The sequence below is a fragment of the Triturus cristatus genome, unplaced genomic scaffold, assembly GCF_964204655.1.
Source record: "Triturus cristatus unplaced genomic scaffold, aTriCri1.1 SCAFFOLD_169, whole genome shotgun sequence".
Classification (NCBI taxonomy): domain Eukaryota; kingdom Metazoa; phylum Chordata; class Amphibia; order Caudata; family Salamandridae; genus Triturus; species Triturus cristatus.
Window position 1 is genome coordinate 1,823,704 of NW_028187409.1, and position 72,089 is coordinate 1,895,792.

The 72,089-nt window shown below is 46.4% G+C and overlaps 1 protein-coding gene across 1 annotated transcript; it reads left to right on the forward strand.

The window, feature by feature from the left end:
• Positions 1-5,745: 5,745 nt before the first annotated feature.
• Positions 5,746-49,582, forward strand: LOC146771175 (ubiquitin-like protein NEDD8). Its single transcript, XM_085640320.1, has 4 exons — positions 5,746-5,903; positions 33,605-33,652; positions 48,972-49,054; positions 49,157-49,582. Exons 1-4 carry the CDS (start codon positions 5,886-5,888, stop codon positions 49,248-49,250), a joined length of 243 nt encoding a protein of 80 aa, XP_085496446.1. The 5' UTR covers positions 5,746-5,885; the 3' UTR covers positions 49,251-49,582.
• The last annotated feature ends 22,507 nt before the right edge of the window (positions 49,583-72,089 follow it).

The following is a 72,089-nucleotide window of genomic DNA, read 5'->3' on the forward strand; positions in this document are numbered from 1 at the left end:
AACCCCCCTTTATACCAATGAAAGGACACCACACAGATATATATTCAAAATATATATGTATTTATTTCTCAAAGTATCCCCTAGACTCTTTATGAGCACAGGAGCACAAATCGTTAAACAAGACAACGTTATAATATACAGAAGTTGCACTTTATATGGATGGGCCCTGGTGGCCACTCAAACCATATACTAAAATAGTGGTATAAGTACCACGAACAGGAAAGGGAAAAGGCCTAGGGCCTCTAGAATCGCTGGGCCTACAAGGAGCTAACTTCAGTTAGTGACCAGGAGGTCCACGGGTCGCGTGTGCAGTGAGGAAGGTTACACGCGTGCTCCCATAGGTTTTCAATGGGTGCGTAAAAGTTTAAAAGTTACTGCAGAAAGGGTCTTCTGGATGGACTACGATCTTAAGATTCAAAACACAGACACTAGAGATGTTTCTCTACACTTGGGCACCGGAGTGCCAGCTTTACCTCACCCACAGGAAGCGGGTGCATAGGTCTCGAAGTGCGTCGGGTTTCTTCTATCGATTCAATGGAGCCTGATGACAAAGATGCTGCAGGCGGTCGGTCCAGAAGAAATGCGGTGGATCTAAGGGTGGATCGGAGTTGTAGAAGACCTGATAGCAGAGGGGACAGTGTTGACAGTCACTAGCCAGTGACCGGCGTGGCACCAGGAAGGTACCAGGCGATGTCGGGTGCAAACAGGTGGTTAGGTGTAGCTTGTCTCCGCAGCCACGTGGTCCCTGAAGGTCGACGACGTCCAGGAGTCGAGTCACGAGCTGTCCCACGCAGGCTCTCGCTGTCGGCGGTGTCAGCGACTTGAAAGAAGCAAACAAGCCTTGGCTAAGGCAGGAGTCGTGGAAAGAGAGGAAAGCTGATTGTTCTGACCAGCAAGATCAGAGGGGCTGCTCTTTTGGAGAGCAGCTATGGCCAGTCTGGGGCAACCAGACCAGCGTCGTTGATTTCAAAATAGGTCGCCAAAATGGCCACTAGCCAACGGGCCAGGGACCGGGCAGGCGCGTCGAAATGCAAAGTGCAGAGGGGCCCCACGCAGATCGTGGAGATGCTGGAGGGCTCACCTTTGGTGCAGATGCTGCTCGGTGGTTGGGCTTCTCAGGACCCAAAGCACAACTTGGAGGGAGCCTCTGTTGTCGCGCTTGCAGCTTGTCGTCGGTCTTTCAAGATGGCTGGCTCCACGTGTCTCGGTGCCTCCACGGGTTCCTTCTTTGCAGGGACTGTGGATCGGGCTGTGAGAGGTCTGGAGGTCCAGGTCTTGTCGGGCTCTGGGCTCGGGCTCCGGCGGGAGGCGGCGGCAAAGCAGACGTCGAATAGCTGGTTGGTGCTTGCGTTAGCAAGATGGTCACTCCCTGACCATAGGGGAGATTTCCTTCAGTCCTCTGTGCAGCAGAGCGTCGAAGTTCCCATCTTCTTCTTGTGGTTAAGTTGATTCCAGGATGTCTGAAGTCTTAGGACACAGCTCCTACTTTTAAGCGGATTCTAGGGGCCGGACTACCTGCTAGGTCCCTCCCTAAGGGTGGGACCAGGAAGGGGGGTGGTTACACCCCCAATCCTTTGTCCAGCTCGCCCCAGGTCCGGGGCTGGTGTGCCCCAGGACCGGATTGAACTGGCATATGCACCGAGGCTCCTTGTGAGCCTCAGGCATGTCTGGTTTCTTTCAAGCCCTACCTGACCAATACACAAAATCCGCTCTGGGGTGGTGCTCGCACCTCCCTTGGCAGGAAACCCTTTGTCCACGTCTCCCAAGCTGGAAGGACTCCCAGCAGCAGGAGGGCAGACTTGTGTCTGTGGTGGCAGCATCCATTTTGTGGAGCTGAGGCTATGTCGGATTTTACCCGGGTTTCAGGTACTGTACATGTCGTGTCCCTCTAGAAGGGTGGAATGCTAACCCCGTCGCCAGAATTGGCGAGGGGTTAGTATTCCAATTCGTATGACACCTTACTCGACATGTTTTGATAAAGCCAAACCAAAGATAGCATTTAACCGCGAGGTTCATAATGCACTTAAGAGTATATGGTATGACGATATCTGGAAACGGTAGAAGGAAGTTGTTCCGACCACTGCAGACAGGCTCAGCTCATGCCAGAGCACCATCTCACATGGAACCAAGCACTCTGCCTTCAGGATTGTTAAGGCCTGCCATAGGAGTGACTTATAGGTTAACATGTGTCCCATTTAAGGTTAGGTATAGGTACACTACACCTAAGTAAGAGGTGGTTACACCAACTTACCCCAGCTGAGTGATCAGCCAGTTGTGTCAAATTTGTTAGGCCAGGCCAGGGGTGGCACAATACATGCTTCAGCCCCTGGTAGGCCTTAGATACACCAATGCCCTGGGTACCTAGTGTACACTGGTACAGGGGCTCACAGGGTGATCCAATTCCAATTGGTTATGCACCTAGGGTGCATAGTGTCAATTTAGTTAGAGAGAACAGCAGGCTGGGGGTCTGATTAGCAGGCCCACAGCCTCAATGTGTCAAAAAACAGTGAAGCAAAAAATGTGGGGTGACCATAGGATAGCAGACCCTACTCTCCTACAGTAGGACTGTTTTGTCTATGATGTGAAGTTTTGGTTATATTTGTTGGACTCTAATTTTATGGAGAAATGTTATATCGCGTGTCACGATACTTGAGTTTGTGGGCGTGACCACAATGTTGCGTGTAAGCGGGGATGAGCTGAGAACTCTCCCTGCCTACGTCCTGAAAATGGTTTAACCCAGGTAGCGCGGGCCGTAGTTAATGAATGGTTGTGCACGTGCGTCCGGCGTTCAGAGCCGCGACACACGAGCATTACGCAACATCACGCTGTGTGTTTATCTCACTTATTGCGGCTTACGCCATGAGGTGCACACGATTCCCACGCCACTTATAGTACGATCGGCTGATCCCTGCTGGGCCATAAATAAACAACCTCAGACACAACATGGGCCTACTTATTTTAGTCTTGTCTGGTGGGACGGTTTTTACTGTTGATTTCCCTGATATTACCACACACATATGTAGCAAGCCCAAATGCATGTAGTTTCCTTTCAAAAACACCTATATAACATGTTAGGGTAAAGGAGAACGGTCCAGAGATCCCGAATCCGGATATGAATCCCTAGATTTCTGGAGGAACTTTGCTCAAGGCTCTGGACCTTTTCAGCCTCGAAAGAACAAGTAGGGAAGGGGTTGTGAGCATATGTTCCTCCTTTTCAAAGTGTGTATTCCGGTCAATAGGGTAATTCCTTATTATTTGAATGCAATACAATACAAGTAGAATTGAGTGAGAATAGTTATTTTTATTCACCACTCGATTAAGTCCATTTCACTCATTATACATTTTTCATAGAAAACGTTGTTAAGGAAAGAGAACAGCCGTCACATTTCGCCCTGTGTGGCGGGTAGAGCCAGGGCTTCCTCAAGGTTGTGATGGAAGGTCTTTAAATGTAAATGTATTTGTACTTATATAGCGCACTTCTACCCAGGGGTCTCGTAGCGCTGTATTCATACCGCTGTGGAACCCTTCCTGGTTTTCCTGTGAGATGTCCACTCCTGGGCACCCCCAAGGTGAAGCCAGGCATCCTAGTGCTGTGGGGGCCGTTGTGGAGATTAGGCAAGCTATTGCCCAGAGTTGCACAGTGGGACCCATGATTAGAATAGGCACCGAGGCGAGAATGATCAGGTCCGGGGAAATTGAATCCAAGAGCCACCGAGGCAGGAATTGAACCCTGGTCCCGGGCCAGACCTCTGCATCAGGGTCTGCCGCTCTAACCATTTATTTACGTTACAACATACAAATGATGGACGGAATGCTGACAATGCAGACATTCTCCCCCAGTCAAGAGATCTGGGTTAAATCCATCGTTCTTTTGCCCACTACGCCACCCCAGTTTAGACATGGCCATATGCAAATCAGTCTTGACCCTGTGCCTCATGGGAACAGTCCAGCCCGAACTGCCAAGCCATGTCTTCCCTGGACCGGAATCAAGCATCTTAGGACCGGTTTCTAGCTATCAGCCGTCATCAGCCAGGATAGCTTGACTCCAGTGGCGTAGTCAGCACGGGTCCCACGTCTGGGAATACCCATCCCACTTAGGGCGAAAAGCGTTACAACAAACAAATGATGGACGGAATGCTGACAATGCAGACATTCTCCCCCAGTCAAGAGATCTGGGTTAAATCCATCGTTCTTGACTGGGGGAGAATGTCTGCATTGTCAGCATTTCGTCCATCATTTGTTTGTTGTAACGCTTTTCGCCCTAAGTGGGATGGGTATGCCCAGACGTGGGTCCCGTGCTCACTACGCCACTGGAGTCAAGCTATCCTGGCTGATGACGGCTGATAGCCAGAAACCGGTCCTAGGATGCTTGATTCTGGTCCAGGGAAGACATGGCTTGGCAGTTCGGGCTGGACTGTTCCCATGAGGCACAGGGTCAAGACTGATTTGCATATGGCCATGTCGGAACTGGGGTGGCGTAGTGGGCAAAAGAACGATGGATTTATCCCAGATCTCTTGACTGGGGGAGAATGTCTGCATTGTCAGCATTCCGTCCATCATTTGTTTGTTGTAACGCTTTTCGCCCTAAGTGGGATGGGTATGCCCAGACGTGGGTCCCGTGCTCACTACGCCACTGGAGTCAAGCTATCCTGGCTGATGACGGCTGATAGCCAGAAACCGGTCCTAGGATGCTTGATTCTGGTCCAGGGAAGACATGGCTTGGCAGTTCGGGCTGGACTGTTCCCATGAGGCACAGGGTCAAGACTGATTTGCATATGGCCATGTCGGAACTGGGGTGGCGTAGTGGGCAAAAGAACGATGGATTTAACCCAGATCTCTTGACTGGGGGAGAATGTCTGCATTGTCAGCATTCCGTCCATCATTTGTGTGTTGTAACGCTTTTCGCCCTAAGTGGGATGGGTATGCCCAGACGTGGGTCCCGTGCTCACTACGCCACTGGAGTCAAGCTATCCTGGCTGATGACGGCTGATAGCCAGAAACCGGTCCTAGGATGCTTGATTCTGGTCCAGGGAAGACATGGCTTGGCAGTTCGGGCTGGACTGTTCCCATGAGGCACAGGGTCAAGACTGATTTGCATATGGCCATGTCGGAACTGGGGTGGCGTAGTGGGCAAAAGAACGATGGATTTAACCCAGATCTCTTGACTGGGGGATAATGTCTGAATTATCAGCATTCCGTCCATCATTTGTTTGTTGTAACGCTCTAACCATTGAGCCACACTTCTCCACAATTTCAAGAATGCCATATTTGCAAATATGGGCCGCTTTGTCAGCTATCTGATTTACTAATGGTGGTTACTTTTGTTATGGCGCCCCTGCCCTGCCAGTCAGACCCTGGCTGTCATTGGTCATATAAAATGTTGTCGATGAATGACAGAAATCCTTAGAGTTCGGAGCATGTGTTTTGGCGGGAAAGAAGAAGGATTGTGGTAAACGAAGCGTGGCAGACCTGAAACCATCATAAGTAAAGGAATGCGCAAATACATGAACACAAATATGACAGACGTGAGGTCTTCAAGGAGAGCAGACAAAGGGAGCGTGCACCTGGCAGTCTGCAAACTTGCTATTGAACTGCAAGTGCTGTTTAGCCTTAGCGGCCCAGTGGAAGAGCGAAAATGACGTTAACTGTGGCGATAGAACGCTCGGGAGGTGTGGTCCACGAAGAAACAACTTCCTGTACCGGAAGGGTGGGATTTATGGTAGGGGTGGGAAATGCATACGCCTGAGTTCAGCGAAGCGCAGTGCGCGGTGACGCGTTTTGCCTAGTGCCGGGCTGCCTGTAAGCGGAAGTGAGGTAGGAATCGGTGCGCGGTCACTTCCTGAGTTTATGTGAGGCAGTGGGGACGAAGCGCCTAACGTTGGAAGATGCTAATCAAAGTAAAGGTGAGACTGCTAGCCAGTTGCGAGGGTAATTAATTTGGGGGGAGAGGCGGTCGAGACAACGGAACACGTTATCATGATACGTGCCGAGAAGCGAGGTCCCACCTATTTATTTTATGGGCTAATGAGCTCTAATCTAAAATCGATGGATGTCACGATTACTGTTTCATGAAGCAGTGGTGTCTGTTGTGCCAGTAGTATCCGTATGCGGGGAAAACGTTCTATTTCCTGGTAGTTCTTCATTTCTGACACAGTGATTGCTGTGATTCCATAGTGCCAGGTACGGCGTCGCTATGTACGATGCGTGATTTGCAGGGCTGGATTAACCATTTGGGACAATGCGAAATTCTCAAGAGGTTACGACCAATAGGCTGTCTTTAGAGTTGGGCGTAAGGAGGCATCCCCATGGGTATATCTAGCTTGGTAAACTGATCTAGAAAACACTCAGTTTAAATTTTCTCCCATCCCACATAAAAATCACCCTGTAGACTTTCTAACTCACTTGCTGCACCTTCTCGTAAACGTGACGTGGCCGTCCTTTATTTATAAGTGAGGTATGTAAAGACTAGGGCCGGATTTAGAACTTGAGGGGCCCTGGGCGAAAGGGAAGATGTGAGGCCCCTCTAATTTGCATGTGACATGACAAGAAGTAACATCACAAGAAGTGACACCACAGAAATCCGACATCCCAGGACTATTGATCGTCCTTGTTATTGCTGAAGAGACCTAGTGTTGATATCAGTAACATGAATTAAACGACAAATATCCAAATTAAATATGTCCATCTATTTTAAAACCATATTAAGTGTCTTACATTAGTCACGTTGGATGGAAAAGCTAGACAGACAGGTCTCACAAAGATGGCTATTATTACTCCAAGGTAACTGATTGTTACCAGATTAGTGCATATTAATAATTCGAGAGAATTGTAGAAAATAACTTGAATTGCATCAGTGGTAAAAATTATGCAGCAGGGTATAGCTGGATAAAGTTGAATTGAGATATATATACATTTTTCATTCTTATTTGAGAGCTTCATAAATCACAGACCGGAACAAAAAAAGGGTAGCAGAGTTTTGTAGAAAAAAAGCTTTTGGGTTTAGGATACAGAATGACTACATTCTCCTCTTGGGATGGAAGCCAGGCGAGGAAACATACATTTCTTATAAAAAGCAGATGCAAGGAAACATTGCAATCTGACAATGAGGAGATACGTACACTGATAAGTACATACAAATACAATTACATTCCAACATATCTAAAGTACATTTAAAGTTCTAGATTATTCTCGTTGGGTGGGTCCCTGGTATTGATTAATTAGGTAAAGTTTAGTATCTGTGTGTTTAAAGTGAAGGTATACTACAGGTTTAAGGGCTTTCACGCCAAGGTTTTTCATTTGGTGTCATAATTGTAGAAAGTGGTAGTGGCAGAATGGCAGGAATCTGATGAAAATCCCTCAATCGTCCTAAAAAAATCGTCCTATTGTATATATTTCCAACTTTATGTGGTCATCCAACTTAAGAAAAATGGGGGTAGGGCAGTAATATGAAAAACATTAATTTGCCATATTTGTATCGTCCTGTACACATCTGGAAGTTATTGGTAGAATGAGCTCTGTTTCGCCTACACCCTAATACAAACATATACATATAACTGGTTATCAGAAAGCTCATTCATACCAAACATGGAAATAATGCAAGGCAACAAAATGAGTGTTATACTTACTGTCTCCTTCAATGATTAGGTGGTGATGATCCTGAGTCTATCATGATATTCCTCAAAACACTGGCAATCAGATGTAAAGTTAACTTGTGGAGACACAAAAAGTGTTTTTCACAAGGCTCTCGGGACAGATAAGGAGTTATTTCACGGGAGGGAGGGAGGGGACCAGGAGTAGTTAGATCCAGCATACAAATTCCTTACTATTTGTAATGATCCAACAATTCTATAAAAAGATATCCGGTTAAGTGCCCCCTTGTGAGTGTCCGTTGGGCATTACAGTGCCAGCCCGACAAGGAGCTTGCCTGAAGAAGAAGCAGGACACCCATATGGGTGTGTGAGGGTGCTTGCTTCTATTGGAGCATATTCCTCCTCTGATAAATTGTACCTATACACACTTACTTGACCGTCTTTAAAAGGAAGTGCATACTCTTGTTGGATCAGAGAAGAGCAGTGCCAAGATTGAAAAAATTGCGAACTACAAATCTGTACCATGATACTCTCATAGACTAAAAAATGGAAGCAGTCTAATTTCTTCACATTGTGTCTTTATTACCTTGAAATGTGATTCACTACTTATAATGAAGAGGAACATTTCTGGGAAGAAATTCTTAAAGCCCATGAGGATGTTCCTCATGTTAGCTAGAACGAACAAGGGTCCCTGGGATCCAAGTAAAATATTGGGCTTGCATGGAGGGATGATGCCAGCAAGGCAATACAAGGCAGCCCAATTTGCTCTTGTGCTCTTTGGGCAGAAACCCACCAAACACTTTGTCATTTACCCTTCCATGTGAAGGGTGCCAGTGTGGCTGGGGTCTGAGCCACAATCCGAAAAAGGCCCGTCCGTCTGGTGATTACTTTTATTCACCTTTTGCAGCTTGGAAGAGGCTTGTGGTGTGAAATCCTTTAAAAAATGTTGGCTTCCTTCAGGCCTGTAGAAGTAGGTGGAATTTGGTTGTTTTAAAGTTTGTGTTGTTTCTGCTGAGTTTGCCAGGCGTGATTTCTCTTCGGCTTCCTTTCTCCTTCTTCAGATCTATTTTTTTAGCATTAGGCAGTATCTCTGCCTCTAAATAAATAAATAAAATAGTGCATGGCTAATGCTTGTCACCAATTACAATTTTGGCATTTTTTTACTCATTGAACCATTGCTGCCTGGCACACGTTGCCATATGGATTACTGGGCCTTCTGGGATTACCACCCTTTTTGGGGTACAGGCACCCAGCATTCTACTATTGCAGTGGCTAAGCTGGGTATTCCTTATTATAATTACAGTTTGTGAGTCAGTCTACCTCTCGCATACCTGCACTAATCACACCCCCTGGTGCAACGTCCCATAATGTAAGCTTTACCTAGTTTTGTCATCTCGCACGACATAAAAACACATTACACAAGCTCAAAACAAAACACCCTTCCAACCACACACCCTCCATGTTGTAGCTTGCTATCTATGTTAGTAAGTGCTTCAACGCATCACATATGGGTAGTAAGCGCTATATAAATGCTACAATACCATACAGTATTTTAATTGGACACATCGAAGTAAGCCACGCTTGAAAAGTTAAAATCCCATAAAAATGAATTTGAAATGCTTCCAAGTTGCTGCTGTGGATCACACAGCATTGAATATTAACCTATAAGGCTGCTTGATGGGGTAATGTGACTTCTGTTGTGATCAGTGTGCAATCTCGAGCAGGCTAGCTGTATAAGGGTGGCATGGAAGTTAAGACTTCTAATTTTTCACGTAGAATTTCATAATTATACCGATTTAAATGCTCACTTAACAGGATGTCCAGCCTACGATTAACATAACCTTAAACTGGGTAACCATAACATCTGCTTTTCACAACACTATAAATCATGTTTAGCAGGGGTAAACCCTTGAAAAGGAAAGCTCAAAATGGCTGCCATCTTGCCAATGTACCAAAACCAATGTCTGAAGATGGGGATTATGTAATGAGTTAGTGAGCATCATTGCCGACCTTTGGCTACACCTTTACATGCGAGGCCAATTTATACCCCTAGCATAATATCCATCTTCCTTCTCATCTCTTTGTATAGTGGGCCTGTGCTCAGTACATGCAACAAACAAGGCTAAATACGTGCAGGGCCTATAGTCTGTGTGTGGTCGCTAGTAATTGGGGCCTAGGATTGGATAGTAAATCTGTTGACGGACAAAGACTGGAGTGAAGGCAAGCAAAGGCCTCAGTATGTTCAGTTGATAGCAGAATAGTTTTGTGAGCTGCTGTATAACTGCAGATCAGGAGTTTGAATCTATGCAAGGCACAATCGTCCTTCCTGGGCCCGTTATCTGAGTGTCATTCAATAGTTTAATAGTAGCTCCTTAGAAAAAGTGGAAGGAAACGCTTTTATATGTAAGTGATAGTTCAAATGACATCTAAAAATACCTTTGACACACCACAACATAGTTATGGTGCGTTTCCCCACTACGTTAATACCCAGTGTGTTGTGTGCATGTGTTCATGCTAAATATTCTAGGCAAAGGCTCAGAATAACATCTCAGTTAACAAGCATTGGCAAAGCCAATACGGCTCGCCTTTAAGAGCTATTGGCTTTGGCAATGTGCATTTGCCATGTTTTATACTAGTGGAGTGTTTCAGATTGGACTGGCGCAGATTGTTTTGAGTTGGAGTGGGGCAGATTGAAAATGGGCAGATTGTATTGGATCAGAGTGGGACAGATTGTATTGCATTGGAGTGGGAGGTTTGGAGTGGGGTGGATTTGTCTGGGGTGGTTTGGATTAAGGTGGGCAGATTGGCGTGGGTGGGGTGGATTGGAGTGGAATGGGGTGGATTTGGGTGTACTGCACAATTATGTTAAAGCTTCATTTCAGAAAATACACATACAAAAACAATGTTGCTATGAAAAATAATATTGCTCATCTTTTTTGAACAACACCCATAAGCAAAAACAAAAGAAAACATGAGTGCAATGTAAAAAGAAACTTAACTATATAAAACAAATCTTTGCAATTTTGTTTGTCCTGCTGCGCACGTTTTTGCCAGTAACACACCTTCTGTTTGTAGGGCACTAAAAGTTAAACAGAACAAAACAGTACCTCAATCATGTCGGGAGCAGCAGATGGGCACTGTTTACGATGAATGAATCAGTGCTAGGTCCCTGCCCCACAAAGAGCAACGGAAATGTTAGGTCTGCCTTCACGAATTACGTGGTTGTATGAAGAGTGCCACGCAAATCAATAAATGGTAAGCAGTGGACAGGCTCCAAGCCCTTTTATGTATACAATAGTGTCTCGCAAGCAAGACGCATATGGTAGCGCATGCTATCACACACACAACCCTAAAAAGAGTCAGAGTAGCACTAAAAGATGTTCAACAATCACTTACGCAACCTCATTTTAATCTCTTCAGAGATCAACAGGAAGAGCGAAAAAAGTGGAATGTTTAAGGACCCTCGTTGCTGTTCCTATGGAACTGATTGGGGGCAGAGATCTACGTATAAAGGGTGGCCCTGATGAGAGTAGTTCATCAGAATACATCTATTTCTTTGCACATTACACTGGATAAGTTTCTAAATTTATTTCCACTAGTCATACCAAAGAAGTTGCTTGCCATTTCTACATTTGAAATGGCAGATAAGGTTTCGTGGCTGCTGGCTGATAGTGTGTTGCGCTTTTTCACAGCGAGAAACCTTGTCTAGCTACAGCACTTCCCTTCTGTCTGCCTACGCATCCCACCCTCACAGACCCAGGGGCAGCACTCGCCATGAGGTGTCTGAACTGTATATATGAAATCTCCTATAAGTAATTAGATGGACAAGAAATGCTTAAAATTTCAGCCCCTGGGATATAAGTGGGGGACTCAAAGTGTGTCACGGAGCAGGTAATCTGCTACATTCATGAAAAGAGGGGCCACAGAGCTCCCTGCTGAGGAAATTGGGTGATGATCAGGTTTTCTACACCTAGCTGCGTTTACTAGACAGCCCTCTAAGTTTAGCACTTGTGGCCTGGGCTGGGAAGCAAACATGCTAATCCCTCTGTGGAATAAAACGCATAGCGCTGCGAGGCCAAGGACAGGGCCTCCCTACCCTGGGCCTCCGAGCACTACATAATAGCTACAAGACCCTGTGAAGGGAGCCCCACATCTGGACCTTGCAGCCTGATGGAGTGCTGTGAGGCCCACCTGCCCTGGACTCCGCAGCACTGGATAATGGCCCAAGTCCCAGTGAAAGGGGCGCCACGCCTAAATCTGCAGCCTTACCCAGTGCTTCAAGGCCCATGGGATGGGGAACATCACCCCTGTGCCTCACAACGATTCCGCGTTGGAACCGTGTTGGAGAGGTGGATAAATTTAGCGGTGAGCTCCGAAGAATTTACACGAAGAGCATATGGCTTAGCGGGGTGAGGATTTAAAGGTCCCCCGCGCTTAGATTTGGCCCTGGAGGAATTGGTCCAATTGAAAATATAGTCTCGCCAGGGAGACATTACCGCTAAGGATTTTGATGGGGCAACACGGATTGCTGTTGAATTGATGTTGCCACAGGAGAGATATCCTTATATACCCTAGTCCTGATGAGGCCCGCAAGCAAGTTGGGCTGAAACGCGCCGAATATAAAGAGCCCCTGAGGAATTGAAATCGCTGGTTGAAGTGAGATATATAGTACTAACAAATTGTATAAAGGGGTGTAAGTGTTATTAGCTCCCAGTACTATTGAATGGGGCGACTTGGAACAATGGAATGTTCATGAAAAAAAGTGCGAACATCCATAATTAGCTATAGGGTAATAAGGAATGGATTAAAATGTTCCTTGTTTGTTTTTTCCTATTTTGGATTGATTGATTTATGTTTATTTATTTATGTGTGCAATTGAATATTCGACACTTCATTTATATATTGATAAAAGGGATTTATCAAATGAAACTGTGTCCAGACAATGATATTACTAAGAATTGATTAATTTCAAAAAGTAAATAACTCACCGTGAAGGAATAATTTATGGTATCCTTCACATTTTGAGAGAAAAAATATTCGATTGGTTCCATCACATCACTATGTTTTTGTTATCAAAGCTGTAGCGAGACACTTTGCGAAACACTGCCCTACTGTGCCAGTCTGATTTGATGCTCCCTCCTCCACCTCTCCTTACCTGTTAATGTCCAACTGGTCCTGGAAACAAAAGAGCCTTCTGTTGCCTGGAAACGGAATACACAAAGGGCAGCCAAGACTTCAGCACAGGTTTTTAACAGAGGTGCTGCCCCGCCCTTGTCCCGAAGAGCCGACATAACTGCTGGCCTTGCTCCTGTTACGTCCTCTAACCAGTCTTTACCCTCCCTCCACCACTGCCCCCCCGGGAATGCCAACACTCCCTGACCAGCGAGTTCAAGACACCTCGCTTAATAAAAGTACTTAGCAATGTGATTGGGTTGGGGAAGGGGCCCTGGAGGAGCAGGTGGGCTGACTGAAAGCGTGGCCTTTCACACAGAAGCGGGCCCCATGTTTTTCTGCTGAGCGCGGGGCCCTGGGCAGCTGCCCACACTGCCCATGCCAAGCGCCGGCCCTGGCAAAGACTTGGGAGTTGATATTAAAGAGGCAATTACTATCCATTGCGCCACAAATTAATATATTAAGGGATAAGAATCGCCACATAAATAGCACTATGATATAAAAACGATTCATTCTGTCCCCCTCTCCGCCTTGCCCCGCTTAGCTGTCAAGTTAGGGTCGTCACCATAGTCCTTATTAGAGGTGGGCGAGCACTGAAAGCTCGACCCTGAGTCCATTCGAGGTCCTCTTGGAACCTCGATCTCACAACGAGCCGGAGCCGATGTTGTCTAATGGCTACAGCTGTCGTCCATGCAACATGTGAAACCAGGTTTGAATCCTGGCCTCGATTCGGCACCCTGTGAATCAAGCAAATCTACCTGTGCCCAAAAAAAGTGTAACATCTCTGTTCTGAAGCTCTCTTGTGTCCTTGGTCAAGGGTCGTTCTATGTAAAACTGCTAAGAATAAAATATGGATTCTGCCTGTCCCTTCACTGTAATCTCCTCCTCCTAGAAATGAGGATACATAATTAACCTTTGTTGTCAGCAAGAGAGAGACCTCTTTTGGTTGAATTGCATAGTGTAAAACTGGGCAATTTGAGATCCATCCTGGCTTCCCTGCTTGACCAAACTCTGTGATCGTAGGCAAGTATTTTATTTTACAGAGTTGCCTTTTTCTTCATTATCACATGCAAGAGAACCCTCATATATGTGAATTCAGATTGTCTGCTGTAAAAACAAAAGAACCCCTCTTTTGTTTGATTTAATAGACTAAACCTTTGCTCCATGTATAATAAAAATGTAGCCCACACATACATGTATATATGGAACACAAGACACCGGACGTGCCTCTTATTTCACTAATGGTATTGTCTTCAGAGCAGGGGCAGACATGTTTCTCAGTTCATATTTAAAAACTTAATAAATATATATTACTAAAGCATGATGTGATAGTGCACTGTCATTTACAAACACACTTTTTCCATTGAAATGGCCACAGTTTCCCTCTGTCATGAAGTTTTATGGATAAAACTAAAAAGCATGCAAGTGATAATGTGTGGAAATCGGACTTCAGCAAATATTTATTATTTGTACATCACCAGGTAAAGGTTTCTGATTTGTTTTGATCCTATTAAAATCTTTGTTTCCATCTCACTTAAGAAGTACAAAAAAGAGCTACAGAAATATATTTTACAATATTTGTATAGTTCATTAACAAGCTATTTAAATGTGTGCCCAGCTCGATTGTCATAAAGTTCACTTTACAAAATCCTCTAACTTTGCAATTAGAGAAAGAAAAGACCAATATCTTTAATAAAATAAGCATGAATTGGTAAGGAAACAAGCTGACCATTGACCTGTTTCTTTTAACGCACAGCAAATGTGACACAGTGAAAACAACAAGATTTCAAGGCATCTTTATTGCTCATTTACTTTCTGAATCACAGTACACCATTGCCAGGTTGAGCTCTCTTTCCAGACCAGGCTAGCAGACCCTAAAAATTGGTTGCCCTGATAAAATCTTACTCTCCATAGTGCATGGGCGAGTAGATTTTTCGAGGCCTGGATATAATCTGATTTGACCAACTGTTTCCATGAAGAGTAAGGTCAAGACTGATGTCCAAATTGAGGTGGATGGTGAGCAAAAGAAGAATGGGTTGGGATGCTACCCATAGCAATTGCCAGTGATTAGACAAATTGCAAGCATTCCTCCCATCACCTTTTATGTTTTTCAGGTCCTCTGCCCCAGACTGTCCACACCCTCCATGGGCCATACTTGGTCCTGTCCGGACAATGGACTAAATTTGATTTCCCACTTCTTCTTTCTTTTTGCATCACCACCATTCCTTGTATCATCTCTGCAAAGCCACTCCAACTCCCTACATGTAAGACTTTTTAGATATTTAAAACCAACCGTAGCCGTAACACAAAGAAAGAAGTAAGGGGGTGAGGGCCAACTGTAGTGGTGGGCCTACTGATGTACATGTCTGCACTCCACTGCTTGTAACCGTTTCAGATTTTAACTTCTCCTTGCAGAGTCTGGCTCCAGAGCCTTCTGATAGCTCTATGTTATAAGCACCATTGACCCTAAAGTGCTCATAGACTTCTCAGACCACACAGGCCTGCAATCGATGGGCCATAATTTGGACTACCTCTTCACTCCTTAATGCTCTGATCTTAAAAGGCCTCACACTACTCCTAAGAAGCATAATAGGCAAACATCACATACCTCAACATTTTTTCAGAGCTGGAAGCTCTTGCAAAGAGCTTTTCTAATGAGGCGCAACTACTTGAGTCTGTGAAAGCTGGACAAATGTGGCAAATTGGTCCACTCAAGCCTGATCTTATCACCATCCAAAATTAAAAACTTTTTGGAACAACCTAAACAATCTAATCACAACCCCCTCCCCCCAGGATGTCTAACCTCCTTCTCAACACTCCTTCAACTAAGGACAAGACTTGCTCAGTCAAATATTACTTTTAAAAACCTGAAGGAGGTGCTGTAGAATCCCCCTTTTTAGGTGTCGCTAGAGCCAGCGCATGCGCTGCTCTGCGAGACATTTAGTAGGGGCTTTAAAAAGTGCTACCACAAGCTGCTTTGGCTGGCCTAGCGCTTGCGTTCACACACGCGCAACCGCCAGCTTTCAGCGCCTGATCCAGTGCCATCTGTCTTTCCTCTCACTTGATTGCTTTCGCGCTCCTCCGCCCCTCCCCGTCTCGCTGCTTTCACTTTCGCGCGCGGCCAATGCTTGTTTTTTTCCATGTGCGCGGTGAATTTCAACAGGACCCAGGATGACACGCTCTCCCGCTTCCATTACCGTTATTTGTTTTATTTATTTTTATTTACTGTCTCCCTCGTGTTTCTCACTTGCTGCCCTCCTTCCCTTCCGGAAACCTAAGACCACCTGTTAACAGAATAGACCTAGAAGAAATACATTAGCACTTGACATTCTTTATTTAGGCTTCTAATAAAAGGCAGCATTTACCCAAAATCTCTCACCCCTGATTGGTATAAAAATACTGGTCTGTGTGCTAAAGGAGTGGCGCGAGCCGAGGAGAAACAGCAGGAATTTCAGACACTGGAGTGTAGCTGCAGCGAGCATTATCAGCTCACAACTACGGTGTCACCAGGCTGTGTGTGCTGCCTCCGCAGGCACCATGTATATGTTCATCTGCCTCAGTGCCCTTCGCGTGCTCGAGGAGCGGTCAGGGTCGTACATACCGGCACAAGCCCTAGTGTGGGCTGAGGCTCTCGTGTTTATGCACCCTCCCCCTTTGTCCTTGCTCCTACTGCGTTGTAAAGCTGGTAATAACATCTTTGCTATAGTCCAATTTAATGCATTTGAGGTAATCGAACTCAGAAGGATTACGAGCTTAGTCGGCCCTGGTAGAGATTCAAACACATGATTGCACTTTACATTCTGATGTCATTAGCAAACAGTTGTGTTATTAAGCACGTTAGACGGGGGTCATGTTTTATGGTGTGAATGTTTGTTAGCTGATTAGACTGTGCGCCAAGGCAACAAGATTACCACCTACACCAATTGTTACAGTGCATATAGCAAACTTTTAAAAACGTAAACTTCAAGAGCTCTAATTTGAAATTGGTTTGCATCCTTTAGGCTGGATATATCTGAGGGACCAACGCCACTCTGAAATGTTCCTATACCGCTCTTTAGAGTACATTGTCCACCCTGCAGGGAACGAATGCGAACATTGCTGGATTCATAAAATAGATTGAATAGATCACAGTAAACTCCCACTGGCCTCTTCCTGTACTCGCCAACAACTGTGAAAGTTAGTAAAAAGCACTTGCTTCCAGTTACTAGGAAAACACACTTGCTTCTAATTACTACGTTTGCCATGATGCATCGCTGAAAACAAAAACAGCAATCAGACTTCCAAAAGCCTCTCACTTCCCTTTTCAGCTCTGGAGGTGATGGACCCTACTTGCACCTGTGACTTACTGAACTTCTCCTGTATGAGATTACACCATAGTTGTGCTGTTGACGGGAACATAACTGTGTAAGCCTTGGCAAAGCCAGTAGCTCTGCCATACGTCAACAGGCAGCCATTAAAGGCCAGACCTATTGGCCTTGCCAATTATTGTTGTAGATGGACGCGATTAACTTCCATTGATGGAATGGAATGTGTTCTTCACTAGAAGGTCAACTTCATTTCTGCAAGAAGCAGAAGAATAGCCTCAAGCCAGCAATTTAAAAAATCCAAAAAGAAATGCATTGGCAAAGCCGACAGGTTTGGCACTGGCAAGTTGGTGCATTTTTTAAATATTATTTTTAGTGCAAGCCTGCACCATAAATATGAAATGGAAAACAAGACTACGTGCTACCTCTGCAGGGTGGCTTCTGTAGGCTTATAATGAAAATGTTACAGTAAAAAGAAAATGATGCAACTTTTTATTACTAGTACTTTCTTTTAAATCGCAAGATTTTTAAGTGCATCTTGCATTTTGTTACCCATGAAAGAGACCAGAATAAATCACCACTCAAATCTCAGGCAGCCACTATGTTGCAATGTCACTTAAAAACATTATAACAACTTAAAAAAAACAAGCATTTGCTATGCAATCGGTCTCGTATTTTCTGTAACTTAGAGATTTTGAGGTAGATGACAACGTTTTGTACTTATGTTTATTTGTTTGCAAGCATTGTACACTGCTGTTCTGTAACCTGATCAATGAAAGTAAGTTTATATTAGACACATATACGTGCGCTTTAATGACCTTCTTGCCCAGGTAAGCACTTTCCCTGACCACCTCTGCAGACTAAAAAAAATCTTACATCTGCACAACTTTTAATCAGTTTTATTTACAGATTTCATCTATATCGGTTCTAGTGGGTATTTTGCATTTGTATATTAAGTTGCATGCTGCTTAGCATAAAATGCATTCCTCTGCAGAGCACATTTAAAGTGCAATTCAGCAGCATGTAGGCGCTATAGAAACACTCCATTGAAAGTTGCAGTAGCAGGAATAATCAAAGGAGGGTGGGCTGGTGCAGAGACTGGAACACAATTAACAAACATAACCAGCATTGGCATAGCCAATAGGTCTCGCTTTTGGGACCTTATAAGTATTTAGTTATGCAGCACAATATCCTTGGTGCAACAACATTAACTGTTGCATGGTTAAACACTTATAAGGCCCCAAAGGCAAGACCTATTGGCTATGCCAATGCTTGTTTTTCTTCTTCTTTTTTTTTCTGCAACCATAAGGATCCAATACACTTGGCCCTACGGAACGACTCACCTATCATTCTATCCCCCTCCCCCCCCCCAACACTAAGGGTGGTGGAAATAGTAACAATTGCACACATCCACTGCTGCAGTGAGAAAATAAAGGTTATACTGATGGTAATCCTCGACCATAGACTCTCCAACATCTACAGTTCGGGACTTTACTAATACAGCTGTACCGAAAGTTTTGTTCTTAAGTATGCCATGATGACAAAGGGGCGATGGGTCCCAACGACACAACTAGAACATCCAATGATAACTTTTTCTAGTTTCTATCAACTCAGTTTTTCTGCCGGCAAGGAGGCCTCTAAATGGCATTCGCACAAACTAGAATTTTAGATGGACTAAGCACAATTCTTGGATAACTATATAGCAAATTTAGATTTGAAATTCAGCAAATTATTAGCCATATTACTTCCAAAGTACCACTTACAGATGCTTGCACTCCAATAGCAGATAAACTGGACATATTTCTTGATGTACTCACCTTCATTGAAACCTCAAAGATAAATGGACTAAAATTAGATCCTGCTCCTCGTGACAACAGCTGTACACGACATTAAGCCAACTCTAACATATCTTCGGAGGCAGCTGTTGCCCAAGTCGGCGACCCCGTCTGAAACACTGATCTACCTCCCCTCACCAACATAGAAACCTACAGATCCAAACACAGGTACGATCACAGAAACCCTGAAAGACACTGCCTCCCCTCCTGCCCCTCAGTGTGCCTCCGTACTTGCATCTTTAAGCAAATGGGTAAGCAGAAGGGAAAAAGAACAAGCTGAAAAAATTAAATGAGCTAAAAAATAACTTCATTAACCAGCTTGCATCAAAACGCGGCTCCAAATGCAAACACAAAACCTAGCAAGCTCTTCCCAGTATACATGGGCAGTGGTGATGATAACCTGACACCGCTATGATCAGATTAAAGTCGAACAAGGACATTAATAAAAACAACATACATAGGGCATGCTCACAGCCACGCCCCTCTCACACACACTTCTGATATAGTCTGGCACTCAAACAAACTCGCCAAGTTAAACAACAAGCCCATCATTGATTCATGCTGACATCACTTCACCAGTCACCAAGGTAAAGTCACCCAGGACCCAGCATACAACTTGCTCTGGGCGACAACAGTGTTGTGAACGAAGTCCTAGTTAAAGACAATCACACAAATACGTAAGACAGCTGCATTAACCCAGAGGAAAAAATATTAGTTTGAACTTACTTTTGTCCCACTTTATCACTCAAGAGGCAGATAGGTCAGTAAAAACAGTAGGAACGTTCTGCAGCTTTTCCAGCATACACAGGCATGAAACACACATAATCAGAAGACCTCCTTAAAGTACCCTTCTTTTTTATTTTTTTATTTACATTTCAGCTCATTCCTGGTGCAGGCGCCATCACAGTAATCTTTAGAACAAATCTATGGCATAGCAAGTGTTAAAGAAGAACTCTGTTTACTGAGTGAGACATCACTTTTCAGTGTAGGGAGACATAGAAATGACCCATTCGTACTGACCAGGCCTCCATACAGTGCGACACCTAGGGTCAACTTAAGAGTTTTGTCAGGAGGCTAACGGTCACACAACCCCTTCCTCAATCCTAAACAAACAGATCCACATACACATCGGAGATAATAGTTCAAGAGATTGTTGTCACTTTCACATCTGTTAGAGAAGGTGTAGCAGACTGAAGCTTGCTTGCCGCAACATTAACCTTAATTAACAACCCCACTTATTCTTTGCACGGCCCACTTTGAACACACAAATAGCAGTACAGCACTCCGCTGTCACTGATCTGTAAAGCTGCAGACCTCAAACAACTACTGGCACAGGACGGCACTTTGAATTTTTTGTCTGCATGAAACTTGGAGCGCTGAACGGGCATTTACAGGAGGGTTTGAAGAAATCTGCATCCCGGCCCAAAGGTGCAGCAACTTTGGTAGAGTATCAGGCAACTTATCTGTACATGTGTCACCCCCCACAAACCTATCAGCCTCCACTCTAGCCTGTGGCACTTAACCATCTCATAGATGCTGGCAGGAGCATTTCAATTCTCATCAATGTATACCTGACCCCTTGCCTGTGGTCCGTATCCGCCAGCACGCCGAATCCTTGTTTCATCCAATGTTAACCACTCGAATATATCAAAATTTATCTATGTACGCTACAAACATGCCAGCTGTGGTTTTCTTTCGTAATATGGCACTTCAATGATCGTCATCAGTTCAGCCTCTTACGTCAATATATATATATATATATATATATATATATATATATCAATTGGAACGACCTCGCAGTATCCATTTCCTGAATTCAGTGTGAATCCATTTGCCTGCATTGGACCTTTTAGGCATTTCTTCCTTAACTCCTTTTGACGACTTCGTCTTTCATATATGGAGTTTCTTTATCGAGTTTAGGTCCTGATGGGACCCTTTCCATTCATTCCACCTTATTACGATTAACTCAGACAAAAGATATTGTGGCTCTCCTGATGAAGACGCCTTGTTAGCATCGAAACGCGCGTTGAGAACATCTCAGCTCCAGCCACCTTTGTTTGCCTTCTTATATCTGTAATTTGAGATTTATTGTATTATCTATGTAATATGGTTTATCATTTATAATGTATTGTTTATATTTTTCTTGCTTGATATAATTCAATTTGCATTCTTTAATGTATAACTGTTTATCATTTATTACCATGATTCACTTTGTGCTATTTACACAAAATAAAATTTGTATACGTTTTTATTAATACTATGTACGCTGTGTCTCCTTCTGCACTATCAGCATCTTCCTATGGTACTATTTTGTTGTCCATTTTAGACTGCCTAGGTGTTTGAGTTCATATTGTTATTTACCTGAACCTCCACATGGCGCCCTTGAAAAGATATGAGAGACTTTGCAAAACCATAACAGATCTATTCCCGCCATACACAAAATCATTGTAACGGGTCTCTTCAGTCTGGCCAACGCAGGGTTCAAAGATATTTGCACTGGGGCGAAGGATCTTTGATCTTTTTGCTTCCCATAATTTGTTCTTGCTATAAACGCTACATGTCTGTAATCATCTCAGGCAGGCCCTCTCCCATCACATGTTGGAGTCTGTCCACACCTGACTAGATTGTCACCTTTGAGCTGTTTAGTTCCATTTGCACCAAATTCTCAATTCTACAACAAAACGAAAGTGGGCATTTGGCCCTGGAACATCATTTAGACCGGATGTGCCACCAGCTGATTGCTTAAACGCGATAGGCAACTCAGGTCCTTCTGGTACTGATGCTCTTATAAAGAGGATAAAATGGAGCAAAAGTTCATTGGATGCATTGAAAACCTGGCAAGTGTTGATGCCCGCCACCGAGCTGTGTATTAACTTAACCGAAGTTAAGTATTCCATCTGTACTTGTCTACAATCCTAATATGGAGTCAATTTAAGAATACAATCGGCTTCTATAAAATCATCCTATTAGCCTTATCTCTAGTATACTCTTAAAGTTAAGAGACTGAAAGCAGCCCTAAAAAGTGCAGGAAAAAACTGCACTAGGAACAAACTTAAGGCGGCAGCCCAGTACATGCAAAAATAAAAGAATGCTTTACTGCATCACGTTGTGGGAGACAAAAAAGACCTAATACGAGGGTCAGTGGCAAAAAGACCTAATACGAGGGTCAGTGGCAAACACTGCAGACTACTTGCCGAAAGTATCAAAAGGAATTCTGGCAATTTGTAAAAAGGCTTGAAAACAAGCTAGATTCCCTGGGAAATAGGTTATTACAAGCAAAATCGTCTAATCCTATAAAATCGCTCTACACAAAACCTGATCTGGGGCAATTGGTTTCTATCATCGAGCTAACACACCAGCATGAAAATCATGACCATTCACTCGAACTGATCATTAAATTTGCTACAGAAGAGGTAATGAAATCAAATAAAGAAAACAGCTCCCCTGGTCCCTAGGGCTTACAGGGCTCCCTGCTCAGAGCAGACCGTGGATATTGGGCACACTGGTAACCCCCGCTGTTTAAGCATCATTCCAGTACGTCCAAGTCTCCCAGGCCTTGTGTTGGTCCATCATACACCTCATTTACTACAAGGGGGGTCGATCAGATCCATCCAGTTAATGACTAATCGCCCGACATCAAAGCAAAAGCTGTTGCAAGAATTCCTAGGTGAACTGAAGACTGGATTGACAGCAACCGAAGTATACCATTCCATAAATCCAAATTTAGAAATGCTCCACCATTGACAACTTAGTGGCTCTGTCATACTTGGCATAAAATTGCTACTCTGCATTTTGAAGCCCTTCTATTCACTTGCCTCGTTGAGTACTCGTCTGCTTCTCCCGCAATGAGAAATCCTAGAATTCAATGCATGACTCATTCTTCTATACCCATCCTGCTAAAGAGGATAGTGGGAAGCGTCTCATGTTCATTACTATCAAATGCTGCTGATAGATAAAGGAGCATTAATGGATGGACATTACTCCCATGGCCATCGTCCCTGTCATTACTAAATAGTTAAAATTCACCTCACAACAGGAACAAAGTTGCCCTAAAAATGAAAGACCCATCAATACTGGATACCAAAAAGTGTCTGATCCTCGTGTGAAGTGATTTTTTTTTTTTTTTTTTGACAAGCAGCTTAGAGAAACAAAAACTTCCAAATCGCATAGGAATAATTCTTGCATGGTACAATGTTTAGCTTGATTGCAAAATTATTGACAAATTCATATGCCAGGCCCTACAGCAAAAATGAGAACAAACACTCCAAGCTTGGTAAAAACACTTTGGTTCGGAAGTATTAATTGTTTGTAGTTTGTATGCATAAATATCCAATAGCTCTTGCATCTGTTGATTAACATCTGTACTACCTGGGTATTTTCAGTTATCTATCACAGAACGGGCACCCAATATCGACAAATAAACATTTAGATTTGCCCTGAGGCGTTTACCCCAACATAAAATGATGTATATCAAAATAACCCCTAACCCTATTAACATAAGCAGTCCTTTCAAACACTGTGTCCCAATAAACCCTAATTCTAGAACAGTTTGCAAAAGTGTATGTGATTGAAGGCTAGTGTCTGACATTTAGGGCAATTAGCAGATAATTCGAGTTCAAAGTGATGAGCTGTGACTGCACTCCTTGAATGTACCGCACGGGGTCCAAAACTTTGTGCATTAAAAGCGTGTGTCCTGGTGTGTGCACTGACCCCAACACATGTAGAAAACTCAACGATTGCCGCTAGCGACAAGGCTGCCCAGTCTAAAGACACACTACTTTGAAGGCCCCTTAGGCTTTCAGAATTTTGACTGAATGTAAACCACTTGAACCCAAGCAATTTTTTGAATCATTTGTTGATAACTTAGGATGTTTTATTCTTCATCCAGTGATAAAATGTCAGTCTGCGTGATAGTCCTAGCATATTTCAATGTAGATTTTGAATTACTCTAATATCTCTCGTCAACAAACCCAATGCATTTTGGGTATAGGAGACCCTTCGTCAGGGGTTACTACAATCGAAACAAAAAACTTCATATCAAGAACGGAACGTGACAACCTGTCCCCTTACACCAACTTTATCCATGTATACCAAGTGAACCTGCTGACCACATGTTGGTGAAGCCTTCCGTGTATCGTATAATGTCAAATAAGCGTGCGCCCTGTGTCAACCATTAACAAAAGATCTATTAATTAAGGCTCCCTGTTTTCCATTTTTACTGATTTTTACAGATAAATACAGACCGAAAATAATTTATTTTCCTGTCTTTTTATTTTTGAATGTGGAAAAAAATTAATTTGATTGCTTTTTGAGTGATTCTAAGTATTGTCCACCATGACTGTGAGTCCAATAGCTGTGTGGATTGACAGGTAAGGGGGTTTAAAAAGAAAGGCATTTTAATAAAAAGGCTTAAACAGCAGTAGATACGTGTATTGAGTTATCTTCTGCTTGTATTCATATCATTGAAACCTAGCAGGTATTCAAGCATGAGTGCATATTTATCAGATACATGTGGAAATATACTAGTACCAGCTTCATTTTTTCACAAAACCCAAACTAAATATGGATAAATGCACGTAAGTGTAGTAAAGAAATGTATATGGATAAATACAGATGGAAATGTCAAAAAATAAATAACATAAAACCAGGAAACCTAATCATAATGTAACCAAAATGCCATCTCTTGCATGCCAAGACTGAAACAAAAACACCGCAGTGTACTGTCACTGTTCAAACACATGCCAACTATCACCTTTCATGCAAAAGTATTGCAACAACCAAGTGAAATAGCGTTTATGCAGCTTTAGTAACAGCGTGCTGATTTGCCTCTGCAGTCCTTAAGTCGACAATGCACAACACGTAAACCTGACATTACCTCGCAAATGAAGAGATTGTTCTGCATCTTACAAGACGGCGTGCACATGAGCTCGCCTTGCTATGTGGAATACGGCAAACTGTTTAAGCGACTAGCAACTGGAAGTGAAATCGTCAGCGTGTAGAGTCTGTTAGAAGCTGGATGTGCAACTATCCTCGGTGTAAACAAAGCAATCCTCACTGACTATGCTCACTGGTGCATTATTAATAAATATCACGAGAACTAAAGAATATTGTGCAACAGCCAGTCACCTACCTTCTCCTCTAAATGGCAGGGCCAACAGCCTGAGCTGTCGCTACTTTGCAAGTCCGTCTCAATCTGTGAATGAGATGCCATGCAGGAACACTGATTCTAGACTGTGATATACAGAGTTATTAAAGGAACGCGCCACTTTGAACAGAACCCGCTGATTTTACACACAGCTTTTGAAAGGTGACCGCATACAGACACATTGAGCCCAAGTATCTATTTACAAGATCAACAAGTGTTTTGATTGATCTGTTTATCAAAGCATCTTTGTTCTTCATGTGATTGTTGTGTCCTGAAGATGGTCTTATAGATGGACAACATAAAAGACCGAAACGTCGACGTGTCAACCCATTTTATAGAAGTAATTTTGTTTGTAGGAAATCTATTTCCTATCTATAGGCAAGTTTCCACTAAGGTAATTATTTGTAATGGGTCATAGTATATTGGTGAAGGGGACAAATTACATTATGTGATTGTGGATTTCGGTTACCTTTGCACATGAGAAAAGCTTGTACCATTCATTTTGTATTTCTGATTACGTTATGTTACAAATATTTATAGAGCGCACATACACCAAACGGTTTCTTGGCGCTAAATATAGACATAGCCTGCTGCTCATAGGTCATTGGTACGCCTGCGAAAACAACCAGGTTTTAAAAATTCTCCTAAAAAGAGGGTAGCTTGTAGATGATCTGATGTCAGGGGGAAGAGAATTCCAAAAGTGGGGGGCTAAGACCGCAAATCTAGAACCACCTGGTTTCTTCCGTTTAAAGGTAGGGATAACCAGGAGGTTCAGATGGGATGACTGGAGGTTGCGGACAGGGCTATACCTCTGGGTAAGGGTAGAAAGAGATTCTGGGCAGGTGCCGTGAAGGGATTTGAAGATGAGGCATCCGATTTTAAATGCACAGTGTTGTGTAACAGGGAGCCAGTGTAGCTTCCTCATTAAAGAAGTAACATGTTGCCTTCTCGGATGATAATAGATCAGTCTAGCTGCCTGGTTTTGCACCAACTGTAATCTTTTAGTTAAAATACATTGGGAGACCGAAATAGAGTGAATTAGCATAGTCCATGTGGGAGATCACCAGGGATAGAGCCACCTGGATGAGAGCTTCCATAGTGAGAAATATGCCAATTTTCCTGATCTTCCGAGGTTGGAAAAAGCAGGTAGAGACTACTGTTCCAATCTGGGACCTCAAGGAGAGGTCGCTATTGAATGTAACACCTAGACTCTTGTTGCATATCATCCGTGTAATTAAGTGCACACATTTCTTTCTCCTAAAGACTGTCTTAGCGGCAGAAGATACAGATTAAACAGGTGCGGGGGACAGCGAAGATCCCTGCAACATGCCACAGGTCAAATTGATATTAGGAGCGGTGAATTGGGAGAGGCGGACTGATTGTGAGCGACCATTCCAAGAAGGACGTAAGCCATCTAAGGGCGGTTCCCTGAATTCCTGCCTCCTTGACACGTCCCACCAAAATTTCAAGACAGACTGTGTCAAAAGCCGCAGATCAATCAAGGAGCACCAACGCTTGAGTGGTGCCCTTATCTGCTTCTTTCATCAATTCGGAATCAAAATTACTCCCTCAGTAGAAAGGGGGGGGGGGGGGAGCGAAAACCTGCTTGGTGAGAATTAAGGAATTGAGACTGTTCAATGAAGGAGCAGAGACCGTTCGCAACATAGACTTCCGACACGTTGGCCAAAAAGGGAAGCAGCGAGATGGGGCGATAATTCAACGGAACCAGAGGGTTTGCGCCAGTTTTCATAACAAGAGGGACTATTGCAGCTTCTTTAAAGGCTCTGGGGACAAACCCCAGATTTAAATAATCATTCAGGAGAGAAAGAGCAGGTTCAGGGCATACAGAGAAAGCTTCCCTCAGAATGTGAGGAGGGCAGCTGTCGGGAGGATATCCAGACTTAACCATTGCAAATTCAGAAAGGCTTTTCTGCTAATTACTGAGAATTGATGCAGAGAGTGAGGGTTTCTAAAGGCTGCCAACGCAGCACCTGAGGGAGGGAGGGTTCATGGGTATACTGGCTTTAATAGTTGTGCTTTTGTCAGTAAAAAAAAAAACATTCAGCGAGTTACAGAGTGACTGAGTGGGTGCTAATTTTGCTGTAACTATCTGGATTTGATAGCTCATTAACAATCACAAATATTTATTTCGATTTATTTGTAGAGTTCAAGATCTTGTTGGAAAAATAATTGGGTTTAGATTGTAAAACTGATTTTTTTTATTGTTTAAGTTTAGCTTGGTAGATATCTTTTTTTGTTTGGAGAGTAATTCCGTCTCCAGATACGTTCAGTACGGCGCAGGGCTAGATTTTGAAGTTTTAGGTTTTCTGAAAACCATCTCTGGGCATTATGCCGCCTGGCTGTTTTGATTTTCGTAAGGGGGCATGTATATTACTAGCTGCTGTTAGCCATATTTGATGTTTTCTGCACTTTGGTTAACAGAGTTCTGATTAGTGGGTACTGTGGTCACCAGTGAGTTACAAAGGGCGTTTGTGATTCTAGTTATAAACTTTAAAAAAAGGAATACACCCAGCTTCGGAGATTTGATTGAATTTATGTTTAAGATTTCACTTTTTGAAGCCACAATTAGGGCATTTATCAATAATATTGCAATGGGATGAAATTGCCTGTTCAATAAAATCCCTTGTATATTTATCCAGTAGTTACTTTGTAAGTGGCATCTCAACATCTCCTGCTGAAGGTAATACAAGACCTCTTCCTCAAGTGTACTTGTTTGCCTCCTCTGAAAATGCTCCATGCCAGCAGTGCTGTGCCCTCCTGTATTTTTTTAGAGGGGCTACTTGGGGTGGGGGGGAGGAAGGTTTGATGGGGGGTACTGACGGGCGTCTCAGTTCAGGTGAAAGTTTCAGCTGGCCCCACAGCCTTGTTTCCTCAACTTTTGGGGAAGATTCACCAAGACCGAACCAAAGTCATTCTAACTCTTTGGATTGGCTAAGGAGGGAAATGATATGCAAACCTTTGGTGCTTGTTCCTAAGTCCACTGGTCAAGCTGCAAATCATACAGGACCTTCTCTCACAGTTGGAGGATGTTGCTGTGCTCTAACCTCCGAGGCCTCCACCTTCATACCTGAAGAATGAGTGGGGGCTTTTAAGCTCTTTTCAGCTGCGACCGGAGGTGGTCTATGTAATCCATTCACCTCATAGCCCCTTCACAAAATAAGTTGACTCTGGGAAATGGAACAGCCTTGTTTCTTGGTGCCCAGACAACAACATATGCCCTGTCACAAATCCTACTGTTTGCACTCTCCTTAGCCCAGAGAGGGTTCGTGGTCTGCGGTTGGAACTGTAAACGGGAATTGAACTGCTTTGTCGGCGTTTCCTGTTAAAATCCCATATTGTTATGCGTTTCCTGAAGAGGTTAACTGTGTTGTAACTGCCAGCTCCCTTTGTTGTGCCCCAGTGGGACTTATTTTGACATTTTTGATGTAGTCTCTGTTTGAGCTCCTTCATAATGCTAGTTCTGGATGTTAGCCTTCAAAGCATAGACGTTGGTGGCAATCACCTTGACAATACAGGTCAGTGAATTACACGCCTTGAGTTCCCGTGTACCATTCACCTCCTTTTTCCCTGGCAAATTGATGTTTGGAACCAGTGCAGCTTTCCGTTCTAAAGTGTTGATCCCCTTTCACTTAGGTTTGGCCATCAACATTCTGACATTCTATCCCACAAAAGAGAAGGAGCGGCTTAATAGGTTGGGTTCTCATCAGTTTCTACATTGACCACACCGAGGCTGTACGACTGGATGACCATTTCTTCATTGGCTATTGGGGTTCCAAGAAAGGTAAAGCAGTCCAGAAGCGGGCGCTATCGAGGTGGATTATCCTCTTTTTAAAGACCTTATTCTCTTTGGTCAAGAAAGAACCCCCGGAAAGGATCGGAGCTCATTCTACAAGGGCTAAATCTTAAACCTCTGCCGATGCCAGAGGGATTCTTATAGCAGAGATTTACAAGGTGGATACTTAAGCATCCCTACACACTTTCGCTAAGCATTACTGCCTGGTTTTGTTAGGTCTCGCCTAGCTATTGCGTTTACGCAATCGCTATGCGAGACTCTAGTAAGAGGGGCATTTCAAAGTGCTCCCAAAAATGGATTGCATGGCGAGCACACGCACAATCATGTGCATCGTGCCGCCATGCAATCCATTTGGGGAAGCGCTTCAGCCCACTGGCGCGTGCACGTGTAGCCACAGCCTCTGCATCATACTTCAAAAGGTCCGCACCCCCACCCCCGCCACAGCATGCCGAGAGATTGTTTCCTCATGGCGCCTCTCACAACTGTCCCTGCCCCACCACAGGTGTTTTTGGCTGGAACAAATGCGTTCGTGTTTTCAGTTGATGTGCGCTTGTTTTATTTCCCGTGATTTCCACTCTGCCTCTGTCTGATCACTTTCACATTCATTGCTTGGCTTAATATATCAAAACATAAACCGACGTTGATTTGAAAGTAGCTTCAACAAGGCAAGAACTGCACAGAATTATCTTAGTCGTGAGTGCGCCCATGCCTGCACATTTCGGAAATCGAGGTATCAGCCGGCAACTGCTCGTCATGGCTCATTAACTCTACACACACACCCCGCCCCCCCCCCCCCCCCCCCCCTGTCTCGCGGCCGTGCATCCAGGACTTCCTTGCACAAACATTCATGAGTATGCAAAAACTCAATCCTGTAATTAATTTATGAAGGCAGTGTGGAAGATTGTTACCTACTGTACGTTATCTTCCAAGAATTATATCAAAACATAAACCGACGTTGATTTGAAAGTAGCTTCAACAAGGCAAGAACTGCACAGAATTATCTTCCTCGTGAGTGTGCCCATGCCTGCACATTTCGGAAATCAGCCTTTCACGTTCGAAGCATATGTGGAGACTTTAAGCCTTATATGCAGAGCTTAAGTGAGTGCCAGCTTCTTAGTGAAAAGGAAATGACAGGTGCCCCAGTTATATGTAGAAATTACCCATCTGAATGACCCTGAAAGTAACAGAGAGTTACTAAAGCCACGTCGCCAAACATTGATTTTTATTTTTCATTCGATTGTTTCACCGCCTTTAAACCGGCGAAAATTGCAAGAGCGTCAAACTTGCTTGTACGTTTTATTGTCTTAACTAGCTACGAGTCATTCCTTTTAGCAAAGTTGACTCTTGTATAATTCTCTCCATGAACATGCACTTTTCTACTAAAGAAGCCTCGTGCGCATAGCTCCCCTGGGTATATACAAACGTGAAATGCTTGAATAAAGAAATTCGTAACAGCCATGTTTTTCTCCTCGTGTTAATTCTGATCACCGGGTGTGCATGTCTCTAAGATGAGCCAAGATGAATGTTCCTTGGTACCCGAGGTATAAATGTTGCAGATCTAGGTTTAATTGTGTATTCAGATATGGAAAGGTAGAGGTACCAGTTAACATAAAAAAATTCAAATTTAAAAGGAGCTGGACATCAGTCTGGCTATTGTTTAGTGCTGGAGACGTACTTTGATAGTATCCAAAAACTGACTCCGACATTAACATTTTCTCTTCCGTGCTCAAGCATCTGTGACCGTGTATTATAATTTGTAATGAAAACATTAACTTTCACCATACTTCAAATGTTTCCAGGAACTTTTGCAAAAATTGAGCCTCGGGGAAAATTAACAAAGGCTGGTAGATTTTAATTACTAAAACAGATCATTACTTACTTGCTTGTAAAAAATGTTTCTACAGAGATTTATCTCTGTAAAAATTAGGCAAAAGGGGCCAGGTTTATAATTCACATGCAATGAGGCAACTAGTATGACAAGGTAAAAAGATTGTAAACTAGATTCACTAAGATATACTTATAATTTGTGTTTTCGTACAGCACTCGCTACTACACTTACTGTTCTTTCGGAATGATGATCAGATTTCCCAACAATGACACTGGCATATAATAAAATGCATTATAAGACAAGCAGAGTGCATGAGAGGGGCTAAAAGAGCAGCAAATTTAGTTACTGTGCTACGCTGCATCACTTCTTAGTAAATCTGGCTCTGATGTCCATGTTATTTAACTCAGTCATCTTATTGACCTCAAAAAGATGAAAGGCTGTGTGAAGCTGCCGGAATTTGAACCTGTGACAATGTGGTGGATGCAATAATACACTAGGCCTCCAGACCTGGTCCTATACTTGTAGCAAATGAACTTTATTCAGTGAACCTCCCTCCCTGTGTTCATTTGGTTCACGGTTCACCCACAGACCTTGTGTTGTTGGGTTGTAAAGGTTTTGTGAAATCATAACAAGCTTGTGTAAGCACCTTAGGGATGAGTAGGAGTTTTTTCCACCTATGAAATAAAGGTGGTGTGAATTTAGACGGTTATGTGTGTGACAGCTCCTCTGTCTTGTTAGCAACCACTGCTCATGCTGCTCACAATTATCTGCACAGGCAACGAAAGAACCAGCCCTAGGCAGGCTGCAGTGGGGCACAGCCATTGCTCACGTCAGCTCTTTAAGCATATGTTCAATAACTCTGTAGCTTCTTCTTTCACTAATAAAGGCACCCAGAGGCGTGGCTAGCACAAGTCAGCATGTGATTTGTGGAGATAGATGGCCGTACAGGGTTCCCTCATCCTAGAAATGAGGTCATGAATGGTGCGAGGAGGAGACATTTTAACCATCAATGGCTGATTAGAAGACAGACACGTATATTTACGTCAATATTGGATTGTAATAAACTATCATATGTGGTACAATTTTGTTATTACAGACGACTTCTGACATTAAAGGAAACCTCTCTAGCGAGATAGTATTCTCCATCTTAATGCAAGATGCATACAGCATACATCTATTTTGTATTCAAATACAGGTTAAAGAAGCAAAGTGGGTGTTAGAGTTCTCCAAGCTCCTACATTGAATAAGAAAAGAAGCATTTGTAATGCAATAGGTCTCGCATTTGCCAGAGTTTGAGATATTGGCATTGTAAACGACAATGCCTTTTATTTATGTGTTTTGAAAACCTGCAAGCAGTGCATAAACTCCCACTTTGTGCTTCTAGTCGTTTACGAGAAGCAAGGATGTCAGTAACTGCACCTCATTTACTGCCAGCCTTGCTTCTCGTACGCAACGACTATAAGTACAAAGTGCGTGTTTACGCACCGCTTGCAGGTTTCAAAACACATAAATAAGAGGCATTGTCATTTACAATGCCAATAGCTCAAACTCTGGCAAATGCGAGACCTATTGCTTTGCAAATGCTTGTAGTGGGTAGGTATGGCCACTTTTCAAGTTGCATCGTGCAGGACTCCCTTATCTAACCATCAACCCTCCTCCAGGGAAGGATACTGCTTTGAAATCTATTCTACAGTTGAGGATTCAGCAGGTAAAAGTAGCCATCGCAAGAAAGTTACTTTACCTGCTGTAATGATCTCTCTGGTGAATACTCTACCTATAGATCCTCACCGTTATCACCCGCCTCCTCAATTGATGGGTGTGTTATATGTAAAGTTAATAAGGTCCCAATTCAGAACTTGAAGTCGATGCAAGTCCGTTTACTTGCCTCGAAGGCTTGGAAAAAATGGATGGAAACCGCCGATTTTACTGAAGTTTGAAACTGGTGGACTTTGTCCCTTCTTTCCCACCTCACCTTTCAGGCAAACAGTCTGATCCGATTTTAGCGAAGGTAGCACTGCTACTTCTAGCAATAAGTTGATGTGCTTTCAAATTGGCGAGGCAATATTGTTGCCATTGGATTTTATTAATGTACCTGAAATCTACGATTTGAAATGTGTGTAGGTTTTTTGAAGGGCGACCATTTTATTGTGGTTCTCTATATTATGTTTGAATGCGTATTAATTTGGGAATCCCTTTTGGATGATACAGTGCGTGTTAGTTATAAAGTACGCCGTGGTGTGGCCTGAATCTTCATTAATCTGTTTTATGAAGTAGTTTCCTTTGGTGAGGAGAATTAGTTCTTTGTGTTTTTTGTATTTTTATTTTAGTACAGTAAGGGTGCTGTAGTTTGGGGTTTTCTAAATAGTTTCACCACTTCTGTCACAGCTCTTCTAGTGGTATTGACTTTGCTGGTGTATTCAGGGGTTTGAGCGTTTGTCTCTGAAGGATGTTTTTTGGGTGAGACGCTAGTTAGTCTGTTTTCTAGGTGGTTCTTATGTGGTATGGTTGTTTTTTGTAGAGATTTTTTAGTGGTCTTCCAAGGTTCTTCCCTGGTTTCATTTGGCCTGTTTTGTATAGACATAAGGAAGTGGTGACAAACAATTTTGCATGCTAATTCGTCCAGTCGAGTCTGTTATTCCGGGTGCATGAAGTTTGTGGAGGAAAAGTAGTAATATCCAAGGGTATTTCATTTTGTCAGTACAGGAATCAGCTCAGCAGGGAATGTGGTAGGAAGGGATGAATGTTGAGTGGAACGGCAGGATACTTGGAGTTATGTAAAAGGGGGATAGATAGTACTGTGGTGGCTCGCATGCGAGTGATTCTTGGGCTGTAACATGTGATCTTGAGTGAACACCTCTGCACAATTACCTAATAACTTGAACGCTAGCTGGGACTTGTCTGTTTTTTGTTATTGCAGACGCTGACCGGGAAAGAGATTGAGATTGACATTGAACCCACAGACAAGGTAAGCACCTGTCCTTCAAAAGTTTGTGTGCCTGTGATACTTTACCCACCGGTATGTTTCTGAGGGAAAGTAGCTGCCCTTTACCCTCTTGACTTTACCTGTGCAATTGCTACATTATTGCAATCACAAGCACTCAAGGTCCAGCCAATCTCATACCGTGTCAAGTGAGTTTTTTTGGTCAACTGTCTGACAACTAAAATGTGTTTAAGCAGCAGCATGAGAGTATTGAATTGCAATCCAAGCCTGTGTGCACAGCTAGTGCGTTTACTGTATTTGTATTATACAGCTCTTTGACCTTGGGTGGCTGGCTCTACTTTGGCAGCTCAGTTGAATAGTAGGCTCTGTAGAGCAGTATCCTTAAGCTACAACAACAATACTGCTCGAGTGGTGGGTCTGTACTTCTTTCCTTGTGTTTTGAACAGTGTTCATTAATATTTTCCATCAATGTTATTAAGTTTGTGTTAATAACATAACCTCTATTTGTAAAGCGCATGTTCACACCTTGGCACTGAATAGTAGATGTTTATCATGTCCCAACAAAATAGTACATGTATTAGACTTTGCTTTTTCAGCGGTTTTACCCCCGGACATTTTGCTTTTTGGCCTCCTGTTTTTGACCTTGTTTTCGTTGGTTTTAGGAGTCTGGGCACTTTACGACTGCTATTCAGTGCTAAAGTGCATATGCTCTACATGTAAATTGTGTTTATGGCTTGGTGATTCCATGATTGGCATATTTGATTTACTACTAAGTCCCTAGTACAGTGCACTGTGTGTGCTGAGGCCTGTAGGTCAAATGCTGCTAGTGGACCTGCAGCACTGATTGTGCCACCCACACAGGCAGCCTTTCAAAGGTGTCTCAGACCTGCCACTGCAGTGTTTGCATGCAGTTTTTTTACTGCCATATCGACATTGGTGTTCTGCCATCGAATCTGCCAGGATTTTTTTGCTTTTTGACCACCTCATATGTGACTTTTTTACTGTGCGTAAGTCCCACCACTGGTGGCTCGCTCCCAGTAAATGGACTGCGTGTATTTACTGCCAGTGTCCGCCTTTTAAGCTGCAATGCAATAAGGGTAAGGGGCACCTGGCTGGTTACACGTGTGTGGGATACTCCTGTCATGAGCAGCACAGTAACTGCGCACAGGTAGCCTTACTCAGAAGGTACTCTGCTGGATTGGATATTGACCTAGGGTAGGCCTCTTAATTTGTGTACACTCGTAGGGAAAGTCAGTGTGGTTTAGTGTCTTGGCTGCAGTGAAACTTCATTATACAACTAAGGGGAAGACTGTCTTAGAGTGCAGCTTAGCTTCCCTTTGGCCTACAAAGACCAGTGATCCATTGTATCAGATAACCATCATGATTCGCAAGGAGGTAATAGAAGTAGTGCCAAGAACTCGGAGAGGGATAGATTTCTATTCGAGGTTCTTCCCAATACGGAAAAATCAGGCGAATAGCATCCCATTCTGGACCTTTACCAGCTCAACAAGTTCCTAAAGAAACAATCAGTTCGAGGCATATGAGCTGCAGATTACACACTTTTGCATAGATCAGCATCTGGTGTTGGGCCCGGATGTTTGCAGTTTGTTTTTCCTCTTGGAAAGTCTTTGGAAGTCACGAGGTCGGTGACTCCTCCTTTGGATCGTATTGCGCATGGGCTTCGGCTCCATCCTCAGATTGTTTTTCTCCGCCATCGGGCTCGGATGTGATCTTCGCACTCCGGTTCCGAACAGCTTCCAGTTCGACGATCCCCAATCGCTGTATTGTTTTCGATCACGATCTCTTCAATCAACGCGCCTTCTCATCGACACAAACCTTCGGTTCCAGTCGTCGACGGCGGCCTTCGGGCCTACCCCGGCTCATGGAAAGAACTCCATTTAAAAAGTGCCCTCAATATGGGTCCAAATTTCCCCACACCGATCTTCATGAGGTATGCAACCTTTGCCTCTCCCCGGAACACGAGGCTCGAGACTGTCTGGCCTGTAAGTCTTTCCGATCCAAAAAGACTATTCGGGACCGAAGAGCCAGAAGGAACATGGCACACTCCTCGACGTCCATTCCAGTTGACATCTTTGGAGACGACATCGACGATCCGGAACATCATCGCACCGAAGAGGACCTCTTCAGCGCTTCCGAGGCCGACGAGTCAGATGTGGAGGACATCCCCCCGGCGCAGAGGGTCGTGAGTACCAATCTACCCCTTCCCACACCCGCGCCGACACCCAAAAAGGCTTCGGTCACGCCTTCGCCTCCGGGCCTAGGCAAGACCAGAGACACTGCTTCACACACCTCACCTTCGGGCCCGGTGAAGAAGCCAAGTAAGCCTTCCGGCCGCTCGGGCTCGAGCCAGCCTGTCAGTGGTGCCGAGAAACACACTTCGGCACCGAAAATGAAGACGGCCTCCACCTCGACACCGAGCTCCGCACCGAAACCCTCGGGGTCGAAACCCAGCCCAAACCACACAAGGCCACCGACACTTCCAAGTCGAAGCACATCTCGGCGCCGACCAAGAACCGGAGGGTCCCAAGCCGGGTTCTAAACATCAAACCGGCACGGAAAAACCTAAAAAATCATCGGCCCCGACGCCCTCGGCGCCGACAGACCAAGTTACCTCACCAGAGTTATTTACACCAGATCCCTTGCAAAAAAACTCTTACCAAGAATTCAAAAACTGGACATTTGACGCTCTCTACTAAGAAGAGACATTTGGAGAAGCCTGTTCCACCTCCAAAGAGGAAGGACTCTGCTACCTCTCCATTCAGAATACCTTCCCCTCCTCCTCCACCTCCTCCTCCTTCCCCACCTCCACCCCCTCCACATCGTTCTCCTACTTCGTCTCCAGACGATGATGATCATGGGGACCCATATTATGATACAGGGGATGTGCCACAAGACCCCACCCCTACAGGATCTCCAGATCCATGGGACGATTACCATATACCAGATATCCCCAACGTCCCACAAGACGATATTTACCCTTCTAGACCATCTCCACCTGAAGATTCACTAGGGTTTAACCATCTTCTGCAAAAAGCAGCACATTATCATGGGGTGGACATGCATAATGACCCTGTGGAGGAAAATTTCCTCCTAGACACATTCGATACTACACAAATGGTCCCCCTCCATACTGCCTATGCTCAAAGGGGTGGTAAAGCATGCGGCAGAAGTTTTTAAAGACCCAGTTAGAGCCAGGGTCCTTAACCCACGTATCGAAAAGAAGTACAAATCTGCTCCCTCAGATCCCTCTTACATTAGAGGACCAGCGCCACTAGATTCCTTAGTGGTCTCTACGGCACGTAAAGGGCAAACTCACAAGCGTCAGGCGATGCACCACCACCTGACAAGGAATCAAAACTGCTAGATGCTTCAGGCAAACGCACCGCATCCCAGGACGCCAATATATGGCGTATAGCAAACACTCAGGCACTGCTGGCCAGATATGACAGGGCTCATTATGACGAATTAGAGAGCATAATGCAACATCTCCCTGAAAAATATAAAACTAAAGCCAACGAGTTGATTCAAGAGGGTAAAACAATCACAAACACCTCTATACGTTGTGCCCTAGACGCAGCAGACACAGCCTCCAGGGCCATTAACACCAGCGTCCTTCTCCGTCGTCATGCTTGGTTAAGGGTATCTGGGTTTAAACCAGAAGTACAAGCCTCTATCCTTAACCATCCCTTTGACCAGGAACATCTATTCGGGCCAAAGGTGGATGAGGCCTTAGAAAAGATGAAAAAGGACACGGATACAGCAAAATCCATGGGGGCCTTACAGTCTCACCCGCCCAGACGCTCCTTTCGCCGCTCATCCTTTCGGAGTGCATCCAGAGGCTACTCCTCAGACACAGCGTCCACATCGTACAAGTCCCCTACTCAGACCACCTTTACAAAAGGTTACCAAAGAGGCGGCTACAGGGGTAACAACAACAAGGGCAGAGGCAAAACAAACAACGCCCGTTCTGCCACACCTACTACCCAATGACTTCCCCCCCGCTCCCCCCAGACCATTCCACTCCAGTCGGGGGCAGACTCACAAATTTCCTTCATGTCTGGGAGACCATCACCTCAGACAAATGGGTGACCCAAATAATTCGGTCAGGATACTGCCTGGAATTAACATCTACCCCCCCAAACATTCCACCCAGGCAACGCCCAATGTCACAAGAACATTCCACATTGCTAAAGCAGGAGGTAATCTCCCTCCTACAGAAACAGGCAATAGAACACGTTCCTGTCAATCAACAATTTTGGGGTTTAGTCCCTATATTTTCTAATACCAAAAAGGGACGAGACTCTACGACCTATTCTAGATCTCCGGCCCCTAAACACATACATACACTCAGACCATTTTCACATGGTAACGCTTCAGCAGGTACTTCCGCTCCTCTCCCAGAACGACTTTCTCACTACACTGGACTTGAAAGACGCATACTTCCACATTCCAGTACACCATGCTCACAGAAAGTACCTCAGATTTGTAGTGGACGGACAACACTACCAATTCAAAATGCTCCCGTTCGGAGTCACAACAGCACCATGGGTATTCACCAAGTGCCTAGCGGTGGTGGCGGCACACCTCAGAAGACAGCACATTCACGTCTTCCCATACTTGGACGATTGGCTGATAAAAGCCACTTCATACAACCAATGTGTACACCACACCGCCACCACAATCCAACTACTTCACCAACTAGGCTTCACGGTGAACCACCAAAAGTCCCAGCTAACACCATCCCACATAAAACAATACCTCGGTGCCACCATAGACACCTCAAAAGCAATAGCCTACCCCAATCCGGCCAGGATTGCAAGCATTCAGGCTTTGCGACAAAAATTCGTACTTCAACACTCCCTTCTAGCACGAGTATTTATGCAACTGATAGGGATGATGGCCTCTTGCATTTTCATAGTGCCTCACGCAAGACTCCAGATGCGTCCACTCCAAGAGTGCTTAGCGCGCCAATGGAACCAGGCCCAGGGGCAACTGACAGATCTGGTGTTGGTAGACGGTCGCACCCATCGCTCTCTGCAGTGGTGGAACACCACAAACCTTTCCAAAGGTCGACCGTTCCTGGACCCGGTTCCCCAAATAATACTAACAACGGACGCATCGCTCTCCGGCTGGGGAGCTCATCTATTACACCTCACAGTGCAGGGCACATGGACGCCACAACACTCCATATCAACCATCTGGAGTTACTAGCAATCTTTCTAGCCCTGAAATCCTTTCAACCACGGATTTCAGGAAAGGCAGTCCTCATTCGCACAGACAACATGACGGCCATGTATTCTATTAAAAAACAAGGCGGCACACACTCTCCACAGCTCTCTCAATTAGCACAGAGCATATGGAGATGGGCAGTTCCCCACAAAATCTTTCTCCTAGCTCAACATGTCCCAGGAGTCCAAAACACCGTGGCAGATCTGCTCAGCAGACACACAACAGATCCACAAGTGGGAACTTCACCCACAGGTTCTTCATCCGTTCTTTCAAATGTGGGGGCATCCACAGATAGACCTCTTCGCCACCCACGAAAACACAAAATGCCCAAGCTTCGCCACCAGATACCCACACCCATTGTCCAAAGGAAATACGATATGGAGGAACTGGTCAGGCAAATTTGCGTACGCTTTTCCGCCTCTCCCACTCATTCCATTAGTGGTACGCAAACTACAACAGCACTCCCTCACACTGATCCTAGTAGCTCCAACGTGGGCCAGACAACCGTGGTACACCACGCTGCTGGAACTCTCGGTAGTACCACACCAAAAGCTACACCTCTCACCATGCCTGCTAACCCAGAACCAAGGAGAGATCAGGCACCCTGAACCAGCTCAGCTCAACCTTGCGATCTGGCTCCTGAAATCCTAGAATTCGGGTACCTAAACCTACCACTAGAGCCTGCTACGCTGCCAAGTGGAAAAGATTTGTTGTTTATTGCCATAACACAATCAATCCTCTAGACGTGTCTATACAACACATCATATGCTACTTACTCCACCTACAAAGGTGTAATCTAGCCTATACCTCCATTCGGCTACACCTCGCAGCAATTGCAGCTTACTTACAAAACAGGCAGCACCGATCACTTTTCAGAGTACCTGCCATTAAAGCCTTCATGCAAGGCCTCAAAAGAATAATTCCCCCCAAAGTACCACCCTCACCTGTGTGGAACTTAAATATCGTTCTCACAAGGCTGATGGGGCCTCCTTTCGAACCTTTGCATAAATGCGAACTGCAATTCCTCACATGGAAAACCCCTTTCCTTGTAGCCATCACTTCCCTTAGAAGGGTCAGTGAGATACAAGCACTTACCATACAAGAACCTTTTCTTCAAATGCACCAGAACAAGGTTGTTCTCCGTACCAACCCAAAATTCCTACCTAAAGTCATTTTCCCTTTTCACCTAAACCAATCTGTAGAGTTACCAGTATTTTTCTTGCAACCTCAGACCGTTGCAGAAAGGGCTCTGCACACGCTAGATGTCAAACGAGCCTTACTTTACTATATCCAAAGAACACAACCTTTCAGAAAGACCAAACAACTGTTTGTCTCTTTCTCTCCACCACACAAGGGCAACCCCATCTCAAAATCAGGGATAGCCAAGTGGATTGTAAAATGCATCAAGATTTGCTACCACAAAGCAAAACTAACGCTTTCCGTTCCCCCTAAAGCCCATTCTACACGGAAGATAGGGGCTTCCATGGCTTTTCTAGGGAACATCCCACTAGATGATATCTGCAAAACAGCTACATGGTCAACAACGCACACTTTCACTAAACACTATTGTGTAGATGTGCAAACCAAGCAACAAGCTAGTATGGGCCAGGCTGTACTAAAAACACTATTTCAAACCACTGCAACAGATACCGGTGGTCGCCGTTAAGGTTGGGAACTGCTATATAGTCTATGCAAAAGTGTGTAATCTACAGCTCATATGCCTCGAACGGAATATGCTACTTACCAGTATGCATCTGTTCTTGGCATGTAGAGCTGCAGATCTACACCCGCCCACCCGCCTTCCCGGCTACCTGTATCTGTTCCAGTCTATCTTATTTAGATACAACACACATGGGTTTCTTCTCTGTTGTTACTACGCTCAATCTTTCCCTGCTGGCGAAAAACAATCTGAGGATGGAGCCGAAGCCCATGCGCAATATGATCCAAAGGAGGAGTCACCGACCTCGTGACTTCCAAAGACTTTCCAAGAGGAAAAACAAACTGCAAACATCCGGGCCCAACACCAGATGGTGATCTATGCAAAAGTGTGTAGATCTGAAGCTCTACATGCCAAGAACAGATGCATACTGGTCAGTAGCATATTCCTTTCGTATGGTGTCTCTTCAGGATGTGCTGCATCTCTTAAATCAAGGAGATCATATGACGGCCTTAGATCTACAATGCGTCTATTTCCATATCCCTGTTCACCCCAAACACAGGAAGTTTTTGCACTTCAAGGTGGCCGGTGCACATTATCAATTCAGTGTCTTGCCCTTTGGCCTACGATCAGCACCTTGAGTATGCCCCAAAGTATTAGCTCTAGTTGCTTCACATCTAAGACCAGCAGGAGTCCAGAAATTTCCATATTTGGACGATTGGCTAATAAAGGCAAGCACATCAAGAGAAACAGACAGACATACGAAGACATCTCTTCTCTGTTCCGTACCCTGGGGCTGTCACTCAACCACCAAAAATCGCATCTGACACACCCAACTACCGTTACGTTTCTGGGAGCAACTATCGACACGCCGCAGGCAAAAGCCTTTGCCTCACAGGAGAGGATTCGAAACTTAGCACATCGTCTCATTACAAAAAGGTCAGTTTCTGTACGGATCTACAAGTCTCTGCTTGGAATGCTCTCCTCTTGCATTCCCCTCATGGCCAATTGCCGGTTACGCATGAGGCCACTAAAGGAGGAACTGGATAGCCAGTGGCTGCAGATCACCAGCTCCTTCGATGTCATTCAGATCACACCCTAGATGAAACAAGCTTTGCCGTGGTGGACACACATGCCAAACTTCTCCATCAGCTGCTCCTTCCTGATCACCGCCCCACAATATAACATCAGCGAATGCCTCCCTCAAGGGTTGGGGAGCCCATTTCAGGGCTTGACGGTCAGAGGAAAATGGAATGCTCTCCAAACAACTCTGCATATCAGTCTTTTAGAGCTCAAGGCCTTCTCGCTCACTCTAAAATCCTTTCTATCCAAGGTTTCAGTAACATTGGTTCTGATCGAACCGACAACACTACAAGTATGCACTGCTTGAACAAACAAGACAGGACGAGGTCCACTGCACTGTCCTAGCAAGCTCAACAAATATGGACCTGGGCAGTTCAACACAATAGAACTCTTGCAGCAGAACATGTTCCAGGCCTATCCGGTTTGTTTGCAGACTCTCTAAGCAGAACCAACTCAACATTCCATGAGTGGGAGCTACATCAACCAACTCTAGACCACCACTTTCTTCTCTGGGGCACCCCAAGTTGAAATCTTCTTGCAAACAACGAGAACCACAAATGCCAATACTTCGCCAAGTGGGATCGTGCGGAATGCATTTTCGATCAAATGGTCAAAGATTTATGCATACGCTTTTCATCAGATTCCTTTAACCCCAAGAGTACTTCGCAAGATGAAGAGAGAGCCCTGTTGGATCCTTCTCCTAGCGCCCAGGTGGCCCTGCCAATTTTGGTTTACAGAACTTCTCCTCTGAGAGCAGAAACCCATTCAGTTGCGATCAATACCAAACCTATTCACAGTGAACCAGGACTAGGTCCATCATCCCAACCTGACATTTCTTTGATTGTCGGCCTGGCTCTTGAGTTCCATGAGTTTGCCAATCTAGCCATCTCATCTGATTGTCAGCTGGCCCTTGCCAATGCCAGAGCACAGTCCACAATCAAGACCTACAAACTCAAGTGGAAAAGGTTTTGTATCTGGTGTTCCAGTTCAGAGATACAGCCGATCCATTTATCACCAGAGCAGATACTTCCATAATTTCTTCACTTGGCAAAATCTGCCCATTCTCATTCTTCCATCAAGGTACATCTGGCCGCGATAGCCAGATTTAGATGAACCAGTCATCCATCATGTCTCTGCTCCTCAAGAGTTTATAAAACAGTTTCTTAAAGGATTGTTTTGGATGTTTCCCCCAGTACGGCTACCGCCTCCACCTTGACATCCCAGCATTGTGTTATCACAGTTAATGAGGAATCTATTTGAGCTCATCTCTTGGAAGACAGCTCTTCTAGCGCTTACATCGGCCAAACGAGTAACTGACATGCAAGCGTTCACTATTCAACAGCCTTTCCTTAATTTTAGTAATGTCTGTGTAATTCTCCAGACTATCCAAGGTTTATTTCTAAAACTTCCTCTGACTCATTTAAACAAGCCTATCATTCTTTTCAAAATCCTCAAACACCAGCAGAGATGTCATTACATTAGCGAGAGGTAAAAAGATGTCTCCAGTTCTATATGCATAAAACTGTCTGCGTACGAAGGGCAGACCAGCTGTTTGTGGCATATGGAAATCTCAGAGAAGGATTTCCTGTCTCAAAGTGGACTATGACAAGATGAATTGCTTCAGCTAGAGTTTTGCCATCAAGCAGGAAAACAACAGTTACAGGTAAGTAACTTATTTTCTTCTCCATTATTGGATCTTTCATATTCACGTGCTTGAATCAGAATAGTTAAAAGTGAATAATCTATAAAAATATACATCAATATACATAACATAACCAAGTATATAGGAAGGTGGGAAATAAGAGGCCCACCTTATTGAAATAAAGGACGTAGAACTGCTTGTCCTACAGCTGCAACGTTCTCTGTGGCAGCCAGACAATAATGCAGAGTAAAAGCGTGCCTGCTGGACCAGGTTGCTGCTCTGCAAATCTGTTGTATGGGTACACCGGCAAAGAGAGTTGTTGATGTAGAAACAACTCTGGAATAGTGGGCCTTAGCTGTTGTAGATCATGGTTCTCCAGTATTGGTATCTTTCATATTCACATGCGGCCCACCCGCCTCACCATAGAGGCTCACCTGGGTTCTATTCTCATGTGAGTTCTATCATTCTCACTTATGCTTGAAGATCCGAGGCTCTGGAGCATCTGTGGTGAGTGTTCTAAAGGGTGCTATCACCTGATTGGCTGAACTTTGAGCCATTTCTAATGACTCTGACGCACTATTAAAGTGAATGGTTTTTTTTGTCCATTACCTTCAGTGTTAAAGTTTTACTTACTGCTTTATATGTATCATGGGCCTCAAGCTTCAGGGAATGATTCAAGCATGTGAATCTATGAAAGATACCAATACTGGCAAACCACAGTTACAGGTAAGTAACTTATTTCTTAAACTGGATAATAGTTATTTACTGTGTTTTGATAGCAAGTCGGCAGTATGGAATGCTGTGTAAAACCCTATTTAAGTACTATACCAGACATCTTCCCGTTGTGGCAAAAAAAAGGTAAATGCTCACTTTATTCTTAGCATTGACCTAAATGGTGGCTTGTTTTACGTAATGTGAAGCTTATGATTGCTGACAATAAGTGTGTTACTTTACAGCTAAACATTTATCATTCTAAAGACTTTTAGAAAGCAATGTGCTTTACAGGGCTATTCCAGGATCACAGTGCGCTGTTCAGATGCCCATTTTGGAAATGACCCGAATAAACCAGAGGGTAAACCTAGTATTCCTAGATACTAGGGTAACTACAGGCATAAAAGTGCAGTTTTCCTTCAGACTCTTCATGTGCAGTCTTGATTAGAGGAAACCTATGTGAGTGCTAGCAGAAAATTCCACATATCAATAAATGATCATTTGAACATATAACAATGTGCTCCTAGTGATGGAGCAATGGAAGGGCAGAAGTGCAAGCAGTGACTAAGTATGCAAAAGCAATATATCTACAATTTTCACTGGTCACATAGATTAATCCAGGACCTGACTTACAACCGTTCAGAGATGACATTTTCACAAACAATTGATGATCTGTTGGTGTTTCGACCCGCAGAATTACTTAAAAGGGTGCTTCTTTAAGACCCAGGTAGCAACCTAAATAACAATGCAAAGTACTAGTATGACATCACTCTTTTGCAAATCAAGGCAACATTTCTTAGACCCCTTGGTCGGCAAGTTTATAGTTATGCAGGCTCATAAACCACCTCTTTACTGGAAACGCAGTATATTGTCCTTGATCATCGCAATGCAGGATCATAAACCACCTCTTTACTGGAAACGCAGTACATTGTCCGTGATCATCGCAATGCAGGCTCATTAACCGCCTCTTTACTGGAAACGCAGTACATTGTCCTTGATTATCGCAATGCAGGCTCATAACCCACTTCTTTACTGGAAACACAGTACGTTGTCCGTAATCATCGCAATGCAGGCTCTTAAACCACTTCCTTACTGGAAACACAGTACATTGTCCTTGATCATCGCAATGCAGGCTCATAACCCACCTCTTTACTGGAAACGCAGTACATTGTCCGTGATCATCGCAATGCATTGTCTCACTCATTGATAGGTAGGATTTTATGTTAGCACTCCTAGACGTTCCCGGTAATTAAAAGTTTGCATTTGAATGAGTCTGAAGGAACACCATATCTTTAAGCACCAAATTGGAAATTAAGCATTTGCTCACCTTTTACTATAATTGTTCACCCCAAAATTAAGCAACAGCTTATTAACAATGCCATTCTAATGAGCAGGCATTAGAAGAAATTTTTCATACATTAGTATTTAATTAGATCAAAACACTGTTGCAAGCTTTTAGTGTCGGAGGAATGACTACCACCAATCTAGAATTTTTGTTGTTGTTGTTAAAACGAAAAGAAATACTACCTGTAGCTTGTGGTGTAAACTAATATGATGAAACAAGAGAAAATTCAAGATACACGATCAGCTGCCAGTTTGTCTTCATTTGTGTCTCTCAAATTCAAGTTTCAGTAAGAGAAGAAATCCGAGTTAGTATCTGTAACAACATGAAGCCACAAACACAGAGGTTAGACAAATGAATAAAATGTACACAATTTAGTAAAGCAAGGCAAAGATTCTATTGCAATGTGGTATACCTTTCTGTAAAAGGAGCACATGCACTGTACTACCTTTTAGACAAAAGTATTTTGCTCATCTGTGCATCGCAGCTGTGCAAGCAAAAATAACATTTGCAGAGATTTGGTGTGTGTACTAATAATTCATTTTTTTCCCTCATTGAATTTTCAAAAGAAGCTAGGTTCAGTTTAAATTTATATGCAGTGCTGAATATCTGATAATTATAACACTTATATCCATTATATCAATAGAGGCTCCTATAGTACATTTTTATGCTGTTTTAATTTTTACTGCCCAGTTGAAATTTCGTACCTCATTTCATAAACATTAGTAGAGTAAGATCACTTTAATCTCAGCAGCAGGCATTTAACTCTGAGGTCTCTTACCTGCTTGCAGGGGTAGCGTTTGTGAATTTGTTTGATTGCTATATACCTATAAATCCAGGTCTGATGACTTGGTGGACTAATGCATCTACTGTACAGATTGGTGTTTGATCCCGGAACCACAAGTTCAGATCTCAGCAGATTCTCTTATCCTTTCTTCCTCCCAATTTCAATAAAATGTGTACCATTTAGTTGCAAGATGCATAAATGATGATCTGCGAGAGGAGACTGTCCCTATGTAAACTGTGCCCGATTGCTTTCAAATTTCTGTTCACACACAGTCTGAGGAGCTGATCTTTGATTAAGAAAGCTTGTATGTAAATTACCTTTTATCTGAAAAATTAAGCTATTGATGCATGTCTCTATGGATATTTGAGATTGATATGCTATCCCCCAAAATTCACATCTTAGCATGGAGTTAAGATTGCCTTTTACAATCGCCCTATTGCTGTAATCTGTGTAAAAAAAACAAAATGCTAAACTCCAAACTGAACTCTCATCCATCTTCATCCCCAAAGGTTTACCTTTGATGTGTGGTAGGCTGCAAATGGGATTCTGGTTTTTAAAGTGATACCCGATATCTTCCACGTTTAGCGTTACCCAATTTCTCCAGGTCTTATTAGTGGTTACTAGGAAGTGCAATGCTACTGTGTTGACATTTCTGCACAGGGTTCCAAGATGTAATTTGTTTAACATGAAACTTCATTGTTTTATTTCATAAAAATATTTTACAGCAGTTTCCCAAAATCTCATAATTATATTTTTTTGTTCCCTAAAGTTAATGTCCTTGTACCTACTTAGTGCTTTTTATTTCTGTTAAATGATTTTTTCCTGTTTATTTTATTCGTTTTATACAGTGAGTCTTTGAGGTGGTTGGGCCTGTCCAGTTCTATAATGCAGTTGCTGAGCTCTAAACTGATCTGTCTTTGAGCTTAGAGTTTAGATACTGACCTATTGTTAGACGGCGACCTCAGAGGAGCCCGGGAAGGGAGTCCTGACTACCCTGAGACCCACCCTCAAGTATCGTAGCCGGGCACTGGCGGGAGACTCCTCAGGAGGAGAAGTCTCGTAGCGAGGATCGTACTTCGGGCACCACACGACACAGAAACAACACACCGTGCGTTCTCAGGAACCAATCTTTATCAAATAGGTTAGCACTGCAAATATGTACAAGGAGAGCGCGGGCTCAATGAGTCTCGGAAGGGATAGGGGGTAGCGGGACAGTCTTTGGCACAAAAGTTCAAGGTAAGGATGTACCCGGCGCACAGCTCACAATCCTCGAGCTGGGGGGTAGGCTGGTTGTCGTGGGGTCCGGTGGGACCAGTGGAGTCTGTGGAAGCCGCGAGTCACTCAGCGGCTCAGGTACAAGTTCGGAGGTCTTACGGTCTTCAGGGAGCCGCGAGTCACTCAGCAGGGCTCAGGTACAAGTTCGGAGGTCTTACAATCTTCAGGGAGCCGCGAGTCACTCAGCAGGGCTCAGGTACAAGTTCGGAGGTCTTACGATCTTCGGGGAGCCGCGAGTCACTCAGCAGGGCTCAGGTAGTTCTAAGTTCCAGGAGCCGCGACCGCGTCAGCAGGCTCTCGTTGTTCCAGCGTCGAATCTCCGGACAGTCCCAGAGCACCCCTGGTTATAGGTCGACCCCTCTTTGATGTCCGGAGTCTGTGCAGGCAGGGGTCTTGTCACCTGGGGGTCGCTTGTCGGGGGTTTCCTGCCATTGTCTTTTGATCCTTTCAGGGCCGGGTCGGGAGGAGTCCCAGACACCCAGCAGGCGTGGAGCCAGCCTTCAGGGAGGCCGGAGGGCCGATCGAAACCCATCGTCCCAGGGGAGTTGAGAGGTGCGATAGAAACTGCTCCTCCCTCTCTCACCCCTGGAAGCGTGATGTCCTCCAGCCGGAGTGGCGCCTCTAGGCCCGGGTCGCGCTGGGGCCGGGCGGCCATCTTGGTGCATGAAGTGGGCACGCGGGCCCGGGGTGGCCGAAAGGAGAGAGGCCATGGACGAGGGTGTCCGGGTTGAGTGCGTGTGTTCTGGTGGAAAGGCTTGGTGAGGCCGGGGGATTGGGGCCGCCGGCACCAGGTTAGGTGGTGTGGGGACCAGTAGAGCCATGTTACGAGGCCGGGTCCAACACCTATCCTATCCTTGTGCATTGGGACTCTATAGTCCACTTGTTGAGGATTGAAATTCTGTGCCTTACAATCCTTTAGTGCAGTTTCTCTACAGTGTTGTGTTCTTTGGAGGTTGGCTCCGAATGTCACTCCTTCATGGGCAGTAAGGGGGTCGGTACATCTCTCCTGGGCAACAAGGCTGTGTATCACCTTTTCCTTTGGCAAATAGTTCAGTGCATCTTCTTAGTTGGCCAGAGGAATCACCAGCTAGCCATCGAAGGTCAGTGAAACTGTGTGCTTTGACAATAGCCTCATTACATTTTTCCATACCTTTGATGCATTTGTTCATTGGACATAAAGCCATTTGCAGTGCTGTCTGTGGATTTTACAAATCTCAGTCCTTGGTTGGTTGAGCAATTGTATCCATGAATGGGTGAGTTTTTTGCAGCTCCTGTTGATTAGACTGAGGGTCTAGTGCTCTGGTTTAATGGGTAGTAAGCTCTGTCCTGCACCATTCATGGACACTAGGTTCTGTACAGTCCCATACTGATCTGCGTACAACTTTATCTGTTTATTTTTTATAGGTTTGTAGTGCACTAAGTGCATGTCTCATTCTTTCTTCGGAGGGCTCTAATCCCCTAGTCAGTAGTCTGTACCTTGCAGTCCTTGGGCAGGGAAAGGTTGTAGATCTCCTATTTTGAGAGCCATGGAGCTTTGTCCCCTGGCAGTAAGATGCTACTGCTCATTAATTCACACATTGTATTTTTCCTCCTCAGGTGGAGAGAATAAAAGAACGGGTGGAGGAAAAGGAAGGTATCCCACCACAACAGCAGAGACTTATCTACAGTGGCAAGCAAATGTGAGTGAGACTCTCGGGCTGAGTGTATCACATAACATGTAGGAACAGTATTTAGAGCTCCACATTAATATCTGTTTTTCTCCCGGTTTGCTTTCTGTCTAGGAATGACGAGAAAACCGCAAATGATTACAAGATCATGGGCGGCTCTGTACTCCACCTTGTGTTGGCACTCCGGGGTGGCACGGAAAGCCGGTGAGGAAGGCTGACACCCCGACAAACACATCTGTTGAGTCCTAAATGATGCCACCACGCACATCCATACCCCCCCCCCCCCCCCCCCCCCCAGAGCCAGTTCATGCCTGCGCTTGCAGAGACAACTGGAGTAAAAACAAAAGTCCAGACCATAGCTGGTTGGCACAAAAGGAATCATTTTGTATTTTTCTGCTGGGAGGTGTTGGCATATCCTCTGAGTGCATTGTGTTTGATAAGCATGTAGAAAAAGGTTTACTTTGTTACATTTAATTTCCATTGTTGTGAAATCTCGAAGATTTGACTCCAAGAATAAAGAGATTTTAGGTTGTTCTGCAATTCTGGATAGATGTCTCTTAACCTTCCATTCTGATTACCTATCTGTGCATGCTTACCTTTGTGTGGTTCCAGTTATAGGTACACTTCCTTTCTGTTTTGTTTGTTCCTGCCTGTTCAAAGAATCCTTACTCATAAACGTAGAATATTTCCGCTAGCATTCGGGGACCCCAGAACACTTCTCTCCATTTATTTAAGAGATACAACTTTCATTGCAAGTAGACACTTAAAAATTCTAACTGTATTTGTCACCTAATAGTATAAAGCCAGTCAGCATTTGCTGAAATACTCTCTGCAATGGCAAAATTAAATGGAAGAAAAAAACAACATCGCAGCACCCAGCCGAAAAATGTTCCCCTTAGTATAGGGAACATTAAACGTTTGCATTACAGTAGAGAAAAACGAAGGGACGGGTCACCTTACTGGCTAAGAGTGCATTAGGTCGAAAAAGATACAATGGCCCTTTAAGAAGCCTGCAGCTACCATCTCACATCACAGATTGTACTAGCAGTTTATCTCTCGGCTTCAGTTTTTTGTTCTGGATTGTGCTGGCTGGATCCTAGAAGGCTGCCGCAAGCCCACACTGTATGGTCTGTCATCCACTCACTCAACAAATTCTGCAAAAAATGACAGGAAGATTGTTTTAAAGTCAGAGAGAGGATCCACCTGAAGGGACAGCGTAAGACCTAAAGGCTAAAGAGGAGCGAAAGAAACAACAAAAACAAAAGAGTGAGTGTGGGAACCCTCTTCTTGATTATTTTGTTCTTTTAGAAGGGACTCCAGAGAAGGGAGATCAAAAAGGAGGCACAGACACCATAGTTGATATTTCGTTCACTCCTGAGAGTCATAGAGCACCGGTGGATGGAAAACCAGACTTCAGCACAGACCTGTTCACCGTTGAGGAAGAGTTTAACATCGGCCTACGAAGAACATCTGCATCGAGGCTGCCTTAAGCATCAGGATGCTTGCTGTCGAGACATTCAACATCAAAGCATTTAAGATCCAAGTTGACCTTAAAATAACACATTTGAGACCATGTTCATTCCGGCCACCAACATATTCCGGGTCCTGTACCGCCCCCTGGAATTATCAACAAGACCAGTGATAGTGCAGAGGAGCGCTTCCATGTCTCCAGTTGAGAAGATGGCAACACCTGCTTCACAGGTTGTCCAACCCCTTTGGCCTATCTCACCAGCATGCCATGAGAGATGAAAAAAGGGAGGTGGTCACCTACTGATTGTCTAGAATTGTCAAGAGTCCTCCACTGAGTCCCTTTCAACATATACGGCTACATCATTGGCAGCTTCACCAGTAAACTGATCTATGGTGTATAACACCACTTTTCAAGATATATTTACTAGAGGAGGTAATAACGTTTACTTGGGCATTTCTCAAACACGGTCTACGTGATTATGTAGACAGTCCAGCAGTGGTTAGCTCGGAGACCAATATTACATTTGTTTTCAGGATTTTGTAAAATAGCAGTTTCTCTAGCGGCCATGAAGATGGCTAATCCCTGGATTCTTGAAAAGAACGAGTCCTCAAAGCAAGATCTTTCATATTTGTCAGGAACCAAAACCTGATTTAGTCATTGTATCAGCTTTACGAATAAAGGATGTAACCAAAAAAAAAAAAAAAAATGCCAGCGCCTCTTGACCGAGAAAGCAAACGGACAGATGCTGTTTTGTTGCAAAGCCTGCAAATCTGCTGGAGTTGCCCTAAAAAGAGTAAGTAACTCTGCTGTGTAAGGGATATACAACAGATCACTGTTGGAAACACTATGTTCCTTTGCTAATTTACTGAGGGACTGCTGTTCAGAATTCCTAGAGGCTATTCAGTAAGGACAGCTGGTATCGAGCCAGAGTATCAGTACAGCCATTGATTTTGCAGTTTTGGCTGCAATCTAGTTCTGCCAGGGGGAGTCTGACGTCACCCATGCATCCTGTTTGAAATTAACATCCTTGAAATTGAACGCACACATGAAGATAGTTAACCTTCCATTCACCAGGTTAGCTCTGTCCATCTACCACACAGATGACAAATGGACAGGATGAAGAAGGATGTGGCGACAATGCGATAAGCTGGAAACAATCTCTATATCGACACCAAGACAGACGGGGAGTCCATCCCCTCAGTGGTTCTCTCAGCAGAGCTAACCGGTACAATGCCTCCAGGCAATGGAAAGTTCCTGAGATTCATTGTGGAAAAGCTCACTACCAATATAAAGTGCTTCCTTTCAGGTTAAAGTTTGCACCGTGCATGAGTTTCAGATTTATGACATATTAGTCGACCTTAACCCTGATGTTATGTTTCTAACCGAAACATGGCTCACCGAAGCCTCTAATCCGACGATTGCCAATGCCATTCCAGCAGGGTACTTGATTATTAGGAAAGATCGTTGTTTAGGTAGGGGCGGCGGTTTAGCCATTATTTTCAAAAACTCCTTCAGCTGTACCTCTTTAATTCTACCCGATTTAGATGGTGCAGAAAGTTTGGGTTTTCTTTTGAATGTTTCAGCCCAGCAAACGCTAGCGGGAGCTCTGATTTATCGGCCCCCTGGCCCGACCAATAGATTTCTTGAATCTATAGGTCAGCTGTCTGCTTCCATTGCGGCTAATCATAGCCTGTGTCTTGTTTTAGGTGACTTTAACATTCATATGGATATGGCACAGGATCCCGTTACTATACAATTGTATGAATCCCTGGATACTCTTAATCTTACCCCTTACCTCAAACAAGCTACCCATGAAAAAGGACATACCTTGGATCAAGTTTTTTCCTCTGTGAAGATAATATCTGAGGCTCCACTTGCTCTAACGTGGTCAGACCATTACTTAATAAAGTTCAACATCAGGAAAGAGTTAAATAAAGCAGGGCCTAAGGGTAAGTCTCTTTCCCGGAGTAGTTTTAGAGCTTTTAACCTGATGACACCCGAGGCAATTCAGAGGGCCTTAAGTTTGTGCGCTCCCCCACTGTGTGGTCAGCCTGATCAAGATGTATCATCTTGGGAAAACTGGCTAAATCATCAGGCTCAGATCCTGGCTCCCCCCAAAATGAAGGTGGAAAAACTTGTAAGAATGTCTGCCCCATGGTTCACAATCACTTTAAAAACAAGTAAAAGTGCTTGTAAACATCTGGAAAGGATATGGCGTAGACATTATAATCCCGCAGATAAAGCCACGTATAGCCTAGCCTTGAAGGAATTTTAGAAGAAAGTACGCGAAGAGAAAAGATTGTTTCTAATGACAAAAATTGAACAGGCAGCTAATAAGAGTAGGGAACTCTTCACGATTGTGAAAGGCTTCTCCTCCCCTTCTTCCACTAGATGCCTGTTTACTCCTTCTAGTTATTAGATTCAAACGGATGGCTAATTTTTTCCATGATAAAATTACGGACATCCAAAACTCTTTCAAGAGTAAACCTTGTGAAGATAAGACACAGGATGTTAGGCAAGTCAAAAGTCTCACGCAATTCCCTAACGTTAGCCTAAATCAGTCCCTCTCTATCATGAAAAATCATAAATCTGGTTTGCCCTCTGACCCTTGTCCTGCTAAAAATCTTTCAGCCATAGCGGAAGTGATCAATCCTACTGTGAACACTATTTTAAACTCTCTTTTACAGGAGGGCCTTATGCCACAAGTTTGGAAAAGCGCCAAAATTTTACCACTTTAAAAAAAACCTAAGGCCGACCCCGACGATGTCAGCAACTATAGACCGATCTCTTTGTTACCCTTTTTCGCCAAAGTGCTGGAAAGATTTGTAAATAAAGTAATTACTGACTTTTCCAAAGCGAATAATCTTCTCCACCCCAGTCAATCAGGCTTTCGAGCCAATTTCAGCACAGAAACTGCTCTGCTGGAGATGGCTGAGACTGTTAAAATTGTGTTGGATAGGGGTGGCAGCGCGGTGCTGGTGCTGCTTGATCTCTCCGCGGCCTTCGACACCATCCCTCATAATCTTTTACTACAAAGGTTGGAGAGGGGCGAGATTGGAGGCCTGGTTCTGAAATGGATGAGATCCTTTCTCAGTAACCGGTCTCAAACTGAGTGGGTACCCCCTCTCTCAGCTGAAATTCCTACACTATTTAATTTGCACATTGCCCCCCCTCGCCCTTTTGGTGGAAAAACATGGAGCCAAAATAGTATCCTACGCGGACGACACTCAGTTGTTGTTCACTAGTGAGAACGATTCGAAGTTCGATGGGGAATGTATAAGAAACTGTCTTGTGAAGATTTTTACTTGGTTTAATGATAACCAATTAAAATGCAACTCCGATAAATCTGAAATCATTTTCTTTGGCACCCAAACCCATGAAGCTTGGCTTTCCTGGTGGCCACAGGATATGTCTCCCCGCTTTTGGAAGTGACACTTGTAAAGATTCTAGGGGTTAAATTGGACTCTGCTCTTTCCATGAAGACGCAAGTCCAATCGGTCACTGGTATTTGTTTCAGGATTTTGAAAATGTTGAAAAACTTTCTTCCACTTCTTCCTGTATCACATCGAAAAACTGTGGTACAGGCTTTGGTGTTGTCAAGACTCTGCTACGTGAACTCTCTATACTTGGGTCTACCCTTGTATTTATTAACTCTGCTACAAATTATCCAAAATGTGGCAGCCAGGGCTATCTTTCTTATCAAGCCTAGAACTCACACCTCGCATCTGCTTTCTTCACTCCATTGGCTTCCAGTGGAAAAAAAGAATTCACTTTAAGGCTATGGTTTTGGTTTTTAAATCCCTCCACGGGATTGGGGCCCCGTACCTACGAGAAAGACTTCAGCCTTATACTCCTCAACGTTCTTTAAGATCCTCCTCTCAGTCCCTAGCCCTAATTCCTAAATTTAGGCTCTCACGGGTCGGAGGAAGATCTTTTCCGGTTACGGCCTCTCGCCTTTGGAATGGTCTCCCCATCTCACTTCGTCAGAACCCTGATCTTTTGTCTTTCAGATGAAATCTGAAGACGTGGCTCTTTCAGCTCCAGCTGCGTTTGTTGGGTGTCTGTGGTCCTCTGTAGCGCCGGGACACTCTTTGGAGTAGCCGTGCGCTGTATAAATCACGAATAACATAACACCAAGGATATTTTCCAAATGAATGTGTCTGGCCAGCCTACTTTTGAAGGACAACATCTACATCTGTCTGTTTTGTGACACATTCATCAGAGCAAGTTCCATCAGGATTTCAACACCACAATCTGACTACTGCATGGTCAGGGGCTTCATGTCAACTTTGAAAGTTCAGTGTTGACCCCTGTGCAGACTATTTGGGAGGAATTGCAAACAGTGAAAGGAGAAATGTATCCTTTAGAAGACAAAGTATCTGCAATCTTTTAGAAATTATCATTAACAGTTTGAGTCCTTCTCTCACTACACATCAAATTTAATCTGTGCTGGGAATGATGGCATCTTGTACTCACCTAGTGCCCAATAAATCTCCTCAGGGTACCTTCTAACCATGCATGGAGGGTTCATGGTTCAATACAAAGATAATTGAGAAGACAATCAGACACTTGCAGTGCAAACAAAATCTTTCAAGTGGTGGTCCAAAACATATAATCTCCTGAAAGTAATTCCTTTTCACCAGAGCTTGCCTTCTCAAACCACAGTGATGATTGCATCCTTGGCAGACTGGGGAGCCCATTTACAAAACTTGTCAGTACAAGGGCTGTGGTCAGAAACACAGTAACTGTATCATAAAATGACCTGAAGATGAAGGTGGTGTATCATCTAGCGCACTCCACGTTTCTACCGTCCATCACCAACAAATAGTTTGCTAATTTCAAACAGACAAAATGACTGAAATGTAGCATTTAAACTAAGATGACCGCACTTGATCTAGAGTTTTATTTCTAGAGAGTCAGTAACTTGGCACCAGCAATCTATGTATCAAGGTAGTTCATCTCCCAGGTACTCAAAATTGTCAGGCAGACCTGTAACAAGATATCGCGTTGACAGTCACAAATGTGAGCAAGACGACGACGCAGGATATTTTTCAAGACTAGTGTTTTCCACAGGTAGACCTTTTCACTACCAAACAAAATGTAAAATGTCCAAGCTTTGCTTCAAGACTACGCAAACCAAAATCTGTAAGCCGTGCCCTTATGAAAAATCGGTCCAGCAAATTTCTGTACACCATTCCACCACTACCTCTCATTCTATCCATGCTAATGAAAGTTAAACAGACAAATGACACAATGATTCTGAATGTTCCGCCTAGGCAATGGTGGATCTGAGAGATTAATCTGTTAAAAACCACCCAGCAAACTGTAGACCAAACGAATATGCTATTGAAAATTCAGGGAAAGATACATCACCCAAACATGTAATCATTTACCTTAGCTGCATGGCTCTTAAGGTCGTCTAGTATGGTCACCTAAATTTGCTTTAGAATTGCATGAACATTTCTAAAGAATCCAAACGTTCTTCCACCGGGCTCCGTACAACTTTAAGTGGGATTTATTAAGGATTTTATTTGCTATGAGGACGATGTATTCTACATGTAGGTAAATTTATTATGCAATACTCATCCATAAAAGTTAATCTGACTGCTGTCATTGCCTACAGAAACGATCTGATCCAAAGGTCGCTCTTCACAGTCCCAGTAATGAAGAACTTTCTAGAAGCATTAAAGAAAAGATTTCTTCAAAGACAGCAGCCTTCTTCCCCATTGTTCTCGACTAATTAATGGTTTCCCCTTTTGAACCTACCCAGAAGGCCTCATTGCAGGATCTGACTTGGAAAGGGGTTTTTCTAATACCAGTTTACATCTGCTAGGAGGGTCTGTGAACTTAAAGCATTATCTGCAATAGAGCCTTACACTGTGTCCCACTACAGTAGGTTAATGTTAAACACATCCAAAGTTGTTCCCCCTCTTCCCCCAAAAGTAGTTATGAATGTTCATATATTCCTTCATAATGTGCAAGCAAACCATTACTTGGTAAACCAAAGGTGCATTCCATACTAGAAAGGCAACTACTGGTACTTGGTTGAGAAATGTTCACCTCGTGGATATGTGTAAAGCAGCCACATGGAAATCAGCTCTGATATTTACTGAACATTACTGCATGGATGAGGACGACAGGGCTGACACAGTGGCCGGTCAAGCAACATTGAAAAATTAGTTTGCCTGACCTCGGCAAAGCAATACATTTACATGTTTTTTCTTTATGATTTGCTGGGTATTATAGACATAAGCGTCTAGGGATAGCGTGCCATTTTATCCTACGCTTATGACAAACCTATTATACAGAGCAACATGTTACTTGTAATCTTAGTTTTGCATGGAAGAAAGCCTCACAGAAGTCAGAAACAGTCCTTCCTGGATAGCAATAATTCTATCAGTAATGATCTGTTAGTGCATGCCAAGGCTTCTAAAAGATTTGAAACCGTGAGGCATATTGCAAGTAAATGCTAGGAGGTGGAAGCCGCTGGCTACTTAAAGGAGATGTGTATCTTTTTAGCTTAATGCACTCTTAGCCTAGTAGGCACCCATTCCATTGTTTTTTAGGTCTCGCTAGCGTAGGCTGTGCACATGCGCAGTCTCGCTGGTGAGATTTAATGAGATGGGGTATTTTCTGTAAGGGGCATTACGCCCCGCCCCTCTTTTCCATTGGCTGGTGTCACCGTTTATGCTAAACGGTGGGCAGCCATTGGAAAAGAGCTGTTGGTAACTTATTTGCTCGGCTTTGAGCCGTCCCATTTGGACGGGCTTGTCTGCCTCCCTTGCGTCCCAAAAAGTTTCTTATCCTTATGGGGCCAAACACATGGCCCCATAAAGACAAGAAACCTTTTAGCAGGCGAGGCCGTCCAAGTGGGACGGCAGAAAAAGCCGAGCAAATACGTCATGGCGAGCGCTTGTTTTAACATCTTTTCCACCGAAAATAAATATCAAAAGTTCGCTCCAAGTCATATAAAGTACAAACCGTCTGTAACACTTCGGCTGGGGCTGCGCTAGCAGCATTTAATATTTTTGTGTCTACAATAATCATTTTTCTTGCAAATTGTTCGGTAAAGTTTACCGCTGAAGAATGCTAACACAGTAGCACTGTTGGAACCTTAAACCCTTCTCTTAATTTCCTAATTTCTGGCTGGCACGGTGCCCCTACTGCCTCGAAATCCCTGTGAAAGGTGTGTGTGCCGCCTCGAGTATCTTAGGAACCAGATAAGCACAGACATGCCCTACTGCAGTCACCGCCGTCCCAATAACCCTCGCACTGCGCCTAACCGGTGGAACTCATTCCCCAGCCCCCCGTCCCGCTGGCGACCCCAAGAAACTTAGCCAACAAGGATGGTATAGTTGTGGTCGTTGTTGGCCGCAGATTTTATTATGGTTACATACATATCTGGCATGACTTCGGTCATTTTGGGTTATTTGCGAACTGCCATGTCTTTGGACACAAAGCCGTGCCCCCCCATTCGTAGTTGGTTGTACATCCAGTTCGTAAATGACCCGACCCCCCCCCCAACCAGTTCTGTCGTTGGTCCTTGGTAGTCCTTCTTTGGTCCTGTTACCACCGGGACCACCATTTGGTTGGTCACCCACGCTCTCTGCGTGTAGGGAGGGGTAGCTTTTTTCTCCCCGGAGTTAGGCCCCAACTCGCTACCTTTTGTGCCCTGCCAACAGGCCGGGTCTGGGCCGTGAGCGCCGTCCCCGTTTGCTACCCCCCTTTGTTGGCCAGGCCACATCACCCTGCCGTGCGGCATCCCAAGGTGAGCGGCCCTCCTCCTACACACCGCCCTGTCGGTGTGTCTCGTTAGCCAACCATCGTACAATTTTCCGCCACGCCGCAGGGAGGCTCACGTCTTCTTGCGGCTCCCCCCCCCCCTATGCTCTTGTGGCCCCCCCGTTTTTTTGTTTTATCTGCAACCTGCCAAGGCCATAGCGCCCCATAGGTTGTCCCAGAAGACCTTCATCCCTTCCTCTGAGAGATGAACCCCGTCGTGGCCATACAGTTCTCGGCGCCCGAGGTGGATCAGACCGTGTCTGATGGACTCCATGCCGTTGGTGCTGCAAAATTTGTGCATGGCGATGTTCAGTTTCCTTCTAGTATTTTCCACTGCTCTATGCGATTCCGCGCCCCTCCATTGCCCCCTGATGATCATCTCGGACCATAGGATGGTTGTGCCCCTAAAAATTGCAGATTCCCTTGTGAGGTCCTCCTGGATGGTGTGACTTAATGATTTCCTTCCCATGCTGGTCAAGTCATTGCCCCCGAGGTGGATGATCAGTATATCCGGGTGCCATGCTGCATCCGCCAGCAGGTTTCCAAGTGTCGTCATCAGCTGGCTCCATTTCATCCCTGGCTGTCCCAGCCACCGGATACACGTGCCTCTGGGCTTGCCCGCCAGCTTGTGGCCCGTCTGCCGCCACCAAGTTCGCATCCTGGCCACAAATGAATGGCCCACTACCCACACCAGCCGGGGGCACTCTCCTGTTGGACAAGGAATCGCATAACAGACAGTCATCTTTAGCAGCCAGCGTTTTTTTTTTTTTTTTTGTGAACACCCTGCCGTGCGGCATCCCAAGGTGGCACGCTGTGCACACTCACCCTGCCGTGCGGCATCCCAAAGTGAGTGGCAAGACCCTCCCCTGCAGGGTCTAAAGCAACTGTGGCCTGATGTATGTTTTGTATGCCCTGGACCGCCACCGGCCCATGTCCTGAATTCCAGCCCCTGGCATTCCGTGTTATGACACCGCTGTCGCTGCGCCGATCCTGAAAGAGTGAGGAGCGAATGCTCTTGGGGGCAGCCCCGCTTTGTCGAGGGCCTGGCGCATCAGAGCCGTAAATTGAAATCTGCTCAGGTTACTTCCGTCCTGATGTTTGAACAGTGCCCCCCCGCCTGCTGGGCGAGCCTCCATATATCTGCGCAAGCAGCATACAGCGCATGACTTGGTGCCCTGGATGCACCTCAACTGCACCACTGCGCCCCTTCCCGCCTGGTCCGTTTTTGACCTTCGTAGCAGGATTTCCACTGACGCTGCCCCTGGCTTGACGTCCTCAGCCTGGATGCACAGCTCCGCCGGGCCCTGCCTCCTGGGAGCAACTAGTTCGCTAATGCGGAAGGCACCAAAGAATGCTATGGAAAAAGCCGCTTGAAACGGGAGCAGCTCAAAGCTATCTTTTGTACACCACGCCAAGGCCTCCAACAGCTTGCCAAGTCTCTCAAAGTCTATGGGCCTCCTGCCATCAACCTTCTTCCCTTCAGTTCGCCTCCACCCTTTCATGGCCGCCTTGATGTACAAGGATGCCGTCGGGTCCTCCCCTGTATAGATTTTTGCATAATGGGCCATGGCTGCTAGGTGCGCCTGCGCCCAGGACCTAGTCTTTTTGTTGGCAAATGCCCACTGTATAAATCGCTCCACTGCCCTTCTTGTCCCTTCCCTGTCCGTCAGGGATCGCACGCCACCTATTTCCATCACTGTTAAGGCGTATTTCTTGTAGCGTCTAGCTGCCTCTGGCGTGAGGGCCTGGTTCACCAGTATGGATAGATCTACCCCCCCCCCCCAGGTCCCACAGGTGCGCTGGGAAAGGCGTCATGTTCTCGTCTGCCCCAGGTGCCAGTTCCCTGAAACGGTCCATCTGTGACCTGGACAAGGCGTCTGCTACCGTGTTGTCCACCCCCGGGACATGGCGGGCCTTCACCTCCAGGTTCCCTTCCAGCTGTAATTTAACCAACTGACGCATTAGTCGTAGGATGTTGGGGCACCTTGCCGCCCCCTTGTTGATGGCCTGTACCACCCCCTTGTTGTCAGACCACAGTGTCAGCTTCATGTCTTTTAGCTCAAGTTTCCATATGGTCAGTGCCACTATAATGGGAAATAGCTCCAAAAATGTTATGTTGTCTATGATACCCTTTCTGTTCCATTTCTTTGGCCACCGACTAGCACACCACCTCTTGCCGAGAATTGCCCCGAAACCTGTGCTACCCGCAGCATCCGTGAATAGGGCTATCTGTTTGGCTGTTACCCAGCCCTCCCTCCATATGAGGATGCCATTAAAGTCTGCGAGGAACTTGTCCCACATCTGTAGGTCTTGCTTGACCCCCATCCCAAGCCTTACGTGGTGATGCTGGTGTGTGAGGCCTGAGGTCAGATGCGTGAGGCGCCTTGCAAAAACCCTACCCACTGGTATGACCCTGGCTGCGAAGTTGAGCTTCCCAATTAGCCTCTGCAGTTCCTTGAGCGTTGCTTTGTTCCGGCCGCATAGGCCTCGTACCTCCGCCCTGAAATCCTCTACTTTGTCCTCAGGGAGCCTGGCTGTACCTGACACTGAATCTAGCTCTATGCCCAAGAATGTGAGTTTCGTGGAGGGGCCCACAGTTTTTTCTGGTGCTAGGGGGATCCCCAGAGCCCCTGCCAGGTCTTCAAATGCTGCCAATGTGTTCCCGCAGATTGGTGACTGGGGAGGGCCTGTGAACATGAAATCATCTAGGTAATGGAGCTTCCCCCCTTGCGGGTGTCTGATGTGTAGGGCCCACTCCACAAAGGTGGCGAACAGTTCGAAGTTTGCGCATGATATGGCGCAGCCCATTGGCATGGCCTTATCAATATACAGGTTCCCCTCTGTAGGAGAGTAGGGTCTGCTATCCTATGGTCACCCCAAATTTTTGCTTTTTTGCTTCACTGGTTTTTTACATATTGAGGCTGTGGGCCTGCCAATCAGACCCCTAGCCTGCTGTTCTCTCTACTAAATTTACACTATGCACCCTAGGTGCATAACCAATTGGAAGTGGATCACCCTGTGAGCCCCTGTACCAGTGTACACTAGGTACCCAGGGCATTGGTGTATCTAAGGCCTACCAGGGGCTGAAGCATGTATTGTGCCACCCCTGGCCTGGCCTAACAAATTTGACACAACTGGCTGATCACTCAGCTGGGGTAAGTTGGTGTAACCACCTCTTACTTAGGTGTAGTATACCTATACCTAACCGTAAATGGGACACATGTTAACCTATAAGTCACTCCTATGGCAGGCCTTAACAATCCTGAAGGCAGAGTGCTTGGTCCCATGTGAGATGGTGCTCTGGCATGAGCTGAGCCTGTCTGCAGTGGTCGGAACAACTTCCATCTACTGTTTCCAGATATCGTCATACCATATACTCTTAAGTGCATTATGAACCTCGCGGTTAAATGCTATCTTTGGTTTGGCTTTATCAAAACATGTCGAGTAAGGTGTCATACGAATTGGAATACTAACCCCTCGCCAATTCTGGCGACGGGGTTAGCATTCCACCCTTCTAGAGGGACACGACATGTACAGTACCTGAAACCCGGGTAAAATCAGACATAGCCTCAGCTCCACAAAATGGATGCTGCCACCACAGACACAAGTCTGCCCTCCTGCTGCTGGGAGTCCTTCCAGCTTGGGAGGTGTGGACAAAGGGTTTCCTGCCAGGGGAGGTGCGTGCACCACCCCAGACAGGATTTTGTGTATTGGTCAGGTAGGGCTTGAAAGAAACCAGACATGCCTGTGGCTCACAAGGAGCCTCGGTGCATATGCCAGTTCAATCCGGTCCTGGGGCACACCAGTCCCGGGCCTGGGGCGAGCTGGACAAAGGATTGGGGGTGTAACCACCCCCCTTCCTGGTCCCACCCTTAGGGAGGGACCTAGCAGGTAGTCCGGCCCCTAGAATCCGCTTAAAGGTAGGAGCTGTGTCCTAAGACTTCAGACATACTGGAATCAACTTGAAACTAAGAAGAAGACGGGAACTTCGACATTCTGCTGCACAGAAGACTGAAGGAAATCTCCCCTGTGGTCAGGGAGTGACCACCTTGCTAACGCAAGCACCATCCAGCGAATCAACGTCTGCTTTGCCGCCGCCTCCCGCCGGAGCCCGAGCCCAGAGACTGACAAGACCTGGACCTCCAGACCTCTCACCGCCCGATCCACAGTCCCTGAAAAGAGGAGACCCGTGGAGGCACTGACACGTGGAGTCAGCCATCTTGAAACGACCACGACAAGCTGCAAGTGCAACGACCGAGGATCCCTCCAAGTTGTGCTTTGGGATCTGAGAAGCCCAACCCTCGAGCAGCATCTGCACCAAAGGTGAGCCCTCCAGCATCTCCATGATCTGCGTGGGGCCCTTCTGCATTTTGCCACTCGACGCGCCTAACCGGTTGCTGGCCCGCTGGCTAGTGGCCATCTTGGCGACGAACTTCAAGAAATACACCGCTGGTCTGGTTGCTCCAGACTGGCCCTTGCTCCCCTCCAAAGGAGCAATCCCTCTGACCTTGCTGGTCAGAACCATCAGCTTATTTCGTTTTCCACAACAATTGCTTTTGCCAAGGCTTGTTTGCTTCGATCAAGTCGCCGACAGCGCCGACAGCGAGAGCCTGCGTGGGACAGCTCGTGAACCGACTCCTGGATGTCGTCGACCTTCAGGGACCACGTGGCTGCAGAGACAAGCTACACCTTCCTTCCTGTTTGCACCCGACATCGCCTGGTACCCACCTGGTGCCACGCTGGTCACTGGCTAGTGACTGTGAACACTGTCCCCTCTGCTTACAGGTCTTCTACAACTCCGATCCACTCTTGGATCCACCGCATCCCTTCCGGACCGACCGCCTGCAGCATCTTTGTCCACAGGCTCCATTGAACAGATAGAAGAAACCCGACGCACTTCGAGGCCTATGCACCCGCTTCCTGTGGGTGAGGTAAAGCTGGCACTCCGGTGCCCAAGTGTAGAGTATCATCTCTAGTGTCTGTGTTTCCAATCTTGAGTTCATAGTCCACCCGGAAGATCCTCTTTGCAGTAACTTTGTAACTTTTACGCACCCATTGAAAACCTATGGGAGCACGCGTGTGACTATTTGCTCTGCACACGCAACCCGTGGACCTCCTGGTCACTAACTGAAGTTAGCTCCTTGTAGGCCCAGCGATTCTAGAGGCCCTAGGCCTTTTCCCTTTTCTGTTCGTGGTACTTATACCACTATTTTAGTATATGGTTTGAGCGGCCACCAGGGCCTATCCATATAAAGTGCAACTTCTGTGTATTCTACTGTAATCTTGTTTGACGATTTGTGCTCCTGTGCTCAAAAAGAGACTAGGGGTTACTTTGAGAAATAAATACATATATATTTTGAATATATATCTGTGTGGTGTCCTTTCATTGGTATAAAAGGGGGTTGCATTTGGTAAAACAGCTTGCTTAACACGTTTCACGAGTTTAGCCTCAAAGACTGCTTAGCCTACGCTACCACTAGGGCAGCTGGTCCGAAAAGGTTGACTTACAACCACACCATAAGGGTTGCTTGGCATGGTACAAGGTGGTCACTTTAACTAGTGACCATCATATACCAGGCCAACTTCTCACACCCTCCCATTGGAAACCCAATAGATGAAAGCTGGATGGGTGGACAGGTAGAAGACGAAAAGCGGACTCGATGTCTGCCTTAGCCATGAGAGCCCCCCCGCCCAGCAGCCTTCACCATGTCAATTGCGTCGTCCACTGATGCATAGCTCACAGAGCAAGCCTCCGTGCTTAACCCGTCGTTTACTGACGACCCCTCTGGGAAAGAGAGATGGTGTATGAGCCTAAATTGCCCTGGCTCCTTCTTTGGAACGACCCCCAGTGGTGAAATTACCAGGCCTCTTTGCAGATGCGGTGGTAGGGGACCCTCTATCCTTCCTAGGGACTTCTCCTTCTCCAGTTTCTTGGTTACCACACCAGGGTGCTGCCTTGTGGATTTCAAGTTCTCTGCCCCTCCCACGGGCAGTTGGCCATTAAATGGTATCACAAAACCTTCCTCAAAACCTTTTACCAGTGTCATTGCGTCTGCTCTGTTGGGGTATCGATTTGCTAACCTGCGCAGCTTATGCACGTTAATTGGGGATCTGGCTAGCTGGCAATCGCCCAAGCCCCGCATTGCCAACTTAGTGCTTTCTTTTCTTGTCCTTTTTATCCCTCTTCTGCTCTTGCTTGCCCCGACACCCAGCTGACGGGTGCCCGCCCCCGCAGATGGAACATGCGTGCAGGAATTTGCATGCTGCGCCCCACGTGCATTCCCCAGCATCAAACCTCCAGCAAATTGCTGGGGGGCTATTAGACGAGGATGGTTTTCCCGTATTGGGCTTGGGCCTGTGAAATGCTTTCCCCTTCCCTCTGAAAGAGCTCCGAAAGGGCTGGTCATTCTTTCCCGCCCAGGCCTTCACCTCCTTTGCTACTAGCATTTTGTGTATGAACCCCGATACATCCTCCTCGTTCCATTCCATCTCTGGATGCCTTTGCATCTTCAGCCTGAAACCTTTGTCATATTCCAACCATGCGTCGCCTGGGAATTGTCTCTGAGCCCAGTGAATATTGGACTCATATAGCCATAAGTCTGCTGCACAGCGCGGGAACTTTTCTACTATGATGTATGCCATAATCCTAAACGCATCCAACCAATTGTCAAAGCTTCGCTCCTTCCTAGCGCCGCGCTTCTCCCTCTTATCTTCTTCTTTCTTATCGCAAGTTGTGAGGTCCAACCCCTCCATATGTACCTCTAGCAAGGAAAAAATTTCTATAAACTCCTTGCGCCATATTCTTACTTTGACCGCCACAGGGATAAGGCTTGCTAAGCCAGTGGCTCTTGTGGTGAGGGACGTAGGGCCAGGGGATGGCCTGGTGTTGCCCTCTGCCGCCGGAGCTTCGTTCGCTGAGCCGCTTACGCCACCCGTGTACCCCCATGCCGCTAGCGGTGACCCCGAATTGCCCTGGCCCCTCTGCTCTCCTTGGCCATGTAGTGTCGACTGCCGCGCCCAACCGGGGTCTATCAAATGCCATGGCAGGCCGGTAGTGTCATCTGCGCGCTGCGCCCCTTATTCCCCGGTCCCCTGCCCTAGGCCCTTAAGCAGCAGCGGCGCCATTGACTTTAAACATTCCTGCACAATGCTCGTTATATGCTCACTGCCTGGTGCTCCGCTGGGGCCTCCACCGCTGTCCCTGGTTCGTGCGCCCCTTGCTGGCGTGTTCCTCCTTTGCGGCTTCTTCCTCGGGACCTTCCTCTGCCCGGGTGCCGCAGTCTTCAGTTTCTTGGGCGATGATGGGCCAGCGTCGTCCCTTCCCTGTGCTTCTACTCTCTCGCCTCCGTCCTGGCCCAAGTGTGGCTGCAGCCACTCGCTGCCATGGACCGCCGCTGCCTCCCTGATGCGTTTCAGGAGATCTGTGATCTCTTCTGGTTGACCCTCTGCCATCATTGCTGGCGGGGTGCTGCCGCCCTCTGATGCACCAAATGACGCTCTTTCAATTCTCTGATGTGACCGTTCACTCCTTAGACCGAGGCTGTCCCTGCTGGGCAATCCTCAGTGTTCCTTAAGCGGCGTTACTCTGATGCCGGTCCCCTGCAAGTGATGATCTGTCTCTTCTAGCCCTAGACCGCGGTGCCTCTGCCCTCCTGGGCGTCTCTTTGCACCTGCCGCACCTGAGGCCCACTCGCACCGCCCCCGGAGCCCTCGAGGCCTGCCGCGCACACCAGCGACTGGTGCGCATGCGCCGTTTATCCCCGAGACCCTGCCGCGGTATCTCTTGCAGTCACTGGGGCAGGAGCGGGTCTCACACAAAGTGAAACGCTGATGACGTCCTGGCGAGACACAGCGGGTCTTCGATCTGTGCCCCGGCCGCTCCCGACTCACCGGATGGTCCGCGCTGCTCCCGCGACTCGACCGTAGCTGTCCTCCGCGCCGGGGGAGCGGGAGTGTTTTCGCTGAGGCCCAATCCCGGGACTCAATTCAAATGGAGGCACAAGAAGTCGAGGTCCGTCGATGTCCTGGCGATACCCGGCGGTGAGTTGCTACCGCACCTCGCCCCCAGCTGCGCTCTGCGCCGGAGAACGGGAGCGTGGGTGCCTTCGCTGCGGCCCAATGCCGGGACGTGGTCGCTGCTTGCTCGTCACGCCTTCACTCGGTTGGGGAGGGCCTAACAGCGGGTTAGACCGAGCCGGGATCCTCTTCGTGACTCAGACATGCGGGGGAGGCGCACCTGGGCAATCCGGGATACCGTCGCGCAGAACTTCGTCCCTCCAGCACTTCGTCCCTCTTCCTTGTTGCAAGAATCCAACGTCGGTGCGCCGCTCTCCCCGCTCCACGAAGTTAGGAGCTGCTTGGGGGAGCGGTTCCTTATATTCCCCTTTTTGCTTCCCGCCGTTCCGGGCAGCCAACCCCATTGGGGGGTTTGTACCCCGCATCTCCCCCCCATTGGACGATGGGGGGGGGGGGGGGTTAGTCGCCACCAGGCTGGCCTGCGGGCGGGAGGGGCTACTACTTGCCGCTTCCGGTCACCGGAGGCGCCCAGAACCGTTTTTTCTTGCCACCTTTGGCGCAGCGCGGGTTATGGCGCCGGCCCCTGAGCCTCTTTCCCCCCCCCCCCCCACCTTTCGGGGAGGAACGGCGGCCTCTGCAACTTTCCGCGCTATTGACGGACATATGCCGTTCTCGAGCACCTTCGTTCGTGCTCATCAAAGCATCTCTCTGATGTTCGTATCACAATAACCTCACAAACACCCTACATTAACAGTGACACTCGGATGTGACGGGGCTGTGCTACTGTTCCTAAGAAAAATGTTATTACAACGCCAGTACCTACAACTTTCGCAAACGCGAGACGGACTGCATTGTAAATCTTTGTTGATAAGAAGTTGGATGCAAGAGGGCGTTCACGTAGTCCTTCTTTCGTTTTGACGCCCAAACGGTCATTGCAAAGATGGATAGGGCGGGAGGTTAGGCGGGGTTTAGGTGACGTCACACGCTAGGCCTCCTGCCGAAAGCGGCAGACAGCACACATTGGTCTGCAGTGATGGCAGAAACGTTCCAGGTCTGGAGTTTTGAGGAGCTAACCCAGACAGCCTGTCGGCCCCACGCAGCACATTGAGGAGTGGAGGCAGTAGCAATGGAGGGAGTATTGCGCATCCAGAGGCTTTTACTGGGCTGCCTGCTGATCCTGTTGTGGGTGAGTGCTTAGGATCCAGAGAGAGGCCAGTGTGTGGTGTCGCTGGGGGCCTAATCCGGGAGGCCTGTGTGGTATGCCTCGCACGTGGAGCTCAATAACACACAGGACACTCGTGTTAGTTTCTTGCCGTCTCCGCAGCCGGGGCTTAACTGCCGCCGCGTCTGCGTGACGTCATATTTATTCCTCAACGTACAATGAACGTGCCCTGACGCGCACACCATCGCGTGTCACGTCAGAGCCTAGTATCGCGACACTACATTCCTCCCCAACACACAAAAAACAAAATATAGTACAACCCCAGGGTCCGTGATTACACTCCCCGGCATGGACGGCAGGTCTCGCCGTGTCCATCACTCTGCAGCTTAACGGCCCCCACAAACAAAATGTAAACAGTCTTACTTTACGTAGTCTCGTAACCGGCAAGAAGGCGCTGGGTGCGGCCTCAGGTCGTATCGCACTCCGCCACGTTCCCCGGCAGCGTCCTGACCTCCGCTCCCAAAGTCACCCTCGGCGTCGTTTTCTCCGGCCTCAGGCACGCCCGCGACTCCAGGCGGCAGGGTCTCTGGCCGGTGCTGCGTAGTATCATGTCCTTGACCTGTGGGCTCTACTCTCTCACTCGCCTGGCCCTCGGGTTCTGAGAGTCCTTCTCGCGGCATGTCCCTCAGGACTCTGTCTTGGCGTCGCAAGACCCTGTCCTGGCGTTGTTCCTCCCCTCCGGAGGGCACGGGAATTTGCTTGAAGAATGAGACGTTCCTCGTTATCCTTTCAGCACCCTTCCGGGCAGTCACACACGTGCCTCGAACTTTCTCCACCATCCAGGGCTGAGGTTCAAAGTTCAAACGAAACTTGCCCCCTGGCACCCGATTTCGAATTAGTACATAGTCACCTGGGGCTATTGGTGAGGACACAGCCCTCCGGCGGGCGTCGGCTTGGGCAAACGCTCCACGTCTATGCACATCAATGGCACTGTCATTGGGAGTTTCGGGCTGCCATCCGGGGTGATGTGGTATTGAATCGGTGACAACCCGCCCCATTAGCAAGTGCGCGGGAGCTACTCCCGTGACGGAGTGGGGCGTTTGGCGATAGCTACGGAGGAATGTGAAAATAGCAAGTTCTACAGACTGGCTCTTTTCGTGGGCGATCCGTATTACTTTGTTGAGAGTCCTCATGAAGCGTTCTGCTTCTCCATTCGCTTGAGGCCATCGGGGAGTGATTCGCCGGTGGTGAATCCCGAGAGCCTGGAGGTACACCGCGAAATCTTGACTCTGAAACGGTGACCCATTGTCGGTCCTGATCTCTTTGACAATGCCGTGGGTTGCCATGATTTTCTCGAGCTTCGGGATTACTTCCTGAGCACTCCGAACTGTCAGTATCTCAACCTCCGGATACTTGGAGTGATCGTCTATGGCCACCAAGGTGTGCCTTCCGTCGGGCAGGCTGCCGAAGTCGACGCTGATCTTTGACCAGGGCCTCCTTGGGCGAGGCTCCATCACCACAGGGGCCGGCCGGGGCACTTCACCGGTTAGCTGACACGCCTGGCACTCTCGAACGGTAGCCTCCACAATTTCATCCATAAGAGGGAACCATACTTTGGTTCGGAGTCGTGACTTCGTCTTGACCATGCCCTGGTGACCGATATGGGCTAGATCCACCACTCTCTGGGTGAGGGATGTCGGTATAACCAGCCGGTGGCCTCTCAGCAGGCATCCAGTCTTGTCTTCCGTTAGTTCTGTCCTCACGTGGTACAAGCTCTCCATTATCTGCTTCGCATGAGGCGTCGGGCTCTTCCACTCCTCTCGTGCGCGGGTCCAACTGTTGTCCCGGACCGCCATTCTCGCTCTTTGTAAGCACTCGTCTTCGCTGGTGGCCTGGGACAGGCTTGCCATGGATACTGGCCGGGGGCATGACCGCGCCGTGACGCACCGGACGTACTCTTCCGTTTCTGCCGCCTCTTTTATTTCTCTTGGAGTTGCTGTGCGGGGGTGGCGAGATAGGTAGTCTGCCGGGTTACGCGCACCCGGTTGGTACTCAATCTTGCAGTTGTAGTCCTGCAGTTGCAACATCCACTTCTCTATCCGTGGCGGCGGCTTCGTTGAGGTGCCTGCAAACAGGGAGACCAATGGCTTATGGTCGGTGGTCACGACGAAAGGTTTGCCGTAGACGTACAAATGGAAGTGACGACACCCCCAGTGAATGGCGATCGCCTCCTTTTCTATTTGAGAGTATCTCTGCTCCGTATCAGTGAGTGACCGGCTGGCGAAAGCCACCGGGGCCCACTCCTCAGCATTAGTCTTCCGCTGCAGCAGGACTGCGCCTAGCCCTACTGGACCGGCATCGACGGCAATTTGTGTCAGCTTGGCCGGGTCGAAGAAGGCCAGCGTCGTAGCTTCTGAGAGTGCATGTTTGACTTCCTCAAATGCTCTGCTCTGGTCACTGTTCCACGTCCAGGGGGTTGAGTCTTTTGTGAGCTCTCTCAGTGGCGCTGTGAGGTTCGCTAGATCCTTGATGAACCTGCCACAGTAATTCACCATACCTAGAAAGCTCCTCACCTCTGTGACATTGGCAGGAGCAGCTGCCTCCTTGATATCTTTGACCTTGTCCGGATCGGGGTTGACGCCATCAGCTGAGAAGATGTAGCCGAAGAACTGGATCTTCGGCACAGGAATTCGCATTTCTCCCGATGTAGTGTGAGGCCTGCGTCTCGTATGCGTCGTAGCACTTGCACCAGCCTCTCGTTGTGTTCCGCGACCGTCGTGGCGTGTATCATGATGTCATCGCTGACGTTGAGCGCCCCGGGGATTCCAGCGTTCAGCTTCTGTATAACATTCTGGAACACCTCCGCAGCGCTCGATACCCCGAAACTCAGCCTCGTGTATCGCCTCAGACCTACGTGGGTGGAGAATGTCGTTATGTTCCGTGACGCTTCATCCAGAACTAATTGATGATATCCTGAGCGGAGGTCCAGCTTTGAAAACCACTTGGCGCCGGCCATTTCACCAACGATGTCATCGATAGTAGGGGTGATGTGTCGCTCCCTTTTGATGGCCACGTTCGGGAGCCTCATGTCCACACATATCCGGACAGCGCCTGGTTGCTTGGGTTTCTTCGCCACGACAATTGGCGACACCCACGGGGTCGGTCCGGACACTTTCTCAATGATCCCCGCCGCCTCAAGCTTCTTCAATTCCGCTTCCACTAGTGGCCTGAGGTGGAATGCTATGCGGCGATGTCGGAGTGCTATCGGCTGGACCGTGGGATCGATATGTAGGTGAACTTCTTTCCCCCGGAACTTGCCTATCCCTTGAAAGATTTCCTCGAACTCCTCCAAAGTGTGTTGTACTGACTCTTGGTGTACCCCAAACGCGAAAGTTACCACTCCCAGGTCTTCCGCCGCTCGACAGCCCAGGAGCATGCCTTGCCTGTCTTCGGTGACGTAGACGTTCGACGTGATGGACCGTGTCCCATGGGATATCACCGTTCTGAACTTCCCTCGCACCTTTAACGGTTCTTCCTGTCCATAGGCGAATACTGTGATGGTCGAGGGTTGTAGTGGGGGCTGTGGACGCATGGACTTGTGCATTGCAGCAGCCATGATGTTGATGCTGGCTCCTGTGTCTACCACTGTTGTAACTTCTTCTGACCCTATTCGGATGCTGCATTGCGCAAGTCTCCTAGTTCGGCGGGTCGCCGTGCCTATCATGTGCACCCGGTGTATGACTTTTTCCTCCTCTTCGTCGTCGTCCATGTCGCTGGCTCCCGGGCCTCCGTCCTCGACCGTGTGCACGGCCTGGCGGGGCTTTCGGAAACTCTTCGATCGGCACACTTTCTCAAAGTGGTTGAAGCGTCCACACCCTCTGCATTTGGTCCCTCTCGCTGGGCACTCCGCCGGGGCGTGGGGTGAGCCGCCACAGTATCCACAGGACTTCTGCTGTTCTTGAGCAGCCGGGGCTGGCTTTCGTCGGGGCCACCTCTGTTTCGGCTTGACTGCCACGGCATTGACCGGCTCGGCCTTCACTGGCACTTGCAGTGCCGCCTCCATGTGCGCGGCGCGCGCCTTGGATAGTTCCTTCGTTCGGCCCATCGTCAGGATGTCCGCTAGGGGTTTACCGGATTCCTCCAAGATTCTCTCCCTGAGCTTGGCGGACGCACACCCTTGTATTATCTGGCCTCTTATCTCCTCCGTCTCATCTCGAAACCCGCAGGTGGCCGCTAAGTTCTTTAGCCGAGCGTAGAATTTGTCGAGTGACTCATCCGGCGATTGGCGCGCCTGGCGAAATATGAAGCGTTCATAGTCGCGGTTTGCCATTGGCTCAAAGTATTCGTTGAGAGCTGCTATGAGCGTCGTGTGCGTCTTGGGGGTGGCCTCCGCGAGTGTCTTCACTATGTTGTGAATTTCTTTCCCGCCTAGGTGAATTATCATTGCGCGCTTTTGATCTCTGTGGACCTTCGTGGCCTCGAAGAAGATGCGCACTCTGTCCTCCCAGTCTCTCCACTGGGCTGCTACCGTCGATGGGGACCCCTCGACGGAGAACGGCTCTATTGGCGGGATTGTCGCCATGTTGCGCGTGCGTGGCTTGCGCAGGCTTGAACCT

Bases quoted from the DNA above. Each gene is read 5' to 3' on its own strand.
- LOC146771175 (XM_085640320.1), top strand. The intron at 33,653-48,971 runs GTAAGCACCTGT...TTTCCTCCTCAG, and splicing joins ACATTGAACCCACAGACAAG to GTGGAGAGAATAAAAGAACG. The intron at 49,055-49,156 runs GTGAGTGAGACT...CTTTCTGTCTAG, and splicing joins ATCTACAGTGGCAAGCAAAT to GAATGACGAGAAAACCGCAA.